General features: G+C 54.5%; 3 protein-coding genes across 3 annotated transcripts; all 3 read right to left on the minus strand.

The window, feature by feature from the left end:
• Positions 1 to 22985: 22985 nt before the first annotated feature.
• On the minus strand, positions 22986 to 25843 carry LOC139275625 (proteoglycan 4-like). Its single transcript, XM_070892797.1, has 3 exons — positions 25724 to 25843; positions 23969 to 24513; positions 22986 to 23706 (listed from the first exon to the last, which is right to left on the minus strand). The coding sequence occupies exons 1-3, from the start codon at positions 25841 to 25843 to the stop codon at positions 22986 to 22988; spliced, it is 1386 nt and encodes a 461-aa protein (XP_070748898.1).
• A 3274-nt stretch (positions 25844 to 29117) lies between these two features.
• LOC139275626 (uncharacterized) lies at positions 29118 to 30081 on the minus strand. Its single transcript, XM_070892798.1, has 2 exons — positions 29950 to 30081; positions 29118 to 29729 (listed from the first exon to the last, which is right to left on the minus strand). Exons 1-2 carry the CDS (start codon positions 30079 to 30081, stop codon positions 29118 to 29120), a joined length of 744 nt encoding a protein of 247 aa, XP_070748899.1.
• Positions 30082 to 34992: 4911 nt separating this feature from the next.
• On the minus strand, positions 34993 to 38776 carry LOC139275627 (proteoglycan 4-like). Its single transcript, XM_070892799.1, has 4 exons — positions 38699 to 38776; positions 37323 to 37619; positions 35936 to 36186; positions 34993 to 35476 (listed from the first exon to the last, which is right to left on the minus strand). Exons 1-4 carry the CDS (start codon positions 38774 to 38776, stop codon positions 34993 to 34995), a joined length of 1110 nt encoding a protein of 369 aa, XP_070748900.1.
• Between the last annotated feature and the right edge of the window lie 27770 nt (positions 38777 to 66546).

Below are 66546 nucleotides of genomic sequence, written 5' to 3' on the forward strand. Positions count from 1 at the left end.
TTCGGTTGGGACCGGGTTCGGTTCGGTTGGGCCTGGTTCGGTTTAGTTCGGAACGGGTTCGATTCGATTTTCTTGGGTTTCGGGTTCGGTTCGGCCCGGTTTTGGCTGTGAGCGGGTTTGGTTCGGTTCGTTTGCAACCTGTTTCAGTGCGGTTCTAACCAGGTTCGGTTAGGTTGTGTCCAATTTCGGTTCGGTTGGGACCGGGTTCGGTTCGTTTGGGGCCGTGTTTGGTTCGGTTGGGGACGGGTTCGGTTCGGTTGGGTCCGGTTTCGGTTGAGATGGGGCTGGATTCTGTTCGGTTGGATCCTGCTCGGATCGGTTGCGGCATGATTCGCTTCGGATGGGGCCGGGTTCGGTACGTTTGTGTCCATGTTCGGTTCAGTTGGTGCCAGTTTCTGTTCGATTTGGGTCGTGTTCTTTACGGTTGGTGCCAGGTTCGGTTTAGTAAGGGACGGGTTTGGTTCGCTAGAGTAGGGGTTCGGTAGGCGCCGGTTTCGTATCGGTTGGGGAGAGGTTCGGTTGCTGCTGTGTTCGGTTGTGTTGGGGCCGGGTTATTTTGGGACTGGGTTCGATTCAGTTGGTTTGGGGCCGGGTTCGTTTCAGCTGTGTCCGGTTCAGTTGGGTCCATGTTCTGGTCACTTGGGGCCGAGTTCGGTTCGGTTGTGGCCGGGTTTCTTTCAGTTGGGGCCATGTTCTGTTCGGTTCGGTTGGAACCGTTTTTTTTCTGTTCTGGCCAGATTCGGTTAGGTTATGGCCAGGTTCCCTTCAGTTGGGACCGGGTTTGGTTCGATTGGTGGCAGGTTCGGTTCGTTTGTGGAGGGGTTCGGTTGTGACCGGGTTTGATTCAGTTGAGGCCGATTTCATTTCGATATGGGCCGTGTTCGGTTCGGTTGGGTCAGGCGTCGGTTCAGTTCGGTTGGTGCAAATTTCGATTGGATCCGGGATCGGCCTGGTTCGATTCGCTTTGGGCCGGGTTCGTTTGGGCCGGATTCGTTTTGATTGGGGCCGAGTTCGGTTCGATTGGAGCAAGGTTCGATTGGGGCCGGTTTAGGTACGGATCGGGTTCGGTTTGGGCTGGGTTCAGTTCGGATGGGGCATGGTTCGGTTCCGTTCGGTACTAGTTCGGTTCGGAACGGTTCGTTCAATTGTGGCCGGTTTCTGTTGGGGTCGGTTTCAGTTTGGTTTGATTCAGTTAGGTCCGACTTCGGTTGGGGCCGTGTTCGGTTCGGTAGGGACCGGGTTTGGTTCGGTTGGTGCCTGGTTGCGGTTCGTTTGGGGCCGGATTCGGTTTAGTTTGGGACGGGTTGGATTCGATCTGATTGGTTACCGGGTTCGGTTAGGGCCAGTTTTGGCTGTGGCCGGGTTTGCTTCGGTTCGGTTGCAAGCTGTTTCAGTTCGGTTCCAACAAGGTTCGGTTTGGTTGTGGCCAAGTTGGTTTCAGTTGGGACTGGGTTCGGTTAGGTTGGTGCCAGGTTTGGTTCAGTTGGGGACGGGTTCGCTTCGGTTGCCGCCGGATTAGGTTCGGTTGGGGCCGGGTTCGGTTTGGTTGGGTCTGAGTTCGGTTTGATTGGTGCCGATTTCTGTTTGGTTGGGGCCGGTCGCAATTTGGTCTGGGCCGGTTTTGGTACGGTTGGGGCCGGGTTCGATTCGGTTGGGGGCGGGTTCATTTGTGTTGGGGTCGGGTTCGGTTCGTTTGTGGTCGGCTTCGGTTCGGTTGGGGACCGATTCGCTTCGGTTGTGGCCGGGTTGGTATGGTTGGGGTGTGGTTCGATTGGTGCCAGCGTCGGTTCGGTTGTGGCCAGGTTTGGTTCTGCAGGTGCCGGCTTCACTTTAGTTGGGCCAGTTTCTGTTCGGTTCATTTGGGGCTTGGTTCGGTTAATTTCTGTTGGGGCCCAGTTCGGTAAATATGGGGCTCGGTTCTGTTCACTTGCTGCCAGTTTCGCTTGACACCGGGTTCGGATCTGGCCAGGTTCGGCTCAGTTGTGACCGGGTTTGAATCGGTTGGGGCAAGTTCGGTTGAGTTCGGGACGGGTTCAATTCGGTTGGTTGGGTTGGGGCTGGGTTCTGTTGGGTAAAGTTTCGCTCCGTTATTGTTGGGGTCGGGTTCGGTATGGGCCGGTTTCGGTTCAGTTGATGATGGTTTCGGTTCGTTTGGGTTGAGGCTGGGTTCGGTTCGATTGTGGCCGGGTTCATTTGAGGCCAAGTTATGTTGGGGCTGAGTTCAGTTGGGGACGTGTTCTTTGCAGACGGGTTTGGTTCGTTTGGGCCCAGGTTCGGTTCGGTTCGGTTGGGGCTGGGTTCGGTTGGGGCCAGGTTTGGTTTGGTTCGATTGGTGGCAGGTTAGGTTCGTTTTGGGAGAGGCCGGCTTCGGTTTGGTCTTGGTTCGGTACTTTTGGTGCCAGTTTCGATTCAGTTTGGAAAGAGTTCATAGAAACATAGAAACATAGAAAATAGGTGCAGGTGCAGGCCATTCAGCCCTTCTCGCCTGCACCGCCATTTAATGAGTTCATGGCTGAACATGAAACTTCAGTACCCCCTTCCTGCTTTACTCGCCATACCCCTTGATCCCCCGCGTAGTAAGGACTTCATTTAACTGCTTTTGGAATATATTTAGTGAATTGGCCCCAACCACTATCTGTGGTTGAGAATTCCACAGGTTCACCACTCTCTGGGTGAAGAAGTCTCTCCTCATCTCTGTCCTAAATGGCTTGCCCCTTATCCTTAGACTGTGACCCCTGGTTCTGGACTTACCCAACATTGGGAACGTTCTTCCTGCATCTAACCTGTCTAAACCCGTCAGGATTTTAAACGTTTCTATGAGGTCCCCCCGCATTCTTCTGAACTCCAGTGAATACAAGCCCATTTGATCCAGTCTTTCTTGATAGGTCAGCCCCACCATCCCGGGAATCAGTCTGGTGAATCTTAGCTGCACTCCCTCAATAGCAAGAATGTCCTTCCTCAAGTTAGGAGACCAAAACTGGACGCAATATTCCAGGTGTGGCTTCACCAAAGCCCTGTACAACTGTAACAACACCTCCCTGCACCTGTTCTCAATTCCCCTCGCAATGAAGGCCAACATGCCTTTTGCTTTCTTAACCGCCTGCTGTACATGCATGCCAGCCTTCAATGACTGATGTACCATGACACCCAGGTCTCGTTGCACCTCCCCTGTTCCTAATCTGTCACCTTTCAAATAATAGTCGGTCTCTCTGTTTTTACCTCCAAAGTGGATTACCTCACATTTATCCACATTGTACTTCATCTGCCATGCATTTGCCCACTCACCTAACCTATCCAAGTCACTCTGCAGCCTCATAGCATCCTCCTCGCAGCTCACACTGCCACCCAACTTAGTGTCATCCGCAAATTTGGAGATACTACATTTAATCCCCTCGTCTAAATCATGAATGTACAATGTAAACAGCTGGGGCCCCAGCACAGAACCTTACGGTACCCCACGAGTCACTTCCTACCATTCTGAAAAGTACCCTTTTACTGCTACTCTTTGCTTCCTGTCGGACAACCAGTTCTCAATCCACGTCAGCACACTACCCCCAATTCCATTTGCTTTAACTTTGCACATTAATCTCTTGTGTCGGACCTTGTCGAAAGCCTTCTGAAAGTCCAAATATATCACATCAACTGGTTCTCACTTGTCCACTTTACTGGAGACATCCTCAAAAAATTCCAGACGGTTATGTCAAGCATGATTTCCCTTTCACAACTCCATGCTGACTTGGACCTATCATGTTCCCATTTTCCAAATGCACTGCTATGGCATCCATAATAATTGATTCCATCATTTTACCCACTACTGAGATCAACTGACCGGTCGATAATTCCCTGTTATCTCACTCCCTCCATTTTTTCAAATTGGGGTTACATTGGCTACCCTCCACTCGAAAGGAACTGATCCAGACTCAATGGAATGTTGGAAAATGACTGTCAATGCATCCGCTATTTCCAAGGCCACCTCCTTAAGTACTCTGTGTTGCAGTCCATCAGGCCCTGGGGATTTATCGGCCTTCAATCCTATCAATTTTCCCAACACAATTTCCCGACTAATAAAGATTTCCTTCAGTTCCGCCTCCTTACTAAACCCTCTGACCCCTTTTATATCCGAAAGGTTGTTGGTGTCCTCTTTAGTGAATACCGAACCAAAGTACTTGTTCAATTGGTCTGCCATTTCTTTGTTCCCTGTTAATACTTCGCCTGATTCTGACTGCACGGGACCTACGTTTGTCTTTACTAGCCTTTTTCTGTTTACATACCTATCGAAACTTTTGCAATCCGCCTTAATGTTCCCTGCAAGCTTCTTCTCGTACTCCATTTTCCCTGCCCTAATCAAACGCTTTGTCCTCCTCTGCTGACGTCGGGGCCGGGTTCGCTTCGGTTGAGGCCGGGTTCGGTTCAGATGGGACTGGGTGCGCTTCAGTTGCGGCCGGGTTCCGTTCGTTTGGAGCCCGGATTCGGTTTGGTTGGGGCCAGTTTCTGTTTGGTTCAGTTGGTGCCGGGTTCGGTATAGTTGGCACTGGTTTCGGTTCGGCTGGGTCCGCGTTCGGTTCATTTTGGACCGGGTTCTGTTCGGTTCGGTTGCGGCTCGGTACAATTTGTGTGGGTCTGTGTTCAGATCGGTTGGGTCCGGGTTCTGTTTGTTTGATCCGGGTTCGGTTCGCGTTGGGCCGGGTTCTGTTCGTTTGGGGACTGGTTCAATTCCGTTGTGGCTGGGTTTGGTTCAGATGAGGCCGGGTTTGTTTGGAGCCGGGTTCGGTTCGTATCGAGCCAGTTTCGATTGTGGCCAGTTTCGGTACAATTCGGGCCGGGTTCGTTTGGGCCAGGTTTGTTTCGATTGGGGCCGACTTCGGTTCGGTTGCAGCCAGGTTCGATTGGGACCAGTTTCGGATCCGGCCCGGTTCGGTTTGGGCCGAGATCGGTTTGGGCCGGGTTCAGTTGGGGACGAGTTTGTTGCGAAAGGGTTCGGTTCGGTTCGCTTGGGGATGCATTCGGTTAATTCGGTTGGGGCCAGGTTCTGTTCGGTTGGGGCTAGATTTGTTTCCGTTGGTGCCGGGTTCGGTTGAGACTTGGTTCGGAACTGTTGGTTCCTGGTTCGGTTCAGTTTGGGACGGGTTAGGTTCGGTTGGGGCCGAGTTCAGTTGGAGAAGGATTTATTGGCGATGTGTTCGGCTCGATTCGGTTGGAGCCGTGTTCGATTCAGTTCGGTTGGCGCTGTGTTCCGTTCATTTTGTTGGGGCAAGTTTCGGGTCGGTTGTGGCTGGAATCGGTTCGGTTGGGGCCGGGTTCGGTTCTGTTGCGACCATGTTCGCTTCAGTTGGGTCCGGGTTCTGTTCGATTGCAGTCGTGTTCGCTATGGTCGGTGCCAGGTTCGGTTTAGTTCGGAATGTGCATGTTTCGGTCGGGGTGGGGATAGTTTTGGACCGGGTTCGCTTCGTTTGGGGCCGGGTTCTGTTCGTTTGGTGCTGGGTTCGATTCGGTTGGGGCCGGGTTCGGCTCGTTTGGGACCGGGTTCGGTTTGGTTGGAGCAGGGTTTTGTCGTTTGTGGGCAGGTTCGGTTCGTTTGGTGAGGGGCTCGGTTGGGGCCAGGTTCGATTCGGTTGGGGAGAGGTTCGGTTGCGGCTGTATTCGGTTCGTTTGTGGTCGGGTTCCGTTGGAAATGCGTTCCTTTAATTTGTGTTAGGGCAGGATTCGGTTCGTCTGGGGCCTGGTTCGGTTGAGGAGGGGCTCAGTTCACGTGGGTTGTGCCGACTTCGATTCATTTGGGGCCCGGATCGGTTCGTTTGTGGACGGGTTCGATCAGGTTGGGGACGGATTCGTTTCGGTTGGGGCCTGGTTCGGTTTGTTTGGGGACGAGTTTGGTTTGTTTTGGGCCGCTTTCAGTTCGGTTGTGGCCGGTTTCGGAACGGTTGTGGCCGGTTTCGGTTCGGTTGTGACCGGGTTCGCTTCGGTTGGCGCCGGTTTCGCTTTGGTTGGGGCCGAGTTCGCTTCGGTTTGGGCCAGTTTCCTTTCGGTTCATTTGGGGCTTGGTTCAGTTCGTTTCGGTTGGCGCCCAGTTCGGTAAATTTGAGGCTCGGTTCGGTTCGGATCGGGCCGAATTCGGTTCGGTTTGGGCCGATTTCTGTTCGGATTGGTAGGGGCTGTGTTCAGTTTGGTTGCGTCCGTGTTCGGTTCGGTTGGGGCCGGATTCTGTCCGTTTGGAGACTAGTTCAGTTCCGTTGTGGCCGGGTTCGGTTCGGTTGAGTCCGGGTCAAGTTGGGTCCCGGTTCGGTACGTTCGGGCCAGGTTCAATTGGGGCCGGTTTCGGTTCAGTTCGGGCTATATTCGTTTGTGCCGTGTTTGTTCCGATTGGGGCCTGTTTCGATTTGGTTGCAGCCAAGTTCGATTGGGGCCAGTTTCGATTCCGACAGGGTTCGGTTTGGGACGAGTTCGGTTTGGGCAGTGTCCAGATGGGGACGGGTTCGTTACAGAAGGGTTCGCTTCGGTTGGGGCTAGTTACAGTTCGGTTCGCTTGTGGATGGGTTTGGTTCATTAGGTTTGGGGCCAGGTTGGGTTTGGTTGTGGCTCGATTTTGTTCGCTTGGGGCCAGGTTCGGTTCGGTTGGGGCCGTGTTTGGTTCGTTTGGGGGCAGGTTCGGTACAGTTGGGGAGTGGTTCGGTTGGGGCCAGGTTCGGTTCGGTTGGGGAGAGATTCGGTTGCGTCTGTTTTCGGTTCGGTTACGGCAGGGTTAGGTTGGAATTGGTTTTCTTTCAGTTGGGTTAGGGCAGGGTTCGGTTCGGTTGGGGCCTGGTTCGGTTGGGACCGGTTTCGCTTCGTTTGGGGCAGAGTTCGGTTCGGTTGCGTCCAGTTTCTGTTCAGTTCGGTTGGGGCCGCGTTCGGTTTGGTCGGCCGGCTTTGCTTCGGTTGGGGCCAGTTTCAGCTCGGCTCCGTTGGGGCTGGGTTCGGTTCGGTTCGGTTGGGGCCGAGTTCGTTAAATTTGTGGCTGATTCGGTTCGGTTGGGGCTGGGTTCGGTAGCGGACGTGTTGTGTTCAGTTGGGTTGGGGCCAGGTTCGGTTTGGTGTGGGCCATGTTCGGTTCTGCTGGTTCTGGGTTCGGTTCGGTTGGGGATGATTTCTGTTTGGTTGGGGCTGTTGCAGTTTGGTAGGGGCCGGTTTCGATTCGGTTGGGGCTTGGTTCGGTTCGATTTGGACTGGGTTCGTTTCGGTTGGGGCCGGGTTCTGTTCGGTTGGGGCCGGGTTCGGTCCGGTTGGGGCCGTGTTCTGTTGGGTTGGGACCAGATTCTGTTCGTTTGGGGCCAGGATCGGTTTGGTTGGAGACGGGTACGGTTTGGTTGTGGCCAGATTCGGTTCGGTTGGTGCCGGATTCCTTTAGTTCGGGACGGTTTCGATTCGATTTGGTTGGTTGCCGGGTTATTTTCGGGACGTTTCGGTTGGGGCAGGGTTTGGGTTGGTTCAGTTGCAGCCTGTTTCAGTTCGGTTCTAACTGGGTTCGGTTCGGTTGAGGCCAGATTCTGTTCGGTTGCGAGCTGGTTTGGTGCGGTTGGGGCCGGGTTTGGTTCGGTTGGTGCCGGCTTCGGTTCAGTTGCGCCTGGTTCGGTTTTAACCGGGTTCGGTTCAGTTGGATCCAGGAGCGGGTCAGTTCGGGCCGAGTTCGGTTCGTTTGGGGCCGGGTTTGTTTTAGTTGAGGCTGTATTCAGTTCCGTTCGGTTGGAGCCGTTTTTACTTCTGTTCTGGCCAGGTACGGTTCGGTTAATTCCGGGATCCCTTCGGTTTGGGCTGGGTTCGGTTTGGTTGGGGCCAATTTCGATTGGGTCCGGGATCGGTTTTGTACAGGCCGCTATTCGATTCGCTTTGGGCTGGGTACGTTTGGGCCGGGTTCGTTTCGATTTGGGCCGGGTTCGGTTCGATTGGAGCAATGTTCGATTAGAGCTGGTTTCGGTATGGGCCAGGTTCAGTTTGGGCTGGATTCAGTTCGGTTGGGGCATGGTTCGATTCAGTTCGGTACAAGTTCGGTTCGGAACGGTTCGTTCGGTTGTGGCCGGCTTCTGTTGGGGTCGGTTTCAGTTTGTTTTGGTTCGATTGGGGCTGGGATCGGTTGGTGCCGGATTCGGTTCAGTTCGCTAGGGTCCGGGTTCGGATCAGAAGGGGCCGGATGCAATTCGGTAGGGGAACTGTTCGATTAGGTAGGGGCCGGGTTTGCTTCGGTTGGGGCTGGGTTCGGTTCGGTTGGGGCCGGGTTCGGTTTCGTTCGGGATGGGTTCGATTCGATTTGATTGGTTTTCGGGTTCGGTTATGGCCGGTTCTGTCTGTGGCCGGGTTTGGTTCGGTTCGGTTGCAAAATGTTTCAGTTCTGTTCTAACCAGTTTCATTTAGGTTGTGTCCAATTTCGGTTCGGTTCGGTTGGGGCCGGGTTCGGTTTAGTTCAGAACTGGTTCGATTCTATTTGATTGGTTTTCGGGTTCGGTTAGGGCCGGTTTTGGCTGTGGCCGGGTTTGATTCGGTGCGTTTGTAACCTGTTTCAGTTCGGTTCTAACCAAGTTCGGTTAGGTTGTGGCCAATTATGATTCGGTTGGGACCTGGTTCGGTTCGTTTGGGGCCGTGTTTGGTTCGGTTGGGTAAGGGTTCGGTTCGTTTGGGGCTGGTTAATTTCGGTTGGGGCCCGGTTCAGTTCGGTTGAGGCCCGGTTATGTTCGGATGGGTCCGGGTCCGGTTTCGTTTGTGGTTGGTGACGTGATCGGTTTGGTTGTGGCCGGATTCGGTTCGATTGGGGATGGGTTTCCTCCATTCGGTTAGTGCCGGGTTCGGTTTGTTTGGGGAAGAGTTTGGTTTGTTTAGGGCCGCTTTCGATTCGGTTGTGGCCGGGTTCGGTTCGGTTGTGGCCAGTTTCTTGTCAGTTTTGTTGGGGCTTGGTTCGGTTCGGTTGGGGCCCAGTTGGGTAAATTTGGGGCTCTGTTCGTTTCGGATGGGACCGTGTTCTGTTCGGATTGGGCCGGGTTCTGTTCGGTTTGGTTTGGGCTTGGTTCAGTTTGGTTGCGTCAGTGTTCGGTTCGGTTGGAGCCGGATTCAGTTCATTTGGGGACTGGTTAAATTCCGTTGTGGCCGGATTCGGTTCGATTGAGTCCGGATTCAGTTGGGGCCCGGTTCGGTACGTATGGGGCCAGGTTCGATTGGGACCAGTTTCGGTTTGGGCCGAGTTCTGTTGGTGCAGGTTTCAGTTGTGGACGGGTTCGGTACGGAAGGGTTCGCTTTGGTTGGGGTTAGGTTCGGTTCGGTTCGCTTGGGGATGGGTTTCCTTCATTCGGTTGTGGCCAGGTATGGTTTGGTTGAAGCTGGATTTGGTTCGCTTGTGGCCGGGTTCGGTTGGGACTTGGTTCAGCACGGTTGGTGCCAGGTTTGTTTCATTTTGGGCCGGGTTCGGTTCGGTTGGGGTCGCGTTTGGTTCGTTTGGTGGCAGGTTCGTTTCGTTTGGGGAGTGGTTCAGTTGGGGCCAGGTTCGGTTCGGTTGCGTCTGTTTTCGGTCCGGTTACGGCCGTGTTTGGTTGGGACTGGTTTTGTTTCAGTTGAGTTACGGCAGGGTTCGGTTCGGTTCGGGCCTGGTTCGGTGGGGACGGGTACGGATCATTTGTGTTGGGGCCGAGTTCGATTCAGTTGGGTCCCTGATCGAATCGGTTGGGGCAGAGATCGATTATGTTGGGGCCGGGTTCGGTTCGGTTGGGGGCGGGTGCGGTTTGTTTCGGGACGAGTTCGGTTTGTTTGGGGCAGCTTTCGGTTCTGTTGTGACCGCCTTAGCTTCGGTTTTGGCGGGGTTCGGTTCGGTTGGGACAGGGTTCGCTTCGGTTGGCGCCGGGATCGCTTCGGTTGGGGCCGAGTTCGGTTCGGTTGCGTCCAGTTTCCGTTCAGTTCGGTTGGGGCTGCGTTCGGTTTAGTCGGGGCCGGCTTCGCTTCAGTTGGGGCCAGTTTCAGATGGACTCATTTGGGGCTGGGTTCGGTTCGGTTCGGGTGGGGCCGAGTTCGTTACATTTGTGGCCGGATTCGGTTCGGTTGGGGCTGGGTTCGGTTGCGGACGTGTACTGTTCAGTTAGGTTGGGGCTGGGTTCGGTTTGGTGTGGGCCATGTTCGGTTCGGCTGGTTCTGGGTTCGGTTCGGTTGGGGATGATTTATTTTTGCTTGGGGCCTGTTGCAGTTTGGTAGTGGCCGGTTTCGATTCGGTTGGATCCTGGTTCGGTTCGATTTGGGCTAGGTTCGTTTCGGTTGGGGCCAGGTTCGTTTCGGTTGGGGCCGTGTTAGGTTGGGGACAGTTTCGGTTCAGTTGGGTTAGGGCCGGGTTCTGTTCGTTGGAGGCCGTGTTCGGTCCGGTTGGGTCTGGGTTCGGTTTGGTTGGGGACGGATGCAGTTTGGCCTGGCCCTGTTTCGGTTCCGTTGGAGCCGTGTTCGATTCGGTTGGGGCCGGGTCCAGTTGGGTTGGGGCCGGGTTCGGTTCGGTTGTGGCCGGCTTCGGTTCGGTTGGGCGCGATTCGCTTTGGTTGGTGCCGGGTTCGTATTGGTTGGGGACTGTTTCGGTTGGGGCAGGCGTCGGTTCGTTTGGGGCCAGGTTTGGTTCGGTTGGGGCCGGCTTTGCTTCGGTTGGGGTCAGTTTCTGATCGGTTCAATTGGGGCTTGGTTTGGCTCGTTTTTTGGGGGCCTGATTCGGTAAATTGGGGGCTTGGTTCGGTTCGCTTGCGGCCAGCTACTGTTGGCACCGGGTTCGGATCTGGCCGGGTTCGGTTCAGTTGCGGCCGGGTTTGAATTGGTTGGGGCTTGTTCGGTTCAGTTCTGGACGTGTTCAATTCGATTGGTTGGGTTGAGGCCGGTTTGCGTTGGGTAAAATTTCGCTCCGGAATTTTTGGGGCCGGGTTCGTTTGGGGCCGGGTTCGATTCAGTTGATGATGGTTTCGTTTCGTTTGGGTTGAGGCCGGGTTCGGTTCGGTTGGTGTCGGGTTCGGTTGGGGCCAAGTTATGTTGAGGCTTGGTTCAGTTGTGGATGCGTTCCTTGCAGACAGGTTTGGTTCGGTTGGGTCCAGGTTGGGTTTGTTTAGGTTGGGACTGGGTTCGGTTGGGGCTAGGTTCGGGTTGGTTGGAGCTGGGTTTGTTTCAGTTGGTGTCGGGTTCGGTTGAGGCTGGGTTCGGCACGGTTGATCCCAGGTTCTGTTCAGTTCCGGACGGGTTCGGTTTCGTTGGGGTCGGGTTCAGTTCGGGACGGATTCGTTGGCGACGGGTTAGATTCGGTTCGGTTGGGGCTGTGTTCGGTTCAGTTCGGTTGCCGCTGGGTTCGGTTCGTTCTGTTGGGGCCAGGTTCGCTTCGGTTCTTGCTGGATTTGGTCCGGTTGTGGCCGGGTTCGCTTAGGTCTTGGTTCGGTATGTTTTCTGCCAGGTTCGATTCAGTTTGGAAAGAGATCGATTCGGTTGGATCCGGCTTCGGTTTGGATGCGGCCGTGTTTGGTTGGGGCCAGGTTCGGTTCAGTTGGGGCCGGGTTCGGTTCAGTTGCGAGCATGCTCGCTTCGATTGAGGTCGGGTCTGGTTTGTTGGGGCCGAGTTCGGTTTGTTTGGGCCGCTTTCGGTTCGGTTGCGGCTGGGTTCGGTTCGGTGCGGTTGGGGCCGGGTTCGTTAGATTTGTGGCCGGATTCGGTTTGGTGTGGGCCATGTTCGATTTGGCTGTTCTGGGTTCGGTTCGTTTGGGGACGATTTCTGTTTGGTTGGGGCCTGTTGCAGTTTGGTTGGGGCGGTTTCGATTCGGTTGGGGCCTGGGCGATTCTGTTTGGGCTGGGTTCGGTTCGGTTGGGGCCAGGTTCTTTTGGGTTGGGACCGGGTTCGGTTGGGGATAAGTTCCTTTCAGTTGGGTTGGAGCCGGGTTCTGTTCGGTGGAGGCCATGTTCGGTTCGGTTGGGCCTGGGTTTGGTTTGGTTGGGGACGATTTCTGTTTAGTTGGGGCCAGTTGCCGTTTGGTCTGGGCCGGGTTCGGTTCGGTTGTGGTCGGCTTCGATTCGGTTGGCGCCCGATTCGCTTCGGTTGGGGCCGGCTTCGTATTGGTTGTGGAATGGTTCGGTTGTGGCCGGCATTGGTTCGGTTGGGGCCAGGTTTGTTTCGTTTGGGGTTGGCTTCGATTCGGTTGGGGCCAGTTTCAGTTCGGTTCAGTTGGGGCTTGGTTCGGTACGGTTCGGTTGGAGCTCGGTTCGATAAATTTGGGGCTGGGTTCGGTTCGCTTACGGTCAGTTTTTGTTGGCACCGGGTTCGGATCTGGCCGGGTTCGGTTCAGTTGCGGCCGGGTTTGAATCGGTTGCAGGCAGTTTGGTTGAGTTCGGGATGGGTTCAATTCGGTTGGTTGGGTTGGGGCCGGTTTCTGTTCGGTTGGGGCCCGCTTCGGTTGGGGCCAAGTTATGTTGGGTTTTGGTTCATTTGGGGACGGATTCATTGCGGACGGGTTTGGATCGGTTGGCCCAGGTTCTGTTCGGTTCGCTTCGGGCTGGGTTAAATTCAGGTGGATGCGGGTTCGGTTGAGGCTGGCTTCGGTACGATTGGTAGAAATGGCGGACCAATTGAACAAGTACTTTGGTTCGGTATTCACTGAGGAGGACACAAACAACCTTCCGGATATAAAAGGGGTCGGAGGGTCGAGTAAGGAGGAGGAACTGAGGGAAATCCTTATTAGTCGGGAAATTGTGTTGGGGAAATTGATGGGATTGAAGACCGATAAATCCCCAGGGTCTGATGGACTGCATCCCCGAGTACTTAAGGAGGTGGCCTTGGAAATAGTGGATGCATTGAAAGTCATTTTCCAACATTCCATTGACTCTGGATCAGTTCCTATGGAGTGGAGGGTAGCCAATGTAACCCCACTTTTTAAAAAAGGAGGGAGAGAGAAAACAGGGAATTACAGACCGGTCAGCCTGACATCGGTAGTGGGTAAAATGATGGAATCAATTATTAAGGATGTCATCGCAGTGCATTTGGAAAGAGGTAATATGATAGGTCCAAGTCAGCATGGATTTGTGAAAGGGAAATCATGCTTGACAAATCTTCTGGAATTTTTTGAGGATGTTTCCAGTAGAGTGGACAAGGGAGAGCCAGTTGATGTGGTATATTTGGACTTTCAGAAGGCTTTCGACAAGGTCCCACACAAGAGATTAATGTGCAAAGTTGAAGCACATGGGATTGGGGGTAGTGTGCTGACATGGATTGAGAACTGGTTGTCAGACAGGAAGCAAAGAGTAGGAGTAAATGGGGACTTTTCAGAATGGCAGGCAGTGACTAGTGGGGTAGCGCAAGGTTCTGTGCTGGGGCCCCAGCTGTTTACACTGTACATTAATTATTTAGACGAGGGGATTAAATGTAGTATCTCCAAATTTGCGGATGACACTAAGTTGGGTGGCAGTGTGAGCTGCAAGGAGGATTCTATGAGGCTGCAGAGCGACTTGGATAGGTTAGGTGAGTGGGCAAATGCATGGCAGATGAAGTATAATGTGGATAAATGTGAGGTTATCCACTTTGGTGGTAAAAACAGAGAGACAGACTATTATCTGAATGGTGACAGATTAGGAAAAGGGCAGGTGCAAAGAGACCTGGGTGTCATGGTACATCAGTCATTGAAGGTTGGCATGCAGGTACAGCAGGCGGTTAAGAAAGCAAATGGCATGTTGGCCTTCATAGCGAGGAGATTTGAGTACAAGGGCAGGGAGGTGTTGCTACAATTGTACAGGGCCTTGGTGAGGCCACACCTGGAGTATTGTGTACAGTTTTGGTCTCCTAACCTGAGGAAGGACATTCTTGCTATTGAGGGAGTGCAGCGAAGGTTCACCAGACTGATTCCCGGGATGGCGGGACTGACCTATCAAGAAAGATTGGATCAACTGGGCTTGTATTCACTGGAGTTCAGAAGAATGAGAGGCGACCTCATAGAAACGTTTAAAATTCTGACGGGGTTAGACAGGTTAGATGCAGGAAGAATGTTCCCAATGTTGGGGAAGTCCAGAACCAGGGGACACAGTCTAAGGATAAGGGGGAAGCCATTTAGGACCGAGATGAGGAGGAATTTCTTCACCCAGAGAGTGGTGAACCTGTGGAATTCTCTACCACAGAAAGTTGTTGAGGCCAATTCACTAAATATATTCAAAAAGGAGTTAGATGAAGTCCTTACTACTAGGGGAATCAAGGGGTATGGTGAGAAAGCAGGAATGGGGTACTGAAGTTGCATGTTCAGCCATGAACTCATTGAATGGCGGTGCGGGCTAGAAGGGCCGAATGGCCTACTCCTGCACCTATTTTCTATGTTTCTATGTTTCCTTGGTCCCAGGTTCGGTTCAGTTCCGGACGGGTTCGGTTTCGTTGGGTCCGGGTTCAGTTGGGGACGGATTCACTTCTGGACGGTTCGATTCGCTTCGGTTCGGGCCGTGTTCGGATCAGTGAGGTTGCCGCTGGGTTCGGTTCGTTATCTTGGGGCCAGGCTCGGTTGAGTTCTTGCTGGATTTGGTTCGGTTGCGGCCGGGTTCGGTTTATTCTTGGTTCGTTACGTTTGTTGCCAGATTCGATTCATTTTGGAAAGGGTTCGATTCGGTAGGATCCGGCTTCGGTTTGGTTTCGGCGGTGTTTGGATGGGGCAGGTTCGGTTCAGTTGGGGCCGTGTTCGGTTCAGTTGCGGCCATGTTCGCTTCGGTTGGGGTCGGGTCCGGTTAGGGTGGGGATGAGTTTGGTTTGGTTGGGGCCGCTTTCGGTTCGGTTGTGGCCGGGTTTGGTTCGGTTGGGGCCGCTTTCGGTACGGTTGTGCCCGGGTTCGGTTTGGTTGGAACCAGGTCCGGTTCAGTTTGGGCCGGGTTCGGTTCAGTTGGGATTGGGTGCGCTTCAGTTGGGGCCGAGATCGGTTCGGTGGGGGAGAGATCGGTTCGGTTGGAGCAGGTTTCAGTTTCGTAGAGGCCGGTTTCGGTTTCGTAGGGGCCCGATTCGCTTCGGTTGGGGCCAGGTTTGGTCCGGTTTGAGCCAGCTTCGCTTCGGTTGGGGCCAGTTTCTGTTCGTTTCAGTTGGGGCTTGGTACGGTTCGGTTCGGTTTGGGCCCAATTCGGAATATTTGGGGCTGGGTTCGGTTCGGATGGGACCGCGTTCGGTTCGGATTGGGCGGGTTGTGTTCGGTTCGGTTGGTGCTGGGTTCAGTTTGGTTGGGTCCGTGTTCGAACCGGTTGGGGCCATGTTATGTTCGGTTGGTTCCGTGTTCGGTTCGGTTGGGGCCGCATTCTGTTCGTTTGGGGACTGGTTCAGTTCAGTTCTGGGCGGGTTCAGTTCTGTTGAGTCCGGGTTTGGTTGGGACCCGGTTCGGTACGTTTGGGGCCAGGTTCGATTGGGGCGGCTTCAGTTCAGTTCGGGCCGGGTTGGTTTGTGCCGTGTTTGTTTCGATTGGGGCCGGGTCGGTTAGCTTGCAGCCTGGTTCGATTGGGGCCAGTTTCTGTTCCAACCGGGTTCGATTTTGGCCGAGTAAGGTTGGGGCCGGGTTCAGTTGGGGTCGGGTTCGTTGCAGAAGGGTTCGGTTCGGTTGGGGCTGGGTTTGTTTCAGTTCGCTTTGGGATGGGTTCAGTTCCTTCGGTTGGGGCCAGGTTCGGTTCGGATGGGGCTGGATTTGGTTCGGTTGGGGCCGGGTTCGGTTGGGACTTGGTTCGCTGTGGTTGGTGCCTTGTTCGGTTCAGTGTGGGACGGGTTCGGATCTTTTGGATCTGGCTTCGGTTTGGTTGCTACCGTGTTTGTTTGGGGCCGGGTTCGGTTCAGTTGCCGTCGGGTTCAGTTCTGTTGTGACGATGTTTGCTTCGGTTGGGGCCGAATTCTGTTCGATTCGGGTCGTGTTCGGTCGGGTTGGTGCCAGGTTCGGTTTCGTTCGGGACGGGTTTGTTTCGGTCGAGGAGTGCATAGTTTGGGGCCGGATTTGCTTCGTTTGAGGCCGGGTTCTGTTCGTTTGGGGCCGGGTTCGGTTCGGTAAGGGCGGGTTCGGTTTGGTTGGGGACGTGTTCATTTCGGTTGGGGCCGGGTTTGATTCGTTTGGCGGCTGTTTCTCTTCGGTTGGGGAGGTGTTTATTTGTGGTCAATTCGGTTGCGTTGGGGAGAAGTTCGGTTGCGCCTGTGTTCCTTTCGGTTGGGGCCGGGTTCGGTTGGGACTGGGTTCGTTTCAGTTGGGTTAGGGCCGGGTTCGGTTCGGTTGGGGCCGGTTTCGGTTCGGCTGGGTCCAGTTTCTGTTGAGGTCGGTTGGAGCCGGGTTTGTATTGGGCCGGGCCGCCTTCGCTTCGGTTGGGGCTAGTTTCAGCTCCGCTCAGTTGGGGCTGGGTGCTGTGTGGTTCAGTTGGTGCCGGGTTCGTTACATTTGGGGCTGGGCTAGGATTGGGTGGTGCAATATTCGGTTGGGGCAGGTTTCGGTTAAGTTGGGGCCGGGTTCGGTTCGGTTGGTGCCGGATTCGGTTGGGGTCGGGTGCTGTTCAGTTGGCTTGGCGCGGGGTTCGGTTCGGTTGGGGGCCGTGTTCAGTTCTGTTGGTTCTGGGTTCTGTTTGGTTGGGGACGATTTATGTTTGTTTGTGGCCGGTTGCAGTTTGTTAGGGTCCGGTTTCGATTTGGTTTGGGCCGGGTTCGCTTCGTTTCAGGCCGTGTCCGATTCAGTTGTGGCCTGGTTCGGTTCAGTATTGGTCGGGTTCGGTTCAGTTGGGGCCCGATTCGCTACGGTTGGGGCCAGGTTCGTATCGGTTGGGGAGGGTTTTGGTTGGGACCGCCGTCGGTTAGGTTGGGGCCTGGTTTGGTTCGGTTGGCTCCAGCTTCGCTTCGGTTGGGGCCAGTTTCTGTTAGCTTCAGTTGGTGCTTGGTTCGGTTCGGTTCAGTTGGGGCCAAATTCGGTTAATTTGGGGCTGGATTCGGTTCGGTTGCGGCCAGTTTAAGTTGGGACAAGGTTCGGATCTGGCCGCTTTCGGTTCGGTTGCGGCTGGGTTCGGTTCGGTGCGGTTGGGACCTGGTTCGTTAGATTTGTGGCCGGATTCGGTTTGGTGTGGGCCATGTTCGATTTGGCTGTTCTGGGTTCGGTTCGTTTGGGGACGATTTCTGTTTGGTTGGGTCCTGTTGCAGTTTGGTTGGGGCGGTTTCGATTCGGTTGGGGCCTGGTCGATTCTGTTTGGGCTGGGTTCGGTTCGGTTGGGGCCAGGTTTTTTTGGGTTGGGACCGGGTTCGGTTGGGGACAAGTTCCTTTCAGTTGGGTTGGAGCCGGGTTCTGTTCGGTGGAGGCCATGTTCGGTTCGGTTGGGCCTGGGTTTGGTTTGGTTGGGGACGATTTCTGTTTAGTTGGGGCCAGTTGCCGTTTGGTCTGGGCCGGGTTCGGTTCGGTTGTGGTCGGCTTCGATTCGGTTGGCGCCCGATTCGCTTCGGTTGGGGCCGGCTTCGTATTGGTTGTGGAATGGTTCGGTTGTGGCCGGCATTGGTTCGGTTGGGGCCAGGTTTGTTTCGGTTGGGGTTGGCTTCGATTCGGTTGGGGCCAGTTTCAGTTCGGTTCAGTTGGGGCTTGGTTCGGTACGGTTCGGTTGGAGCTCGGTTCGATAAATTTGGGGCTGTGTTCGGTTCGCTTACGGTCAGTTTTTGTTGGCACCGGGTTCGGATCTGGCCGGGTTCAGTTCAGTTGCGGCCGGGTTTGAATCGGTTGCAGGCAGTTTGGTTGAGTTCGGGATGGGTTCAATTCGGTTGGTTGGGTTGGGGCCGATTCCTGTTCGGTTGGGGCCGGCTTCGGTTGGGGCCAAGTTATGTTGGGGTTTGGTTCATTTGGGGACGGGTTCATTGCGGACGAGTTTGGATCGGTTGGCCCAGGTTCTGTTCGGTTCGCTTCGGGCTGGGTTAAGTTCAGGTGGATGCGGGTTCGGTTGAGGCTGGCTTCGGTACGATTGGTAGAAATGGCGGACCAATTGAACAAGTACTTTGGTTCGGTATTCACTGAGGAGGACACAAACAACCTTCCGGATATAAAAGGGGTCGGAGGGTCGAGTAAGGAGGAGGAACTGAGGGAAATCCTTATTAGTCGGGAAATTGTGTTGGGGAAATTGATGGGATTGAAGACCGATAAATCCCCAGGGCCTGATGGACTGCATCCCAGAGTACTTAAGGAGGTGGCCTTGGAAATAGTGGATGCATTGATAGTCATTTTCCTACATTCCATTGACTCTGGATCAGTTCCTATGGAGTGGAGGGTAGCCAATGTAACCCCACTTTTTAAAAACGGAGGGAGAGAGAAAACAGGGAATTACAGACCGGTCAGCCTGACATCGGTAGTGGGTAAAATGATGGAATCAATTATTAAGGATGTCATCGCAGCGCATTTGGAAAGAGGTAATATGATAGGTCCAAGTCAGCATGGATTTGTGAAAGGGAAATCACGCTTGACAAATCTTCTGGAATTTTTTGAGGATGTTGCCAGTAGAGTGGACAAGGGAGAACCAGTTGATGTGGTATATTTGGACTTTCAGAAGGCTTTCGACAAGGTCCCACACAAGAGATTAATGTGCAAAGTTGAAGCACATGGGATTGGGGGTAGTGTGCTGACATGGATTGAGAACTGGTTGTCAGACAGGAAGCAAAGAGTAGGAGTAAATGGGGACTTTTCAGAATGGCAGGCAGTGACTAGTGGGGTAGCGCAAGGTTCTGTGCTGGGGCCCCAGCTGTTTACACTGTACATTAATTATTTAGACGAGGGGATTAAATGTAGTAGCTCCAAATTTGCGGATGACACTAAGTTGGGTGGCAGTGTGAGCTGCAAGGAGGATTCTATGAGGCTGCAGAGCGACTTGGATAGGTTAGGTGAGTGGGCAAATGCATGGCAGATGAAGTATAATGTGGATAAATGTGAGGTTATCCACTTTGGTGGTAAAAACAGAGAGACAGACTATTATCTGAATGGTGACAGATTAGGAAAAGGGCAGGTGCAAAGAGATCTGGGTGTCATGGTACATCAGTCATTGAAGGTTGGCATGCAGGTACAGCAGGCGGTTAAGAAAGCAAATGGCATGGTGGCCTTCATAGCGAGGAGATTTGAGTACAAGGGCAGGGAGGTGTTGCTACAATTGTACAGGGCCTTGGTGAGGCCACACCTGGAGTATTGTGTACAGTTTTGGTCTCCTAACCTGAGGAAGGACATTCTTGCTATTGAGGGAGTGCAGCGAAGGTTCACCAGACTGATTCCCGGGATGGCGGGACTGACCTATCAAGAAAGACTGGATCAACTGGGCTTATATTCACTGGAGTTCAGAAGAATGAGAGGCGACCTCATAGAAACGTTTAAAATTCTGACGGGGTTAGACAGGTTAGATGCAGGTAGAATGTTCCCAATGTTGGGGAAGTCCAGAACCAGGGGACACAGTCTAAGGATAAGGGGGAAGCCATTTAGGACCGAGATGAGGAGGAATTTCTTCACCCAGAGAGTGGTGAACCTGTGGAATTCTCTACCACAGAAAGTTGTTGAGGCCAATTCACTAAATATATTCAAAAAGGAGTTAGATGAAGTCCTTACTACTAGGGGAATCAAGGGGTATGGTGAGAAAGCAGGAATGGGGTACTGAAGTTGCATGTTCAGCCATGAACTCATTGAATGGCGGTGCAGGCTAGAAGGGCCGAATGGCCTACTCCTGCACCTATTTTCTATGTTTCTATGTTTCCTTGGTCCCAGGTTCGGTTCAGTTCCGGACGGGTTCGGTTTCGTTGGGTCCGGGTTCAGTTGGGGACGGATTCACTTGTGGACGGTTCGATTCGCTTCGGTTAGGGCCGTGTTCGGATCAGTGAGGTTGCCGCTGGGTTCGGTTCGTTATCTTGGGGCCAGGCTCGGTTGAGTTCTTGCTGGATTTGGTTCGGTTGCGGCCGGGTTCGGTTTATTCTTGGTTCGTTACGTTTGTTGCCAGATTCGATTCAGTTTGGAAAGGGTTCGATTCGGTTGGATCCGGCTTCGGTTTGGTTGCGGCGGTGTTTGGATGGGGCAGGTTCGGTTCAGTTGGGGCCGTGTTCTGTTCAGTTGCGGCCATGTTCGCTTCGGTTGGGGTCGGGTCCGGTTAGAGTGGGGATGAGTTCGGTTTGGTTGGGGCCGCTTTCGGTTCGGTTGTGGCCGGGTTTGGTTCGGTTGGGGCCGCTTTCGGTACGGTTGTGCCCGGGTTCGGTTTGGTTGGGACCAGGTCCGGTTCCGTTTGGGCCGGGTTCGGTTCAGATGGGACTGGGTGCGCTTCAGTTGGGGCCGAGATCGGTTCGGTGGGGGAGAGATCGGTTCGGTTGGAGCAGGTTTCAGTTTCGTAGAGGCCGGTTTCGGTTTCGGAGGGGCCCGAGTCGCTTCGGTTGGGGCCAGGTTTGGTCCGGTTTGGGCCAGCTTCGCTTCGGTTGGGGCCAGTTTCTGTTCGGTTCAGTTGGGGCTTGGTACGGTTTGGTTCGGTTTGGGCCCAATTCGGAATATTTGGGGCTGGGTTCGGTTCGGATGGGACCGCGTTCGGTTCGTATTGGGCTGGTTCTGTTCGGTTCGGTTGGTGCTGGGTTCAGTTTGGTTGGGTCCGTGTTCGAATCGGTTGGGGCCATGTTATGTTCGGTTGGTTCCGTGTTCGGTTCGGTTGGGGCCGCATTCTGATCGTTTGGGGACTGGTTCAGTTCAGTTCTGGGCGGGTTCAGTTCTGTTGAGTCCGGGTTTGGTTGGGACCCGGTTCGGTACGTTTGGGGCCAGGTTCGATTGGGGCGGTTTCGGTTCAGTTCGGGCCTGGTTCGATTGGGGCCAGTTTCTGTTCCAACCGGGTTCGATTTTGGCCGAGTAAGGTTGGGGCCGGGTTCAGTTGGGGTCGGGTTCGTTGCAGAAGGGTTCGGTTCGGTTGCGGCTTGGTTTGTTTCAGTTCGCTTTGGGATGGGTTCAGTTCCTTCGGTTGGGGCCAGGTTCGGTTGGGATGGGGCTGGATTTGGTTCGGTAGGGGCCGGGTTCGGTTGGGACTTGGTTCGCTGTGGTTGGTGCCTTGTTCGGTTCAGTGTGGGACGGGTTCGGATCTTTTGGATCTGGCTTCGGTTTGGTTGCTACCGTGTTTGGTTGGGGCCGGGTTCGGTTCAGTTGCCGTCGGGTTCAGTTCTGTTGTGACGAAGTTTGCTTCGGTTTGGGCCGTATTCTGTTCGATTCGGGTCGTGTTCGGTAGGTTTGGTGCCAGGTTCGGTTTCGTTCGGGACGGGTTTGTTTCGGTCGAGGAGTGCATAGTTTGGGGCCGGATTTGCTTCGTTTGAGGCCGGGTTCTGTTCGTTTGGGGCCGGGTTCGGTTCGGTAAGGGCGGGTTCGGTTTGGTTGGGGACGTGTTCATTTCGGTTGGGGCCGGGTTTGATTCGTTTGGCGGCTGTTTCTCTTCGGTTGGGGAGGTGTTTATTTGTGGCCAATTCGGTTGGGTTGGGGAGAAGTTCGGTTGCGCCTGTGTTCCTTTCGGTTGGGGCCGGGTTCGGTTGGGACTGGGTTCGTTTCAGTTGGGTTAGGGCCGGGTTCGGTTCGGTTGGGGCCGGTTTCGGTTCGGCTGGGTCCAGTTTCTGTTGAGGTCGGTTGTAGCCGGGTTTGTATTGGGCCGGGCCGCCTTCGCTTCGGTTGGGGCTAGTTTCAGCTCCGCTCAGTTGGGGCTGGGTGCTGTGTGGTTCAGTTGGTGCCGGGTTCGTTACATTTGGGGCTGGGCTAGGATTGGGTGGTGCAATATTCGGTTGGGGCAGGTTTCGGTTAAGTTGGGGCCGGGTTCGGTTCGGTTGGTGCCGGATTCGGTTGGGGTCGGGTGCTGTTCAGTTGGCTTGGCGCGGGGTTTGGTTCGGTTGCGGGCCGTGTTCAGTTCTGTTGGTTCTGGGTTCTGTTCGGTTGGGGACGATTTATGTTTGTTTGTGGCCGGTTGCAGTTTGTTAGGGTCCGGTTTCGATTTGGTTTGGGCCGGGTTCGCTTCGTTTCAGGCCGTGTCCGATTCAGTTGTGGCCTGGTTCGGTTCAGTATTGGTCGGGTTCGGTTCAGTTGGGGCCCGATTCGCTACGGTTGGGGCCAGGTTCGTATCGGTTGGGGAGGGTTTTGGTTGGGACCGCCGTCGGTTAGGTTGGGGCCTGGTTTGGTTCGGTTGGCTCCAGCTTCGCTTCGGTTGGGGCCAGTTTCTGTTAGCTTCAGTTGGTGCTTGGTTCGGTTCGGTTCAGTTGGGGCCAAATTCGGTTAATTTGGGGCTGGATTCGGTTCGGTTGCGGCCAGTTTAAGTTGGGACAAGGTTCGGATCTGGCCGGGTTCGGTTTAGTTGCGGCTGGGTTTCAGTTGCTTGGGGCAAGTTCGGTTGACTTCAGGATGGGTTCATTTCGGTTCGTTGGGTTGGGGACGCGTTCTGTTGAGTAAAGTTTCGCTTCGGTATTGTTGGGGCCAGGTTCGGTTGGGGCCGGATTCGGTTGGGGTCGGGTGCTGTTCAGTTGGCTTGGCGCGGGGTTCGGTTCGGTTGCGGGCCGTGTTCAGTTCTGTTGGTTCTGGGTTCTGTTCGGTTGGGGACGATTTATGTTTGTTTGTGGCCGGTTGCAGTTTGTTAGGGTCCGGTTTCGATTTGGTTTGGGCCGGGTTCGCTTCGTTTCAGGCCGTGTCCGATTCAGTTGTGGCCTGGTTCGGTTCAGTATTGGTCGGGTTCGGTTCAGTTGGGGCCCGATTCGCTACGGTTGGGGCCAGGTTCGTATCGGTTGGGGAGGGTTTTGGTTGGGACCGCCGTCGGTTAGGTTGGGGCCTGGTTTGGTTCGGTTGGCTCCAGCTTCGCTTCGGTTGGGGCCAGTTTCTGTTAGCTTCAGTTGGTGCTTGGTTCGGTTCGGTTCAGTTGGGGCCAAATTCGGTTAATTTGGGGCTGGATTCGGTTCGGTTGCGGCCAGTTTAGGTTGGGACAAGGTTCGGATCTGGCCGGGTTCGGTTTAGTTGCGGCTGGGTTTCAGTCGCTTGGGGCAAGTTCGGTTGACTTCAGGATGGGTTCATTTCGGTTCGTTGGGTTGGGGACGCGTTCTGTTGAGTAAAGTTTCGCTTCGGTATTGTTGGGGCCAGGTTCGGTTGGGGCCGGGTCTGATTCAGTTGGGGATGGTTTCGGTTCGTTTGGGTTGATGCCGGATTCGGTTCGGTGGGGGCCGTGTTCGGTTTGGGCCGTGTTATGTTTGGTCCGGGTTCAGTTGCTGATGGTTTCGTTGCGAACGGGTTCGGTTTGGTTGGCCCCAGGTTCGGTTCGGTTCTGTTGGGGCGAGGTTCGGATCGGTTGGGGTCGGTGTCAGTTGGGGACGCGCTCGTTGCGGATGTGTTCGATACTGTTAGGCCCGGGTTCGGTTCGGTTTGGTTGGGGCTGGATTCGGTTGGGGCCAGGTTCGGTTCGGATGGGGTGGGTTTGGTACAGTTGGTGTCGGGTTCGGTTAGTGCTGAGTTCAGTACAGTTGGTTCCAGGTCCAGTTCAGTTCCCGACCGGTTCCCTTCGGTTGGGGCCGGGTTCAGTTGGGGACGGATTCGTTGGGGATAGGTTCGGTTCTGTTCTGTTGCGACCGTGTTCGGTTCAGTTCGGTTGGCGCTGGGTTCGGTTCGTTCAGTTGGGGCCAGATTCGATTCGGCTGTGGTTTGATTTGGTTCGGTTGGGGCCGCGTTCAGTTGGGACTTGGTTTGGTACAGTTGGTGCCAAGTTCGTTTCAGTTTGGAAAGGGTTCTGTTCGGTTGGATCCGGCTTCGCTTTGGTTGAGGCCGTGTTTGGTTGGGTCAGGGTTTGGTTCAGTTAGGGCCGGGCCCGGTTCAATTGCAACAATGTTCATTTCGGTTGGGTCCGAGTTCGGTTTGGCTGGGAACGATTTCGGTTTGATTGGGCCCATTTTCGGTTTAGTTGTGGCCGAGTTTGGTTAGGTTGGGGGGCGTTTGGTTCGGTTGGCGCCGGGTTCGCTTCGGTTGGTGCCGGGTCCGGTTCGGTTGGGTACAGTTTCTTTTCGTTTCGGTTGGTGCCGGGTTTGCTTTGGTCGGGGCCTGCTTCGCTTAACTTGGGGCCAGCTTCAGCACATCTCAGTTGGGGCTGAGTTCGGTTCGGGTCGGTTGGTGGCGGGTTCGTTATATTTGGGGCTGGGTTCGGGTTGCTTGGTGCCATTTTCAGTTGGGGCCTTTTTCGGTTCAGTTGTGGCCGGGATCGGTTGGGGTGTGGTTCGGTTGGGGCCGGGTTCGGTTCGGTGGGGACCGTTTTCGGTTCGGTAGGGTCTGTGTTCGGTTCGGTTGGGGCGATTTCTGTTTGTTTGGGGCTGGTTGCAGTTTGGTAGGGGCCGGTTTCGGTTCGGTTGGGGCCGTGTTGTGATCGGTTCGGGCTTGTTTGTGGTTGGATGTTGTCGGGTTCGGTTCGGTTGAGGCCCGATTCGCTTCGGTTGGGGCCGGGTTCGTATCTGTTGAGGAGGGGTTCGGTTGGGGCCGTCGTCGGTTCGGTTGGGGCCTGGTTTTGTTCGGTTGAGGCCGGCTTCGCTTCAGTTGGGGCCAGTTTCTGTTTGGTTCAGTTGGGGATTGGTTCGGTTCGGTTGGGGTCTAGTTCGGTAAAATTGGGGCTGGGTTCGGATCGGTTGTGGCCAGTTTCGGTTGGTAACGGCTTCGGATCTGGCTGGGTTCGGTACAATTGCGGCCGGATTTGATTCGGTTGGGGCAAGTTCGTTTGAGTTCGGATCGGGTTCACTTCGGTTCGTTGGTTTGGTGCCGGGTTCTGTTGGTTAAAGTTTTGCATCAGTTTTGTTGGGGCCGGGTTCGGTTAGGGCCGGGTTCGGTTCAGTTGGGGATGGCTTCGGTTTGTTTGGGTTAAGGACAGGTTCGGTTCGGTTGGGGCCGGGTTCGTTTGGTGCCGAGTTCTGTTGGGGCCGTGTTTTGTTGGGGACGGGTTCGTTGCGGACGTGTTTGGTTCGGTTGGGCACGGGTACGGTTCGGTTCCGTCGGGGCTGGGTTCGGTTCAGCCAGTTTCGGTTCGGTTGGGGCTGGGTTTAGTTCAGTTGTGTGCGGGTTCGTATTGGGCTGGGTTCGGTACGGTTGGTTCCAGGTTCAGTTCAGTTCCATACGCATTCTGTTCGGTTGGTGCAGGGTTCAGTTGAGGAGGATTCGTTGGGGACGTGTTCAGTTCGGTTGGGATTGGGGTCGTGTTTGAGAAGGTTGTTGCCAGGTTCGGTTTAGTTTGGGACGGGTTTGGTTCGGTCGGGGAGGGTTTCGGTTGGGGACGGATTTGCTTCGTTTGGGACCGGGTTCGCTTTGTTTGGTGCCGGGTTATGATCGTTTGGGACCGGGTTCTCTTCGCTTGGGGCCGGGTTTGGTTCGGTTGTTGGCAGTTACGTTTAGGTTGTGGAGGAGTTCGGTTGGGCCAGTTTCGGTTTGGTTGGGGCTGGGTTTGGTTCAGTTGGGGGCAGGTTCGGGTTGGGCTGGGTTTGGTATGCTTTGTTCCAGGTTCGGTACAGTTCCGGACGGGTTCGGTTCAGTTGGGGCCGTGTTCAGTAGGGGATGGATTCGTTGGGGACGGGTTAGGTTCGGTTCGGTTGAGGCCGTGTTCGGTTCAGTTCGGTTGGCGCTAGGTTCGGTTCGTTCTGTTGGAGCCAATTTCGGTTCGGTTGGGGTTGGATTTGGTTCGGTTTGGGCCGGAATCGGTTGGGACTTGGTTCGGTATGGTTGGTGCCAGGTTCGGTTCAGTTTGGAAAGGGTTCAGTTCGGTTGTGTCCGACTTTGGTTTGGTTGCAGCCGTGTTTGATTGGGTCCCGGTTCGGTTCAGTTGGGGCCGGGTTCGGTTCAGTTGCGACGAAGTACGCTTCGGTTGGGGACGGGTTCTGTTCGATTGGGGTCATGTTCGGTACGGTTGTTGCCAGGTTCAGTTTAATTCGGGACGGGTTTGGATCAGTCGGGGAGGGTTTCGGTTGTGGACGGTTTCGCTTCGTTTAGGGTCGGAATCGCATCGTTTGGGGCGGGGTTCTCTTCGTTTGGGGCCGTTTCTGCTCGTTTCTGGCCGGGTTCGGATCGGTTGGGGCCTGGTTCGTTTCGGTTGGGGCCGGGTTTAGTTCGCTTGGGGCTGGGTTTGGTCCAGTTGGAGTCGGGTTCGGTTGGTGCAGGTTTCGGTATGGTTGTTTCCAGGTTCAGTTCAGTTCCGGACGAGTTCCGTTCGGTGGGGGCCGGGTTCAGTTGGGGACGGATTCGTTGGGGACGGGTTCGGTGCGGTTCAGTTGCGGCCGTGTTCGGTTCAGATCGGTTGGCGCTGGGTTCAGTTCGTTCATTTGGGGCCAGTTTTGGTTCAGTTGGGACTTGGTTCGGTACAGTTGGTGCCAAGTTCGGTTCAGTTTGGAAAGTGTTCAGTTCGGTTGGATCCGGCTTCGCTTTGGTTGCGGCAGTGTTTGGTTGGGCACGGGTTTGATTCAGTAAGGGCCGTGTTCAGTTCAATTGCGACAATGTTCGTTTCGGTTGCGTCCGGGAATGGTTTGGTTGGGAACGAGTTCGATTTTGTTGGGGCCATTTTCTGTTCTCTTGTGGCCGAGTTCGGTTCAGTTGGAGCCGCGTTCGGTTTGGTTGGCGCCGGGTTCGCTTCGGTTGGGGCCGGGTTCGGTTAGTTTGGGTCCAGTTTCTGTTCGTTTCAGTTGGTGCCGTGTTTGCTTTGGTCGGGGCCGGCTTCGCTTATGTTGGGGCCAGCTTCAGCTCCGCTTAGTTGGGGCCCAGTTCGGTTCGGTTCGTTTAATGCCGGGTTCGTTACATTTGGGGCTGGATTCGGGTTGCTGGGTGCCATTTTCGGTTGGGGCCGGTTTCGGTTCAGTTGGGGCCGGGTTCAGTTGGGGCCGTGTTCTGTTGGAGCCGGGTTTGTTTCGGTGGTGGCTGTGTTCGGTTCGGTAGGGTCTGGGTTCGGTTCGGTTGGGGACGATTTCTGTTTGTTTGGGGCTGGTTGCAGTTTGGTAGGGGCCGGTTTCGGTTCCGTTGGGGCCAGGTTGGCTTCGGTTTGGGCTGGGTTGGGGTCGGTTGTTGTCGGGTTATGTTCGGTTGAGGCCCGATCCGCATCGGTTGAGGCCGGGTTCGTATCAGTTGGGGAGGGGTTCGGTTGGGGCCGGCGTTGGTTCGGTTGGGGCCAGGTTTGGTTCGGTTGAGGCCGGCTTCGCTTCGGTTGGGGCCAGTTTCAGTTTGGTTCAGTTGGGGCTTGTTTCGGTTCCGTTCGGTTGGGATCCAGTTCGGTAAATTTGGGGCTGGTTCGTTTCGGTTGCGGCCAGTTTCGGTTGGGAACGGGTTCGCATCTGGCCGGGTACGGTTCAGTTGCGGCCGTGTTTGATTCGGTTGGGGCAAGTTCGGTTGAGTTCGGGACGGGTTCAGTTCGCTTCGTTGGTTTGCTGCCGAATTCTGTTGGTTAAAGTTTCGCTTCAGTATTGTTGGGGCCGGATTCGGTTAGGGCCGGGTTAGGTTCAGTTGGGGATGGTTTCGGTTTGTTTGGGTTGAGGCCGGGTTCGGTTCGGTTGGGGCCGAGTTCGTTTGGGGCCGAGTTCTGTTGGGGCCAGGTTTCGTTGGGGACGTGTTCGTAGCAGACGTGTTTGGTTCGGTTTGGCCCGGGTACGGTTCGGTTCGGTCGGGGCTGGGTTCGGTTAAGCCAGTTTCGGTTCGCTTGGGGCTGTGTATGGTTCAGTTGGGTGCGGGTTTGTATTGGGCTGGTTTCGGTACGGTTGTTTCCAGGTTCGGTTCAGTTCCATATGCGTTCAATTCGGTTGGCGCCGGATTCAGTTGAGGAGGATTCGTTGATGACGGGTTCGGTTCGGCTCGGTTGGTGCCATGTTCGGTTTAGTTCATTTGGTGCTGGTTTCGATTCGTTATGTTGGGACCAGGTTGGGGCTGGATTTGGTTTGGTTGGGACCGGGTTCAGTTGGGACATTGTTCGGTACGGTTGGTGCCAGGTTCGGTTCAGTTTGGAAAGAGTTCAGTTCGGTTGCATCCCGCTTCGGTTTGGTTGCTGCCGTGTTTGGTTGGGGCCGGGTTCGGTTCAGTTGGGTCCGGGTTCGGTTCAGTTGTGACCATCATCGCTTCAGTTGGGGCCGGGTTCTGTTCGATTGAGGTCGTGTTTGATAAGGTTGTTGCCTGGTTCGGTTTAGTTCGGGACGGGTTTCGTTCGGTCTGGGTGGGTTTCTGTTGGGAACGGATTCGCTTCGTTTGGGACCGGGTTTGCTTTGTTTGGGGACGAGTTCTGCTCGTTTGGGGCCGGGTTCCGTTCGGTTCGTGCCGGGTTTGTTTCGGTTGGGGGCAGATTCCGTTCGGTTTTGGAGGAGTTCGGTTGGGGCCAGGTTCGGTTTGGTTGGGGCAGGGTTTGGTTCAGTTGGGGGCAGGTTCAGGTTGGGCTGATTTTCGTACGGTTGGTTCCAGGTTCGGTTCCGTTCCGGACGGTTTCGGTTCGGTTGGGGCCGTGTTCAGATGGGGATGGATTCGTTGGGGACGGGTTCGGTTCGGTTCGGTTAGGGCCGTGTTTGGTTCAGTTCGGTTGGCGCTGCGTTCGGTTCATTCTGTTGGAGCCAGTTTTGGTTCGGTTGGGGCTGGATTTGGTTCGGTTTGGGCCGGATACGGTTGGGACTTGGTTCGGTACGTTTGGTGCCAGGTTGGGTTCAGTTTGGAAAGGGTTCGGTTCGGTTGGTTCCGGCTTTGGTTTGGTTACAACCGTGTTTGGTTGGAGCCCGGTTCGGTGCAGTTGGGGCCGGGTTCGTTTCAGTTACGACGATGTTCACTTCGGCTGTGGACGGGTTCTGTTCGATTGGGTTTGTGTTCGGTACCTTTGTTGCCAGGTTCAGTTTAGTTCGGGACGGGTTTGTTTCGGTCGAGGAGGGTTTCGGTTGGGAACGGATTCTCTTCGTTTGGGGCCGGAATTGCTTCGTTTGGGGCGGGGTTCTCTTCGTTTTGTGCCGCCTTCTGCTCGTTTGTGTCCGGGTTCGGTTCGGTTTGGAGCCGTGTTCGTTTCGTTTGGGCCCGGGTTTGGTTCGGTAGGGGGCAGATTCCATTCGGTTGTGGAGAGATTTGGTTCAGTTGGGGGCGGGTTCTGTTTGGGCTGGGTTCGGTATGGTTGTTTCCAAGTTAGGTTTAGTTCCGAAGCTTTCAGTTCAGTTGTGGCCGTGTTCAGTTGGGGACGGATTCGTTGGGGACCGGTTCGGTTCGGTTCGGTTCGGTTGGGGCTGTGTTCGTTTCAGTTCGGTTTGCGCTGGGTTCAGTTTGTTCTTTTGTGGCCAGGTTCTGTTCGTTTGGGGCTGGATTTCGGTCGGTTAGGGCCGGGTTCGGTTCAGTTTGGAAAAGATTCGTTTCTGTTGGGTCCGGCTTCGGTTTGGTTGCGGCCGTCTTTGGTTGGGGCCCGGTTCGGTACAATAGGGGCCGGGTTCGGTTCACTTGCGACCCTGTTCGCTTCGGTTGGGGACGGGTTCTGTTCGATTGGGCTCGTGTTCGGTAAGGTTGTTGCCAGGTTCGGTTTATTTCGGGACGGGTTTGTTTCGGTCTGGGAGGGGTTCGGTTGGGGACGGAGTCGCTTCGTTTGGGGCGGGGTTCGCTTCGTTTGGGGCCGGGTTCTGCTCGTTTGTGGCCGAATTCGGTTCGGTATGGGCCGGGTTCTTTCGGTTGGGGCCGGATATGGTTCGGTATGGGACTGATTCGGATCGGTTGTGGAGGGGTTCCGTTGGGGCCAGGTAAGATTCGGTTGGGGCTGGGTTTGGTTCCGTTGGCGGATGGATTCGGCTTGGGCTGGGTTCGATACGGTTCTTTCCAGGCTTAGTTAAGTACCAACGTGTTCGGTTCGGTTGTGGCCGTGTTCAGTTGGGGACGGATTCGTTGGGGATCATTTTGTTTCGGTTCGGTTGGGGCCGTGTTCGGTTCAGTTCGGTTGGCGCTGGTTTCGGTTTGTTCTGTTGTGGCCAGGCTCGGTTTGGTTGGGGCCGGGTTCGGTTGGGACTTGTTCCGGTACGGTTGGTGCCAGGTTCGGTTCAGTTTGGAAAGGGTTCGGTTCGGTTGGATCCGGCTTTGGATTGGTTGCGGCCGTGTTTGGTTGTGTCCCGTTTGTTTCAGTTGAGGCCGTGTTCGTTTCAGTTGCGACCATGTTCGCTTCGTTTGGAGCCGAGTTCTGTTAGATTGGGGTCGTGTTTGGTACGGTTGTTGCCATGTTCGTTTTAGATTGGGACGGGTTTGGTTCGGTTAGGGAGCGGTTCTGTTGGGGATGGATTCGCTTCGTTTGGGGTCGGGTTCGCATCGTTTGGGGTCGGGTTCTGCTAGTTAGGGCCGGGTTCTGTTCGGTTGTGGCCAGGTTCGTTTTAGTTGGGGCCGGGTTTAATTCGGTTGTGGGCAGATTCGGTTCGGGTTGGGAAGAATTTCGGTTGGGGCCAGGTTCAGTTCGGTTGGGGTGAGGTTCGGTTGCGGCTGTGTTCGGTTCGGTTGGGGCCTCGTTCGGTTGGGGACGGGTTCGGTTTAGTTGGGTTGGGGCCGTGTTCAGTTCTGTTGTGGACGGTTTCCGTTCAGTTGGGGCAGGGTTCGGTTTGGTTGGGGACGAGTTCTGTTTGGTCGGGGCCGGTTTCGGTTTGGATGGGGCCAGTTTCTGTTTGGTTCAGTTGGGGCCGTGTTCGATTTGGGCCAGTTTCCATTGGGGCCGGGTTCGATTGGGTCCTGGTTTATTTCAGTTCGGTTGGGGCCTGGTTTGGTTCGATTGGGGCTAGATTCATTTCGGTTGGTTCTCGATTTGGTTCGTTTCGGTCCGCATTCCGTTCGTTTGGGGTCAGGTTCGCGTGAGGCCCGGTTCGTTTCCTTTGGGGTCGGGTCGTTTCCTTTCGGGCTAGCTGTGGTTGGGGGCAGATTCGTTTCGTTTGTGGCCAGATTCGATTGGGGCGAGTTTCGATTCAGTTCAGGACGGGTTCGTTTGGTCCGGCTTCGGACCGTTAGGGGCTGGGTTTGGTTCGATTGGGGCCGGGTTCAGTTCGTTTGTGGCCAAAGGCGATTAGGGCCGGTTTAGGTTCGGGCCGGTGCGCTTTAGGCCGGGTTCAGTTCGGTTGGGGCAAGTTCGGTTCAGTTCAGGACAGGTTCGGTTGAGGCCGGGATCGAATGGGGCCGGATGGTGTACTGTTGTTTAGGGGCCGGGTTTGGTTAGTTCTGGGCCGGGTTTGGTTTGGTTGGTGCCAGGTTCGGTATGGTTGGGGCAGGTTTTAGTTCGGTTGGGTGACGGGTTCGGATCAGTTAGATTGGGGCCAGTTTCGATTGGGACCGGGGTCAGTCCGGTTCGGGACGGGTTCGGTTTACTTGGGCCATGGATTAGTTGGGGCCGATTTTGGTTCGGTTGGGGCCGTGTTTGCTTGGGACAAGTTCGTGTCAGTTTGCAAAAAGTTCGTTTCGGAATGGTTCGTCCAGTTGTGGGCGGGTTCTCTTGGGGACGGTTTCATTTTGAACCGGTTCGGTTGTGGCCGGATTCGGTTCAGTTAGGTTGGGGCCGGATTCGGTTCGGTTGGGGCCGGGCTCGGTTCGGTTTGGGCCAGGTTCTGTTCGGTTGTCACTAGGTTCGTTTCGGTAGGGACCGCGTTCGGATCGGTTAGGGCCGGAATGGGTTCAGTTGCGGCCGGGTTCGGTTGGGACTTGGTTCGATATGGTTGGTAACAGGTTCGGTTCAGTTTGGGATGTTTTCGGTTCGGTTGGATCAGGCTTCGGTTTGGTTGCGGCCGTGTTTGATTGGGGACGGGTTCGGTTCAGTTGTGGCCGGGTTCGCTTCTGTTGCGACGATGTTCGCTTCAGTTGGGGACGGGTTCTGTACGATTGGGGTCGTGTTCGGTACGGTTGTTGCCAGGTTTAGTTTAATTCGAGACGGGTTTGTTTCGGTCGGGGAGGATTCGTTTGGGGCCGGGTTCTGCTCGTTTGTGGGCGGGTTCGGTTCGGTTGGGGCCTGGTTCGTTTTGGTTGCGGCCGGGTTTGGTTCGGTAGGGGGCAGATTCAGTTCTGTTGTGGAGGGGTTCGGTTGGGGCAAAGTTCGGTTCCGTTGGGGCTGTGGACGGTTCAGTTGGGGTCGGGTACGGTTGGTGCTGGGTTCGGTATGGTTGTCTCCAGGTTCAGTTCAGTTCCGGACGGATTCCCGTCGGTTGGGGCAGGTTCTGTTGGGGATGGATTCGTTGGGGACGGGTTCGGTTCGTTTCAGTTGCGTCCGTGTTCGGTTCAATTCGGTTGGCGTTGGGTTCAGTTCGTTCTGTTGGGGCCAGTTTCGGTTAAGTTGGGGCTGGATTTGTTTCGGTTGGTGCCGCTTTCAGTTGGAACTTGGTTCAGTACAGTTGGAGCCAAGTTCGGTTCAGTTTGGAAAGGGTTCATTTCGGTTGGATCCGGCTTCGCTTTGGGTGCAGCCGTGTTTGGTTGGGCCCGGGTTTGATTCAGTAAGGGCCAGGTTCGGTTTAATTGCGACAATGTTCGTTTCGGTGGGGTCCGGGATTGGTTTGGTTGGGAACGAGTTAGGTTTGCTTGGGGCCACTTTCAGTTCGGTTGTGGCCGAGTTCGGTTCAGTTGGGGCCGCGTTCGGTTCTGTTGGCGCCGGGTTCGCTTCAGTTGGGGCCGGCTTCGGTTCGGTTGGGTCCAGTTTCTTTTCGTTTCGGTTGGTGCCGGGTTTGCTTTGGTCGAGACCGGCTTCGCTTATGTTGGGGCGAGCTTCAGCTCTGCTCAGTTGGGGCTGAGTTCGGTTCGTTTTGTTTGATGCTGGGTTCGTTACATTTGTGGCTGGGTTCGGGTTGCTTGCTGCCATTTTCGGTTGGGGCCGGTTTCGGTTCAGTTGGGGCCGGGTTCGGTTGTGGCCGTGTTCGGTTGGGGCCGGGTTCGGTTCGGTGAGGGCTGTGTTCGTTTCGGTAGGGTCTGTGTTCGGTTCGGTTGGAGACGATTTCTGTTTGTTTGGGGCTGGTTGCAGTTTGGTAGGGGCCGTTTTCGGTTCGGTTGAGGCCGGGTTGCGTCCGGTTCGGGCTGGGTTGGGGTCGGTTGTTGCCGGGTTCGGTTCGTTTGAGGCCCGATTCGCTTCGGTTGGGACCGGGTACTTATCGGTTGGAGAGGGGTTCGGTTGGGGCTGGCGTCGGTTCGGTTAGGGCCAGGTTTGGTTCGGTTGGGGCCGGCTTCGCTTCGGTTGGGGCCAGTTTCTGTTTGTTTCAGTTGGGGCTTGGTTCGGTTCGGTTCGGTTGGGGTCCAGTTCGGTAAATTTGCGGCTGGGTTCGGTTTTGTTGCGGCCAGTTTCGGTTGGGAACTGGTTCGAATCTGGCCGGATTCAGTTCATTTGCGGCCGTGTTTAATTCGGTTGGGGCCAGGGTCGGTTCAGTTTGGGTCCGGGTTCGGTTCAGTTGTGACCATCATCGCTTCGGTTGGGGCCGGGTTCTGTTCGATTGGGCTCGTGTTTGATAAGGTTGTTGCCAGGTTCGGTTTAGTTCGGGACGGGTTTGGTTCGGTCGGGGAGGGTTTCGGTTGGGGACGGATTCGCTTCGTTTGGGACCGTGTTTGCTTTGTTTGGGGACGGGATCTGCTCGTTTCGGGCCGGGTTCGGTTCGGTTGGGGCCGTGTTTGGTTCGGTTGGTGGCAGTTTTGATTCGGTTGGGGAGGAGTTCGGTTGGGGCCAGGTTCGGTTTTTTTGGGACTGGGTTTGGTTCAGTTGGGGCCCAGGTTCGGGTGGGCTGGTTTCTGTACGGTTGCTTCCAGGTTCGGTACAGTTCCGGACTGGTTCGGTTCGGTTGGGTCCGTGTTCAGTTGGGGATGGATTCGTTGGGAACCGGTTCGGTTCGGTTTGGCCCGGGTACGGTTCGGTTCGATCTGGGCTAGGTTCGATTAAGCCAGTTTCCATTCGGTTGGGGCTGGGTTTGGTTCAGTTGGGGGCAGGTTCTTATTGGGCTGGGTTCGGTACGGTTGTTTCCAGGTTCGGTTCAGTTCCATACGCGTTCGGTTCGGTTGGGGCCGGGTTCAGTTGAGGAGGATTCGTTGGGGACGGGTTCGTTTCGGTTCGGTTGGTGCCGTGATCGGTTCAGTTCGGTTGGTGCTGGTTTCGATTCGTTCTGTTGGGACCAGGTTGGGTTCGTTTGGGCCTGGATTTGGTTCGGTTGGGACCAGGTTCAGTTGGGACTTTGTTCGGTGTGGTTGGTGCCAGGTTAGGTTCAGTTTGGAAAGGCATCGGTTCGGTTGGATCCAGCTTCAGTTTGATTGCTGCCGTGTTTGTTTGAGGCCGTGTTCGGTTCAGTTGGGTCTGGGTTCGATTCAGTTGTGACCATCATCGCTTCGGTTGGGGCCGGGTTCTGTTCGATTGGGATCGTGTTTGATTAGGTTGTACCAGGTTCGGTTTAGTTCGGGACGGGTTTGGTTCGGTCTGGGAGAGTTTCGGTTGGGGACGGATTCGCTTCGTTTGGGACCGTGTTTGCTTTGTTTGGGCACGGGTTCTGCTCGTTTCGGGCCGTGTTTGGTTCGGTTGGGGCCGGGTTTGGTTCGGTTGGGGCAGATTCGGTTCGGTTGGGGAGGAGTTCGGTTGGGTCTATGTTCGGTTTGGTTGGGGCTGGGTTTGGTTCAGTTGGGGGCAGGTTCGGGTTGGGCTGGTTTCGGTACGGTTGCTTCCAGGTTCTGTATAGTTCTGGACGGGTTCGGTTCGGTTGGGGCCGTGTTCAGTTGGGGATGGATTCGTTGGGAACCGGTTCGGTTCGTTTCGGTTGGGGCCGTGTTCAGTTCAGTTCGGTTGGCGCTGCGTTTGGTTCGTTCTGTTGGAACCAGTTTCGGTTCAGTTGGGGCTGGATTTGGTTCGGTTTGGGCCGGATTCGGTTGGGACTTGTTTCACTACGGTTGGTGCCAGGTTCGGTTCAGTTTGGAAAGGGTTCGGTTCGGTTGGGTCCTGCTTCGGTTTGGTTGCAGCCGTGTTTATTTGGGGCCCGGTTCGTTTCAGTCGGGTCCGGGTTCGGTTCAGTTACGACGATATTCGCTTCGGTTGTGGACGGGTTCTGTTCGATTGGGTTAGTGTTCGGTACGGTTGTTGCCAGGTTCAGTTTAGTTCGCGACGGGTTTGTTTCGGTCGAGGAGGGTTTAGGTTGCGGACGGATTCTCTTCGTTTAGGGCCGGAATCGCTTCGTTTGTGGCCGGGTTCTCTTCGTTTGGCGCCAGGTTCCGCTCGTTTGTGGCCGGGTTCGGTTTGGTTGCGGCCGAGTTCGTTTCGGTTGGGGCCGGATTTGGTTCGGTAGTGGGCAGATTCGGTTCGGTTGTGGAGGGATTTGGTTGGGGCCAGGAACGCTTCGGTTGGGGCTGGGTTTAGTTCAGTTGGGGGCGGGTTCGTTTTGGCCTTGGTTCGGAATGGTTGTTTCCAAGTTCGGTTCAGTTCCGACGCTTTCAGTTCGTTTGTGGCCGTGTTCAGTTGGGGACGGATTTGTTGGGGACCGTTTCGCTTCGGTTCGGTTGGGGCCCTGTTCGGTTCAGTTCGGTTGGCGCTCGGTTCGGTTTGTTCTTTATGGCCAGGTTCGGTTCGGTTGGGGCTGGAATTGTTTCGGTTGGGGCCGGGTTCGGTTCAGTTTGGTAAAGTTTCGTTTCTGTTGGGTCCGGCTTCGGTTTGGTTGCGGCCGTGTTTGGTTGGGGCCGGGTTCGGTTCAGTTGGGGCCGGGTTCCGTTCAGTTGCGACCATGTTTGCTTCGGTTGGGGACGGGTTCTGTTCGATTGGGGTCGTGTTCGGTACTGTTGTTGCCAGGTTCGGTTTATTTCTGGACGGGTTTGTTTCGGTCGGGGAGGGGTTCGGTTGGGGACGGAGTCGCTTATTTGGGGCGCGGTTCGCTTCGTTGGGACCGGGTTCTGCTCGTTTGTGCCCGGTTTCGGTACGGTTGGGTCCGGGTTCGTTTCGGTTGGGGCCGGGTTTGGTTCGGTAGGGGGCAGATTCGGTTCGGTTGTGGAGGGGTTCCGTTTGGGCCAGGTTAGATTCGGTTAGAGCTGGGTTTGATTACGTTGGAGGCGGCTTCGTTTTGGGCTGGGTTCGGTACGGTTGTTTGCAGATTCGGTTAAGTACCAACGTGTTCGGTTCGGTTGTGGCTGTGTTCAGTTGGGGACGGATTTGTTGGGGTTCATTTCGTTTCGGTTCGGTTGGGGCCGTGTTCGGTTCAGTTTGGTTGGCGCTGGGTTCGGTTCGTTCGATTGTGGCCAGGTTCGGTTTGGTTAGGGCTTGATTTTGTTCAGTTGGGGCCGGGTTCTTTTGGGACTTGGTTCAGTACGGTTGGTGCCAGATTCGGTTCAGTTTGGAAAGGGTTCGGTTCGAGTGGATCCGGCTTTGGTTTTGTTGCGGCCGTGTTTGGTTGTGGCCCTGTTCGTTTCAGTTGCGGCCGGATTCGGTTCACTTGCGACCATGTTCGATTCGGTTGGAGCCGGGTTCTGTTAGATTGGGGTCGTGTTTGGTACAGTTGTTGAATGTTCGTTTTAGTTCGGGATGGGTGTGGTTCGGTCGTGGAGGGGATCTGTTGGGGACGGATTCGCTTCGTTTGGGGCCCGGGTTCTGCTAGTTGGGGCCGGGTTCGGTTCGGTTGTGGCCGGGTTCGTTTCGGTTGAAGCCGGGTTTAATTCGTTTGGGGGCAGATTCGGTTCGGTTGGGAATCAGTTCGGTTGGGGCCAGGTTCGGTTCGGTTGGGGTGAGGATCGGTAGCGACTGTGTTCGGTTCGGTTGGGGACTCGTTCGGTTGGGGACGGGTTCGGTTCAGTTGGGTTGGAGCTGTGTACAGTTCTGTTGTGGCCGATATCCGTTCACTTGGGGCAGGGTTCGGTTGGGTTGTAGACGCGTTCTGTTTGGTCGGGGCCGGTTTCGGTTTGGTAAGGGCCAGTTTCTGTTTGGTCCAGTTGGGGCCGTGTTCGGTTCGGGCCAGTTTCGATTGGGGCCGGGTTCGATTGGGGCCCGGTTTAGTTCAGTTCGGTTGGGGCCTGGTTTGGTTCGATTGGGGCCAGATTCATTTCGGTTGTTGCTGGATTTGGTTCGGTTGGGTCCGCATTCCGTTCATTTGGGGTCAGGTTCGAGTGGGGCCCGGTTCGTTTCCTATGGTGCCGGGTTCGTTTCGTTTCGGGCTAGCTTTGGTCGGGGGCGTATTCGTTTCGTTTGTGGCCAGATTCGATTTGGGCCTGTTTGGAATCAGATCGGGCCGGGTTCGTTTGGGCCGGGTTCGGACCATTAGGGGCCGGGTTTGGTTCGATTGGGGCCGGGGTAAGTTCGGTTGTGGCCAGGTTCTATTGGGGCCGGTTTTGGTTCGGGCCGGTGCCTTTTCGGCCGGGTTAAGTTCGGTTGAGGCAAGTTCGTTTAAGTTCAGGAGAGGTTCGGCTGAGGCCAGAATCGAATGGGGCCGGATTGTGTACTGTTGTGTTGGGGCCGGGTTCGGTTAGTTTGGGGCCGGGTTTGGTTTGGTTGGAGCCAGGTTCTGTATGGTTGGGGCAGGTTTTAGTTCGGTTGGGTGACGTGTTCGGATCAGTTAGATAGGTGCCAGTTTCGATTGGGACCGGGATCAGTTCGGTTCCGGCGGGGTTTGGTTTAGTTGGGCCACGCTTTAGTTGGGGCCGGTTTTGGTTCGGTTTGGGCCGTGTTTGCTTGGGACAAGTTCGGTTCAGTTTGGAACAAGTTCGTTTCGGAATGATTCGTTCAGTTGTGGCCGGGTTCTGTTGGGGACGGTATCATTTCAATTCGCTTCGGTTCGGTTGTGGCCGGATTCGGTTCAGTTAGGTTGGGGCCGGATTCGGTTCGGTTGGGGCCGGGCCCGGTCCGGTTGGGGCCAGGTTCGTGTCGGTTGGCACTGGTTTCGTTTCGGTAGGCACCGCGTTCGGATTAGTCAGGGCCGGGTTGGGTTCAGTTGGGGACGGGTTCGGTATGGTTGGCACAGGGTTCGGTTCGGTTGGGACCACGTTCGGTTCAGTTTGGGACGGGTTCTGTTGGGTTCGGTTGGGGCTGGTTCATTTTGGTTGGGTCCGTTTTCCGATCGGTTGGAGCCGGGTTCAGTACGGTTGGTTTCGGTTCGGTTGGGGGCGGGTTCTGTTCGTTTGGGGACTGGTTCAGTTCCGTTGAAGCCGGGGTTGGTTCGATTGAGGCCGGGTTTTGTTGGGGACCGGTTGGGATCGTTTTGGGCCAGGTTCGATTGCGGCCGGTTTCTTTTCAGTTCGGGTGAGGCTCATTTTGGCCGGGTTTGTTTAGATTTGGGGCCGGGTTCTGTTCGGTTGCAGCCAGGTTCTTTTGGGGCCAGTTTAGCTCACGGCCGGGTTCGGTTTGGGCCGATTTCGGTTGGGTCCGGTTTCAGTTGAGGACGGTTGCGTTGCGGAATGGTTCGGTTCGGTTGGGGCTGGGTTCGGTTCGGTTAGCTTGGGGATGGTTTCGGTTTATCCGGTTGGGGTCAGGTTCGGTTCAGTTGGGCTGGAGTTGGTTCGTTTCGGGCCGGGTTCGGTTGCGACTTGGTTCGGTAAGGTTGGTGCCAGTTTCGGTTAAGTTTGGGACGGGTTCGGTTCGGTTGTGGCCAGGTTCAGTTGGGGATGGATTCGTTAGGGACGGGTTCGGTTCGGTTCGGTTGGGTCCGTGTTCGGATCAGTTCGGTTGGCCCTGGGTTCAGTTCGTAATGTTTGGGCCACGTTCGGTTCTGTTGGGGCTGGATTTGGGTCGGTTGGGGCCGGGTTCGCTTGGGACTTGGTTCGCTATGGTTGGTGACAGGTTCGGTTCAGTTTGGGACGGGTTCGGTTCGGTTGGATCAGGCTTCGGTTTGGTTGCGGCCTTGTTTGATTGGGGACGGGTTCGCTTCAGTTGGGGCCGGGTTCGGTTCTGTTGCGACCATGTTCGGCTTGGTTGGGACCGGGTTCTGTTCGATTGGGGTCGTGTTCGGTACAGGTGGTGCCAGGTTCGGACTAGTTCGGGAAGGTTTTGTTTCGGTCGGGGAGTGGATCGTACGAGGCCTGGTTCGCTTCATTTGGTGCCGGGTTTGCTTGGTTTGGTGCCGGTTCTGCTAGTTTGGAGCCGGGTTCAGTTCGGTTGTGCCCAGGTTCGATTGTGGCCGATTTAGGTTCGGGCCGGTGCGCTTTAGGCCGCGTTCAGTTCGGTTGGAGCAAGTTCGGTAGAGTTCAGAACAGGTTCGGTTGAGGCCGGGATCGAATGGGGCCGGATTTGGTTTGGTTGGAGCCAGGTTCGGTACGGTTGGGGCTGGTTTAATTCGGTTGGGTGACGGGTTCGGATCAGTTAGATAGGGGCCAGTTTCGATTGGGGCAGGGACCAGTTCGGTTCGGGCCGGGTTCGGTTATTTGGGCCAGGGTTACTTTGTGGCCGGTTTTGGTTCGGTTGGGACCGTATTTGCTTGCGACAAGTTATGTTCAGTTTGGAACAAGTTCGTTTCGGAATGGTTCATTCAGTTGTGGCCGGGTTCTGTTCGGGACGGTTTCATTTTGGTTCGGTCCGGTTGTGGCCGGATTCGGTTCAGTTAGGTTGGGGCCAGGTTCGGTTCGGTTGGGGCCGGGCTCGGTTCGGTTGGGCCCAGGTTCGGTTCGGTTGGCACTGGGTTCGTTTCGGTAGGGACAGCGTTCGGTTTGGTTAGGGCCGGATTGGTTTCAGTTGGAGCCGGGTTTGGTAAGGTTGACTCAGGGTTCGGTTCGGTTGGGACCGCGTTCGGTTCGGTTTGGGACGGATTCTTTTCGTTTCGGTTAGGCTGGTTCAGTTTGGTTGTTCCGTGTTCGGATCGGTTGGGGCCGGGTTCAGTGCGTTTGGTTCCGGGTTTGGTTCGGTTGGCGCCGGGTTCTGTTCGTTTGGGGACTGGTTCAGTTCCGTTGTGGCCGGGGTCGGTTCGATTGAGGCCGGGTTTGTTTGGAGCCCGGTTCGGATCGTTTGGTGCCAGGTTCGATTTGGGCCGGTTAAATTTCAGTTCGGACCAGATTCGTTTGGGCCGGGTTTGTTTCGATTTGGACCGGGTTCCGTTCGGATGCAGCCAGGTTCGTTTGTGGCTAGTTTCTGTCACGGCCGGGTTTGGTTTTGGCCGAGTACGTTTGGGGCCGGTTTCAGTTGGGGACGGTTTTGTTGCGGAATTGTTCAGTTCTGTTAGGGCTGGGTTCGGTTCGGTTTGCTTGGGTATGGTTTCGGTTCATGCAGTTGCGGCCAGGTTCGGTTCAGTTGGGGCTGGAGTTGGTTCTTTTCGGGCCGGGTTCGGTTGGGACTTGGTTCGGTACGTTTGGTGCCAGTTTCGGTTCAGTTTGGTACGGGTTCGGTTCGGTTGGGGCCGGGTTCAGTTGGGGATGGATTCGTTGGGGACAGGTTCGGTTCGGTTCGGTTGTGTCCGTGTTCGTTTCAGTTCGGTTGGTGCTGGGTTCTATTCGTTCTGTTGGGGCCACAATCGGTTCGGTTGTGGCTGGATTTGGTTCGGTTAGGGCCGGTTTCGGTTGGGACTTGGTTTGGTATGGTTGGTGACAGGTTCGGTTCAGTTTGGGATGGGTTCGGTCCGGTTGGATCAGGCTTCGGTTTGGTTGCGGCCGTCTTTGATTGTGGCCGGGTTCTATTCAGTTGGGGCCGGGTTCTGCTCGTTTGTGGCCGGGTTCGGTTCGTTTGGGGCCTGGTTCGTTTCGGTTGGGGCCGGGTTTTCTAACGGTAGGGGGCAGATTCGGTTCGGTTGTGGAGTGGTTCGGTTGGGGCCAGTTTCGGCTCGGTTGGTGCTAGGTATGGTTCAGTTGGGGTCGGGTTCGGTTGGTGCTGGGTTCGGTATGTTTGTTTCCAGGTTCAATTCAGTTCCGTACGGGTTCCCTTCGGTTGGGGCCGGGTTCAGTTGGGGACGGATTCGTTGGGGACTGGATCAGTTCGGTTCAGTTGCGGCCGTGTTCGGTTCAGTTCGGTTGGCGCTGGGTGCCGTTCGTTCAATTGGGGCCAGTTTCGGTTCGGTTGGGGCTGGATTTGGTTCGGTTGGGGCGGCGTTCAGTTGGGACTTGGTTCGGTACAGTTGTTGCCAAGTTCGGTTCAGTTTGGAAAGGGTTCGGTTCGGTTGGATCCGGCTTCGCTTTTGTTGCGGCCGTGTTAGGTTGGGCCCGGGTTTGATTCAGTAAGGGCCGGGTTCGGTTTAATTGCGACAAAGTTCGTTTCGGTTGGGTCCGGGATTGGTTTGGTTGGGAACGAGTTCGGTTTGGTTGGGGCCACTTTCGGTTCGGTTGTGGCCGAGTTCGGTTTAGTTGGGGCCGCGTTCGGTTCGATTGGCGCCGGGTTCGTTCGGTTGTGGCCGGGTTCTGATCGGTTGGGTCCAGTTTCTGTTCGTTTCGGTTGGTGCCGGGTTTGCTTTGGTCGGGGCCGGCTTCGCTTATGTTGGGGCCAGCTTCAGCTCCGCTCAGTTGGGGCTGAGATCGGTCCGGTTCGTTTGATGCCTGGTTCGTTACATTTGGGGCTGGGTTCGGGTTGATTGTTGCCATTTTCGGTTGTGGCCGATTTTGGTTCAGTTGGGCCCGGGTTAGGTTGGGGCCGGTTTCGGTTGGGGCCGTGTTCGGTTCGGTAGGGGCTGAGTTCGGTTCGGTAGGGTCTGTGTTCGGTTCGGTTGGGGACGATTTCTGTTTGTTTGGGGCTGGTTGCAGTTTGGTAGGGGCCGGTTTCGGTTCGGTTGGGGCCGGTTGGGTAAGGTTCGTGTAGGTTGGGGTCAGTTGTTGTCGGGTTCGGTTCGGTTGATGCCCGATTCGCTTCGGTTGGGGTCGGGTACGTATCGGTTGGTGAGGGATTCGGTTGTGGCCGGCTTCGCTTCGGTTGGGTCCAGTTTCTGTTTGGTTCTTTTGGGGCTTGGTTCGGTTCGATTCGGTTGGGGTCCAGTTCGGTAAATTTGGGGATGGGTTCGGTTCGGTTGCGGCCACTTTAGTTTGGGAACGGGTTCAGATCTGGCCGGGTTCAGGTCAGTTGCGGCCGGGTTTGATTCGGTTGGGGCAAGTCCGGTTGAGTTCGGGCGGGTTCAGTTACGTTCGTTGGTTCGGTGCCGGGTTCTGTTGGTTAAAGTTTCTCTTCAGTATTGTTGGGGCCGGGTTCGGTTAGGGCCGGGTTAGGTTCAGTTGGGGATTGTTTCGTTTTGTTTGGGTTGAGGCCGGGTTCGGTTCGGTTGGGGCCGAGTTATTTTGGGGCCGAGTTCTGTTGGGGCCGGGTATCGTTGGGGACGGATTTGTTGCGGACGTGTTTGGTTCATTTGGGCCCGGGTACGGTTCTGTTCGGTCGGGGCTGTGTTCGGTTCAGTTCCATTAGTGCTGGTTTCGATTCGTTCTGTTGGGACCAGATTCGGTTCGGTTGGGGCTGGATTTGGTTCGGTTGGGACCATGTTCAGTTGGGACTTGGTTCGGTACGGTTGGTGCTTGGTTCTGTTCAGTTTGGAAAGCTTTCTGTTCGGTTGTATCCGGCTTCCCTTTGGTTGCTACCGTGTTTGGTTGGGTCCGGGTTCGGTTCAGTTGGGTCCGGGTTCGGTTCAGTTGTGACCATGATCGCTTCGGTTGGGGCCGGGTTCTGTTCGATTGGGGTCTTGTTTGATAAGGTTGTTGCCAGGTTCGGTTTAGGTCGTGACGGGTTTGGTTCGGTCGGGGAGGGTTTCGGTTGGGGACTGATTCGCTTCGTTTGGACCGTGTTCACTATGTTTGATGACGGGTTCTTCTCGTTTGGGGCCGAGTTCGGGTCGGTTGGTGCCTGGTTTGGTTCGGTTGGGGCAGATTGGGTTCGGTTGGGGAGGAATTCGGTTGGGGCCAGATTCGGTTTGGTTGGGGCTGGGTTTGGTTCAGTTGGGGGCAGGTTCGGGTTCGGCTGGGTACGGTATGGTTGGTTCCAGGTTCGTTACAGTTCCGGACGGGTTCGGTTCGGTTGGGGCCGTGTTCAGTTGGGGATGGATTCTTTGGGGACGGGTTCGGTTCGGTTCGGTTGGGGACGTGTTCGGTTCAGTTCGGTTGTAGCTGCATCCAGTTCGTTCTGTTGGAGCCAGTTTCGGTTCGGTTGGGCCTGGATTTGGTTCGGGTTGGGCCGGATTTGGATGGGACTTGGTCCAGTATGGTTGCTGCCAGGTTCGGTTCAGTTTGGAAAGGGTTCGGTCCGGTTGGGTCCGGCTTCGGTTTGGTTGCAGCCGTGTTTGGTTGGGGCCTGGTTCGGTTCAGTTGGGGCCGGGTTCGGTTCAGTTACGACGATGTTCGCTTCGGTTGTGGATGGGTTCTGTTCGATTGGGTTCGTGTTTGGTACGTTAGTTGCCAGGTTCAGTTTAGTTCGGGACGGGTTTGGTTCGGTCTAGGAGGGCTTCGGTTGCGGACGGATTCTCTTTGTTTGGGGCCGGAATCGCTTCGTTTGGGGCGTGGTTCCCTTGGTTTGGGGCCGGGTTCTGCTCGTTTGTGGCCTGGTTCGGTTCGGTTGGGGCAGGGTTCGTTTCGTTTGGGGCCGAGTTTGATTCGGTAGGGGGCAGATTCGGTTCGGTTGGGGCTGGGTTAGGGATGGTTGTTTCCAAGTTCGGTTCAGTTCCGACGCTTTCAGTTCGGGATTGCTACCAGTGCCACGTGATAGTCAGAGTAGGAATCGCAGGATAGCGCAGATGAATACGTGGCTTGAGCAGTGGTGCAACAGGGAGGGATTCAAATTCCTGAGGCATTGGAACCGGTTCTGGGGGAGGTGGGACCAGTACAAACCGAACGGTCTGCACCTGGGCAGGACCGGAACCAATGTCCAAGGGGGAGTGTTTGCTAGTGCTGTTGGGGAGGATTTAAACTGATATGGCAGGGGGATGGGAACCAATGCAGGGAGACAGAGGGAAACAAAAAGGAGGCAAAAGCAAAAGACAGAAAGAAGATGAGGAAAAGTGGAGGGCAGAGAAACCCAAGGCAAAGAACAAAAAGGGCCACTGTACATCAAAATTCTAAAAGGACAAAGGGTGTTAAAAGAACAAGCCTGAAGGCTTTGTGTCTTAATGCAAGGAGTATCCGCAATAAAGTGGATGAATTAACAGTGCAAATAAATGTTAACAAATATGATGTGATTGGGATTACGGAGACGTGGCTCCAGGATGATCAGGGCTGGGAACTCATCATCCAGGGGTATTCAACATTCCGGAAAGATAGAATAAAAGGAAAAGGAGGTGGGGTAGCATTGCTGGTTAAGGAGCAAATTAAGGCAATAGTTCGGAAGGACATTAGCTTGGATGTTGAGGAATCTATATGGGTAGAGCTGCAGAATACCAAAGGACAAAAAACGTTAGTGGGAAATTAGGGGTGCGTGCAATAAAGGTGCAGCAGTTATAATGGGTGACTTTAATATGCGCATAGATTGGGTTAACCAAACTGGAAGCAATACGGTAGAGGAGGATTTCCTGGAGTGCATAAGGGATAGTTTTTTAGACCAATATGTCGAGGAACCAACTAGGGGGGAGGCCATCTTAGACTGTGTTGTGTAATAAGAGAGGATTAATTAGCAATCTCGTTGTGCGAGGCCCCTTGGGGAAGAGTGACCATAATATGGTGAAATTCTGCATTAGGATGGAGAATGAAACAGTTAATTCAGAGACCATGGTCCAGAACTTAAAGAAGGGTAACTTTGAAGGTATGAGGCGTCAATTGGCTAGGATAGATTGGCGAATGATACTGAAATGGTTGACTGTGGATGGGCAATGGCAGACATTTAGAGACCGCATGGATGAACTACAACAATTGTACATTCCTGTCTGTCGTAAAAATAAAAAAGGGAAGGTGGCTCAACCGTGGCTATCAAGGGAAATCAGGGATAGCATTAAAGCCAAGGAAGTGGCATACAAATTGGCCAGAAATAGCAGAGAACCCGGGGACTGGGAGAAATTTAGAACTCAGCAGAGGAGGACAAAGGGTTTGATTAGGGCAGGGAAAATGGAGTACGAGAAGAAGCTTGCAGGGAACATTAAGACGGATTGCAAAAGTTTCTATAGATATGTAAAGAGAAAAAGGTTAGTAAAGACAAACGTAGGTCCCCTGCAGTCAGAATCAGGGGAAGTCATAACGGGGAACAAAGAAATGGCGGACCAATTGAAGAAGTACTTTGGTTCGGTATTCACTGAGGAGGACACAAACAACCTTCCGGATATAAAAGGGGTCGCAGGGTCTAGTAAAGAGGAGGAACTGAGGGAAATCCTTATTAGTCGGGAAATTGTGTTGGGGAAATTGATGGGATTGAAGACCGATAAATCCCCAGGGCCTGATGGACTGCATCCCAGAGTACTTAAGGAGGTGGCCTTGGAAATAGTGGATGCATTGACAGTCATTCTCCAACATTGCATTGACTCTGGATCAGTTCCTATGGAGTGGAGGGTAGCCAATGTAACCCCACTTTTTAAAAAAGGAGGGAGAGAGAAAACAGGGAATTACAGACCGGTGGGTAAAATGATGGAATCAATTATTAAGGATGTCATCGCAGTGCATTTGGAAAGAGGTAATATGATAGGTCCAAGTCAGCATGGATTTGTGAAAGGGAAATCATGCTTGACAAATCTTCTGGAATTTTTTGAGGATGTTTCCAGTAGAGTGGACAAGGGACAACCAGTTGATGTGGTATATTTGGACTTTCAGAAGACTTTCGACAAGGTCCCACACAAGAGATTAATGTGCAAAGTTAAAGCACATGGGATTGGGAGTAGTGTGCTGACATGGATAGAGAACTGGTTGTCAGACAGGAAGCAAAGAGTAGGAGGAAATGGGGACTTTTCAGAATGGCAGGCAGTGACTAGTGGGGTAGCGCAAGGTTCTGTGCTGGGGCCCCAGCTGTTTACACTGTACATTAATGATTTAGACGAGGGGATTAAATGTATTATCTCCAAATTTGCGGATGACACTAAGTTGGGTGGCAGTGTGAGCTGCAAGGAGGATTCTATGAGGCTGCAGAGCGACTTGGATAGGTTAGGTGAGTGGGAAAATGCATGGCAGATAAAGTATAATGTGGATAAATGTGAGGTTATCCACTTTGGTGGTAAAAACAGAGAGACAGACTATTATCTGAATGGTGACAGATTAGGAAAAGGGCAGGTGCAAAGAGACCTGGGTGTCATGGTACATCAGTCATTGAAGGTTGGCATGCAGGTACAGCAGGCGGTTAAGAAAGCAAATGGCATGTTGGCCTTCATAGCGAGGGGATTTGAGTACAAGGGCAGGGAGGTGTTGCTACAATTGTACAGGGCCTTGGTGAGGCCACACTTGGAGTATAGTGTACAGTTTTGGTCTCCTAACCTGAGGAAGGACATTCTTGCTATTGAGGGAGTGCAGCGAAGGTTCACCAGACTGATTCCCGGGATGGCGGGACTGACCTATCAAGAAAGACTGGATCAACTGGGCTTGTATTCACTGGAGTTAAGAAGAATGAGAGGCGACCTCATAAAAACGTTTAAAATTCTGACGGGGTTAGACAGGTTAGATGCAGGAAGAATGTTCCCAATGTTGGGGAAGTCCAGAACCAGGGGACACAGTCTAAGGATAAGGGGGAAGCCATTTAGGACCGAGATGAGGAGGAATTTCTTCACCCAGAGAGTGGTGAACCTGTGGAATTCTCTACCACAGAAAGTTGTTGAGGCCAATTCACTAAATATATTAAAAAAGGAGTTAGATGAAATCCTTACTACTAGGGGAATCAAGGGGTATGGTGAGAAAGCAGGAATGGGGTACTGAAGTTGCATGTTCAGCCATGAACTCATTGAATGGCGGTGCAGGCTAGAAGGGCCGAATGGCCTACTCCTGCACCTATTTTCTATGTTTCTATGTTTCTATGTTGTGGCCGTGTTCAGTTGTGGACGGATTCGTTGGAGACTGGTTCGGTTCGGTTCGGTTGGGGCCGTGTTCGGTTCAGTTCGGTTGGCGCTGCGTTCGGTTTGTGCTTTTGTGGCCAGTTTCGGTTCGGTTGGCGCTGGATTTGGTTCGGTTAGGGCCGTGTTCGGTTCAGTTTGGAAAAGCTTCGTTTCTGTTGGGTCCGGCTTCGGTTTGGCTGCGGCCGTGTTTGGTTGGGGCCAGGTTCGGTTCAGTTGGGGCCGGGTTCGGTTCAGTTGCGACCATGTTCGCTTCGCTGGGGACAGGTAGTATTCGATTGGGGTCATGTTCGGGACGGTTGTTGCCAGGTTCGGTTTAGTTCGGGACGGGTATGTTTCAGTCGGGGAGGGGTTCTATTGGGGACGGAGTCGCTTCGTTTGTGGCGGGGTTCCCTTCGTTTCGGACCGGGTTCTGTACGTTTGTGGCCTAATTCGGTTCGGTTGAGGCCGAGTTCGTTTTGGTTGGGGCCGGGTTTGGTTCGGTAGGGGGCAGATTCGGTTCGGTTGTGGAGGGGTTTCGTTGGGGCCAGGTTAGATTCGGTTGGGTCTGGGATTGGTTCCGTTCGCGGCGTCTTCGGTTTGGGCTGGGTTCGCTACCGTTTCCAGGTTTGGTTAAGTACCAACGTGTTCGGTTCGATTGTAGCCGTGTTCAGTTAGGGTCAGATTCATTGAGGATCATTTCGTTTAGGTTCGGTTGTGGCCGTGCTCGGTTCAGTTCGGTTGGCGCTTCGTTCGGTTCGTTCTGTTGTGGCCAGGTTCGGTTTGGTTGGGGCTTGATTTGGTTCGGTTGGGGCCGGGTTCGGTTGGGACTTGGTTCAGTACGGTTAGTGCCAGGTTCGGTTCAGTTTGGAAAGGGTTCGGTTCGTTTGGATCCAGCTTTGGTTTGGTTGCGGCCATGTTTGGTTGTGGTCCAGTTCGTTTCAGTTGGGGCCTGTTTCGGTTCAGTTGCGACCATGTTCGCTTCAGTTGGAACCGGGTTCTGTTAGATTGGGGTCGTGTTTGGTACGGTTGTTGCCATGTTCGTTTTAGTTAGGGACGGGTTTGGTTCGGTCGGGGAGGGGGTCTGTTGGGGACGGATTCGCTTCGTTTGGGGCCGGGTTCTGCTAGTTGGGGCCGGGTTCGGTTCGGTTGTGGCCGGGTTCGTTTCCTTTGGCGCCGGGTTTAATTCGGTTGGGGGCAGATTCGGTTTGGTTGGGAAGAATTTCGGTTGCAGCCAGGTTCGGTTCGGTTGGGGCCGCGTTCGGTTGGGGACGGGTTCATTTCAGTTGGGTTGGGGCCGTGTTCCGTTCTGTTGTGGCCGGTTTCCGTTCAGTTGTGACTGGTTTCTGTTTGGTTGGGGACGAGTTCGGCTTTTCGGGGCCGGTTTCCGTTCGGTAGGGGCCAGTTTCTGTTTGGTTCAGTTGGGGCCGTGTTCGGTTGGGGCCAGTTTCGATTGGGGCCGGGTTCGGTTGGGGCCCGGTTTAGTTCAGTTCGGTTGGGGCCTTGTTTGGTGCGATTCGGGCCAGATTCATTTCGGTTGGTGCTGATTTGGTACGTTTGGGTCCGCATTCCGTTCGTTTTTGATCAGGTTCGAGTGGCGCCCGGTTCGTTTCCTTTGGGGCCGGTTTCGTTGCGTTTCGGGCTAGCTTTGGTTGGGGCGGGTTCGTTTCGTTTGAGGCCAGGTTCGATTGGGGCCAGTTTAGATTCAGTTCGGGCCGTGTTCGTTTGGGCTGGGTTCGGATCTTTTGGGGCCGGGTTTGGAACGATTGGGGCCGGGTTTAGTTCGGTTGTTGCAAGGTTCGATTGGGGCCGGTTTAGGTTCGGGCCGGTGCGCTTTAGGCCGGGTGCAGTTCGGTTGGGACAAGTTCGGTTCAGTTCAGGACAGGTTCGGTTGAGGCCGGGATCGAATGGGGCCGGATTATGTACTGTTGTGTTGGGGCCGGGTTCGGTTAGTTTGGGGCCGGGTTTGTTTTGGTTGGAGCCAGGTTCGTTATGGTTGGGGCAGGTTTTAGTTCGGTTGGTGACGGGTTCGGATCAGTTAGATTGGGGCCAGTTTCTATTATGGAGCTGGGATCAGTTCGATTCGGGCCGGGTTCGGTTTAGTTGGGCCAGGGTTTAGTTGGGGTCGGTTGTGGTTCGGTTGGGGCCGTGTTTGCTTGGACAAGTTCGGTTCAGTTTGGAACAAGTTCGTTTCGGAATGGTTCGGTCAGTTGTGGCCGGGTTCTGTTGGGGACGGTTTCATTTCGGTTCGGTTCTGTTGTGGCAGGATTCGGTTCAGTTAGGTTGGGGCCGAATTCGGATCGGTTGGGGCCAGTATCGGTTCAGTTGTAACTGGGTTCGTTTCGGTAGCGACCGCGTTCAGATTGGTTAGGGCCGGGTTGGGTTCAGTTGTGGCCGGGTTCGGTACGGTTGACACAGAGTTCGGTTCAGTTGGGACCGCGTTCGGTTCAGTTTGGGACGGGTTCTGTTCGGTTTGGTTGGGGCTGGTTCAGTTTGCTTGGGTCCGTGTTCTGATCGGTTGGGGCCGAACTCAGTACGGTTGGTTCCGGGTTCGGTTCGGTTGGGTCCGGGTTCTGTTAGTTTGGGGACTGGTTCGATTTCGTTGTGGCCGGGGTCGGTTCGATTGCGGCCGGGTTTGGTTGGGTCCCGGTTCGGACCGTTTGCGGCCAGGTTCGATTGGGGCCGGTTTAATTTCATTTCGGACCAGGTTCATTTGGGCCGGGTTTGTTTAGATTTGGGCCGGGTTCGGTTCGGTTGCAGCCAGGTTCGTTTGGGGCCAGTTTCGGTCATGGATGGGTTCGGTTTGGGCCGAGTTTGGTTGCGGCCGGTTTCAGTTGGGGAAGATTTCGTTGCGGAATGGATCGGTTCGGTTGTGGCTGGGTTCGTGTCGATTAGCTTGGTGATGGTTTCGGTTCATTCAGTTTATGCCAGGTTCGGTTCAGTTGGGGCTGGATTTGGTTCGTTTCGGGCCTGGTCCGGTTGCGACTTGCTTCGGTACGGTTGGTGCCTGGTTCGGTTCAGTTTTGGACGGGTTCGGTTCGGTTGTGTCCGTGTTCGGTTCAGTTCGCTTGGCGCTGGGTGCAGTTCGTACTGTTGGTGCCACGTTCGTTTCGGTTTGGGCTGGATTTGGGTCGGTTGGGGCCTGGTTCGGTTGTGACTTGGTTAGGTATTATTGGTGACAGGTTCGGTTCAGTTAGGGACGGGTTCTGTTCGGTTGGATCAGACTTCGGTTTGGTTGCGGCCGTGTTTGATTGTGGCCGGGTTCGGTTCAGTTGGAGCCGGGTTCGGTTCTGTTGCGACAATGTTCGATTTGGTTGGGGCCGGGTCCTGTTCGCTTGGGGTCGTGTTCGGTACGCATGGTGCCAGGTTCGGTTTAGTTCGGGACGAATTTGTTTCGGTCGGGGAGTGGATCGTTCGGGGCCGGTTTCGCTTCGTTTGGGGCCGGGTTCGCTTGGATTGCTGCCGGGTTCTGCTCGTTTGGGGCCGGGTCCAGTTCGGTTGTGCACAGGTTCGATTGGGGCCGGTTTAGGTTCGGGCAGGTACGCTTCAGGCCGGGTTCAGTTCGGTTGGGGCAAGTTCGGTTCAGATCAGAACAGGTTCGGTTGAGGCCGGGATCGCATGGGTCCGGATTGTGTACTGTTGTATTGGGGCCCTGTTCGGTTAGTTTGGGGTCGCGTTTGGTTTGGTTGGAACCAGGTTCGGTATGGTTGGGGCAGGTTTTAGTTCGGTTGGGTGACGGGTGCGGATCAGTTAGATTCGGGCCGGATTCGGTTCGGTTCGGGCCGGGCTCGGTTCGGTTGGGGCCAGGTTCGGTGCGGTTGGCACTGGGTTCGTTTCGGTAGGGCAGCGTACGGATTGGTTCGGCCCGGGTTGGTTTCAGTTGGGGAAGGGTTTGCTACGGTTGGCAGAGGATTCGGTTCGGTCGGGACCGCATTCGGTTCGGTTTGGGATGGGTTCTGTTCGGTTCGGTTGGGGCTGGTTCAGTTTGGTTGGGTCCGTGTGCGGATCGTTGGGGCCGGGTTCAGTACGGTTGGTTCCAGGTTCGGTTCGGTTGGGGCCGGGCTCTGTTAGTTTGGGGACTGGTTCAGTTCCGTTGTGGCCGAAGTTGGTTCGATTGAGGACGGATTTGTTTGGGGCCCGGTTAAGATCGTTTGGGGCCAGGTTCGATTGGGGCCGGTTTCATTTCAGTTCGAGCCAGGTTCGTTTGGGCCGGGTTTGTTTCGATTTGGGCCGTGTTTTTTTCGGTTGCAGCCAGGTTCGTTTGGGGCCAGTTTCGCTCACGGCCGGGTACGGTTTGGACCGAGTTCGGTTGGGGCCGGTTTCAGTTGGGGACGGTTTCGTTGCAGAATGGTTCAGTTCGGTTGTGGCTGGGTTCGGTTCGGTTAGCTTGGGGATGGTTTTGTTTCATTCGGTTGGGGCAAGGTACGGTTCAGTTGGGGCTGGAGTTGTTCGTTTCGGGCCGGTTTCGGTTGGGACTTGGTTCGCTACGGTTGGTGCCAGTTTTGGTTCAGTTTGGAACGGGTTCGTTTCGGTTGGGGCCTTGTTCATTTGGGGATGGATTCGTTGGGGACGGGTTCAGTTCGGTTCGGTTGGTACGTGTTCGTTTCAGGTCGGTTGGCGCTGGGTTCAGTTCGTACTGTTGGGGCCACGATCGTTTCGTTTGGGGCTGGATTTGGTTCGGTTGGGGCCGGGTTCGGTTGGGACTTGGTTCGGTATGGTTGGTGACAGGTTCGGTTCAGTTCGGGATGTGTTCGGTTCGGTTGGAGCAGTTTTCGGTTTGGTTGGGGCCGGGTTCGGTTCAGTTGGTGCCGGGTTTGTTTCGGTCGGGGAGGGTTTCGGTTGGGGACGGATTCGCTTCGTTTGGGGCTGGAATCGCTTCGTTTGGGGCGGGGTTCTCTTCATTTGGGTCCTGGTTCTGCTCGTTTGTGGTCGGGTTCGGTTTGGTTGGGGCCTGGTTCGTTTCGGTTGGGGCCGGGTTTGATTCAGTATGGGGCAGATTCGGTTCTTTTGTGGAGGGGTTTGTTTGGGGCCAGGTTCAGTTCGGTTGGGGTTGGGTATGGTTCAGTTGGGGTCGGTTCGGTTGGTGCTAGGTTATGTATGGTTGTTTCCAGGTTCAGTTCAGTTCTGGACGGGTTCCCTTCGGTTGGGGCAGGTTCAGTTGAGGACGGATTAGTTGGGGACAGGTTCGGTTCGGTTGAGTTGCGGCCGTGTTCGTTTCCATTCGGTTGGCGCTGGGTTCAGTTCGTTAAGTTGGGGCCAGTTTCAGTTCTGTTTGGGCTGGATTTGGTTCGGTTTGGGCCGCGTTCAGTTGGGACTTGTTTCGGTACAGTTGGTGCCAATTTCGGTTCAGTTTGGAAAGGGTTCGGTTCGGTTGGATCCAGCTTCGCTTTGGTTGTGGCCGTGTTTGGTTGGGCACGGGTTTGATTCAGTCAGTGCCGGGTTCGGTTGAATTGCGACAATGTTCATTTCAGTTGAGTCCGGGATTGGTTTGGTTGGGAACGAGTTCGGTTTGATTGGGCCAAGTTTCGGTTCGGCTGTGGCCGAGTTCGGTTCAGTTGGGGCCGCGTTCGGTTCGGTTGGCGACGGGTTCGCTTCGGTTCGGGCCGGGTTCTGTTCGGTTGGGTCCAGTTTCTGTTCGTTTCGGTTGGTGCCGGGTTTGCTTTTGTCGTGCCCGGCTTCGCTTATGTTGGGGCCATTTTCAGCTCCGCTCAGTTGGGGTTGAGTTCGGTTCGGTTCGTTTGATGCCGTGTTCGTTAGATTTGGGGCTGGGTTCGGGTTGCTTGGTGCCATTTTCGGTTGGGGCCGGTTTCGGTTCGGTTGGGGCCGGGGCCGGTTGGGGTCGGGTTCGGTTGGGGCCGGTTTCGGTTCGGTGGGTCTGTGTTCGGTTCGGTTGGGGCCGGTTTCGGTTCGGTTGGGGCCAGGTTTATTTCGGTTGGGGCCGGCTTCGCTTCGGTTGGGGACAGTCTCTCTTTGCTTCAGTTGGGGCTTGGTTCGGTTCGGTTCGGTTGGGGTCCAGTTCCGTAAATTTGGGGCTGCGTTCGGGTCAGTTGGGGCCGTGTTCGGTTGAGGCCAGTTTCGATTGGGGCCGAGTTCGGTTCGGGCCCGGCTTCGTTCAGTTCGGTTGGGGCCTGGTTTGGTTCGATTGGGGCCAGATTCATTTCGGTTGGTGCTGGATTTGGTTCGTTTCATTCCGCATTCCGTTCGTTTGGGGTCAAGTTCGAGTGGGGCCCCGTTCGTTTGCTTTGGGGCCGGGTTCGTTTCGTTTCGGGCTAGCTTTGGTTGGGGGCGGGTTCGTTTCGTTTGTGGCCAGGTTTGATTGGGGCCAGTTTCGATTCAGTTCTGGCCGAGTCCGTTTAGGCCGGGTTCCGACCGTTAGGGGCAGGCGTCGCCTTTGTTTTGAAGCAAGGTTTGGTTTGGTTGGAGCCGGCGTCGCTTCGGTTGGGGCCAGTTTCTGTTCGGTTCAGTTGGGACTTGGTTCGGCTCGGTTCGGTTGCGGCCAGTTTCGGTTGGGATCGGGTTCGGGTCTGGCCGGCATAGGTTCAGCTACGGCCGCGTTTGATTCGGTCGGGGCAAGTTTGGTTGATTTCGGGACGGCTTCAGTTCGGATCGTTGGGTTGGGGCCTGGTGCTGTTGGGTAAAGTTTGCTTCGGTGTTGTTGGGGCCGGGTTCGGTTGGGGCCAGGTTCGGTTCAGTTGGGGCCATGTTCGGTTGGCCCATGTTCTGTTGGGTCCATGTTCAATTGGGGATGGATTCACGGCGGATGATTTCGGTTCGGTTCGGCCCAGGTTCGAGTTGTTCGATTGGGGCTGTGTTCATTTGGGGCCAGATACGGTTCGCTTGGGGCTGGTTTCGTTGGAGACGTGTTCGGTTCATGTGGGTTGGTGCCAAGTTCGGTACGGTGGGGGCCGTGTTCGGTTCGGTTGGGTCTGGGTACGCTTCGGGTGGGGACGATTTCTGTTTGGTTGGGGCCGGTTGCAGTTTGGGAGGGGCCGGTTTCTGTTCGGTTGGGGAAGGGTTCGGTTCGATTGGTGCCTGGTTCGGTTCGGTTGCGGTCGGGTTCGGTTCTGTTAGGGCCGTGTTCGTCTTGGTTGGGGAGTGGGACTGTTGGGGCCAGCTTCGCTTCGGTTGGGGCAAGGTTTGGTTAGGTTGGGGCCGGCTTCGCTTCGGTTGGGGCCAGTTACTGTTCGGTTCAGTTGGGGCTTTGGTTCGGTTCGGTTGGGGCCCTGTTCGGACAATTTGGGGCTGGGCTCGGTTGGCTTTGAGTTCGGTCCGGTTGGGGCCTGGTTTGGTTCGGTTGGGGCCGGTTTCGGTTCGCTTGGGGCTGGCTTCGGTTCGGTTCAGTTCGCTTGGGGGCAGGTATGGTTTGGTCGGGGCCTGCTTCGCTTCGGTTGGGGACGGGTTACGAGTTCGGCCTGGTTGTGGCCGTTTTCGGTTTGGTAGGGGCCAGTTTCTGTTTTGTTCATTTGTGGTTGTGTTCGATTATGGCCAGTTTCGATTGGGGCCGGGTTCGGTTGGGGCGCGGTTCAGTTCAGTTCGGTTGGGGACAGTTTCGATTGGGGCCGAGTTCGGATCAGTTCATGGCGGGTTCAGTTCGGATCGTTCAATTGGGGCCGGGTTATGTTGCGGAATATTTAGTTTGGGTTTTGTTGGGGCCGGATTCGTTTGGGGCCAGGTTCGATTCATTTCGGGATTTTTTCGGTTCGGTTGGGTTAAGACCAGGTTCGGTTCAGTTCGGGACTGGTTCGATTAGATAAGAGCCGGTTTCGCTTAGTGACGATTTCGTTTCAGTTGGATTAAGGACGGGTCCGGTTCAGTTTGGGGTGGGTTCGGTTCGGTTGCTTCAGGTTGCGGTTCGGTTGTGTAGGATTTGCTTGGAGTCGTTTTCGGTTCGGTTGCGGTCTTGTTCGGTTTTGTACTAGTTCGGTTCAGTTGGGGCCGGATTCGGTTTATTTGGGGCCGTGTATGGTTCAGTTGGGGCCCGGTTCTGTTCGTTTGGGGAGAGATTCGCTATGGGCTGGGTATGGTTCGGTTCGGTTGGAGCTGTTTTTAGTTGGGTTCTGGCCAGCTTCGTTTCGTTTGGTCCGGGAACCCTTCGGTTGCGGCCGGGTTTGGTTCGGTTGGGTCTGGGTTCGGTTCGGTTGGGGCCAGGTTATGTTCGGTTCTCAACGGGTTCTGTTCGATTGGCGCCGGTTCGTTTGGGGAGGTTCGGTTTGGTTGGGCTGGGTTCGGAATGGCTGGAGCCGGGTTCGGTTCGGTTAAGGCCGGTTTCGGTTTGGTTGGAGCCGGTTCGGATGGGAATGGTTCGGTTCGGTTGGGGCTGGGTTCGGTTCGGCTGGAGCCGAGTTTGGTCCGGTTGAAGCCGGTTTCGGTTCGGTTGGGTCCAGGTTCAGTTCGGTGGGGACGATTTTGGTTCCGTTGGGGCCTGTTTCAGTACGTTTGGGGCGGGTTTCAGTTGGGGCTGGGTTCGGTTCGGTTAGAGCCTAGTTCTGTTCGGTTGGGGCAAGGTTCGGTTCGGTTGCGACCAGCTTTCATTCAGTTAGGTCCGATTTCCGTGCGGTTGAAGACGGATTCGATTCCTTTTGGATGGAGATGGGATTCGTTCGGTTGGGGCCAGATGTTGTTCGGTTCGGTTGGAGCCGTTTTCCGTTCGTTTGGGGTCAGTTTCTCTTTGGGACGTGATCGGTTCATTGGGTTCAGGCCGGGTTCGATTCAGTTGGTGGCTGGTTCATTTCAGTTGGGGACGGGTTCAGTTCGTTTTGTGCTCGGTTCGCTTCGCTTGGTGCCGGTTTCGGTTCGATTGTTGCTGGGTTCGTTTTGGTTGGGGCCGGGTTCGGTTCGGTTGTGGACGAGTTTGATTTGGTTGCGTTCGGTTCGTTTGGGGCCTGGTTCGGTACGGTTGGGGCCAGGTTCCGTTCGGTTGGAGCTGTCTTCAGTTCGGTTCAGTCGGGGACGGGATCGGTTCAGTTCGCTAGGGCGCGAGTATGGTTTGGTCGGGTCCGGCTTCGCTTCGGTTGTGGCCAGTTTCTTTTCGGTTCAGTTGGTGCTGGATTCGGTTCGGTTCGGTTGGGGCCGTGATGGGTTCTGACCGGGTTCGGTTCAGTTGGGGCCGGGTTTGTTTCGGTTGGTGCAATTATGGTTCATTTCGGGACGGGTTCAGTTCGGTTCGTTGGGTTGGGGCAGGGTTCTGTTGGGGAAAGTTTTGTTTCCGTATTATTGGGGCCGGGTTCTGTTGGGGCCTGGTTCGGTTCAGTTCTGGATGCGTTCGGATCGGTTGGGTTGTGGCCGGGTTCAGTTCGGTTGAGGCCGGGTTCTGTTAGGGACGAGTTCGTTTGGGACCGGGTTCAGTTGAGGACGGGTTCGCCGCGGACAGTTTCGGTTCGGTTAGGGCCGTGTTTGGTTTGGTTCGGTTGGTGCTGGGTTGGGTTTGTTCGGCTGGGGTCAGGTTCGGTTCGGTTGGGGCTGGCTTTCGTTCAGTTGTGGCCGGGTTCGTTTGGGACTGCGTTTGGTATGGTTGGTGGCAAGTTCGGTTCATTTCGGGACATCTTCGGTTCAGTTGGGGCTGGGTTCTGTTAGCTGCGGGTTCGGTTCATTTGGGTTGGGGCCGGCTCCGGATCAGTTCGGGGTGGATTCGGTTCGGTTGGCGCCGTGTTCAATTGAGGACGGATTCGTTGGGAACGGGTTTGGTTCAATTCGGTTGTGTCCGGGTACGCTTCGGATGGCGTTCGGTTCGGATCGATTCGGTTGTGGCCGCGTTCGGTTCGGTTGGGCCTGGGTTTGGTTCGGTTGGGACTGGGTTCGATTGGGACTTGATCGGTATGGTTGGTGCCAGGTTCGGATCAGCTTGGGACGGGTTTGGTTCCGTTGGAGAAGGCATCAGTTTGGTTGCGAACGTGTTTGTTTGGGGCCGGGTTCGGTTCAGTTGACACCGTGTTCGGTTCAGTTGCGACCATGTTCGCTTCGGTTGGGGCCGGGTTCTTTTAGATTGGGGTCATGTTCGGTAAGTTTGGTACATGGTTCGGTAATGTTCGGGACAGGTTTGGTGCGGTAGGGGAGTGGTTCAGTTGGGAACGGATTCGGTTCGGTTGGGGCCAGGTTCGCTTCGGTTAGGGCCGGCTTCGATTCGGTTGAGGCCGTGTTCGTTTCGGTTGGGGCCATGTTTGGTTCGGTTGGGGCCGGCTTTGTTTCTGTTGGGGCCGGATTCGGTTCGGTTGGGGACGAATTCGTTTTGGTTGTGTCCAGCTTCGGTATGGTTAGTGTCTGCTTCGGTTCGGTTGGGGCCGGGTTCGTTTTGGTTGGGGCTGGGTTCCTTTCGGTTCGAGCCGGGTTCGGTTCGGTTGGGACCGGTTTCGGTTCAGTTCGGTAAGTTCTGGATTCAGTTTGGATGGGGCCGCCTTTGATTCGGGTCCAGTTTCTATTCGGTTCAGTTGGGGCCGGTTTCGGTTTAGATCAGTTGAGTCCGTGTTCTGTCCGGTTTATGCTGGGTTCAGATCAGTTCAATAAGGGCTGAGTTCAGTTCGGTTGGGTCCGGTTTCGGTTCGGTTGGGGGCGGGTACTATTCGGTTGGGGCCCGGTTCTTTTCGGTTGGGGCCGGTCTCGGTTCGGTTAGCGCATGGCTCGTTTCGGTTGGGTGGGGTTCGGTTCGGTTAGGGCAGGGTTCGGTTCGGTAATGGCGGTTCGGTTCAATTGAGGCCGGATTTGGGTTCGGTTGCGGCCGGGTTCGGTTCGGTTGGTGCCGGGTTCGGTCCTTTTGAGGCCGGGTTCGGATCGGTTGGTGCCAGTTTGGGTTCAGTGAGGAAGTTTGGTTCGGTTGGGCTTGGTTCCGTTCGTTTGGGGAGGGTTTCGGTTGGAGCTCGGTTTGGTTCGCTTGGGGCCGGTTCGGTTCGGTTGGGGCCGTGTTCGGTTCAGTTGGGACCAGGTTCGGTTGAGGACGGGTTCGGTTCAGTTGGATTCAGGCCGCGTCCCCGTCTGTTGCGGCACAGTTCAGTTCGGTACGGTTGGGTCCTGGTTCGGTTCGGTTGTTGCTGGGTTCTTTTCGGTTGGGGCAGGGTTCGGTTCATTTGGGGATGAGTTCGCTTGGGGCCGGGTTCGGTTCGCTTGGGGCAGGTTTCGTTTCGGTTCTGTTGTGGCCGGGTACGTTTCGGTTGCGGCCGCGTGCTGTTCGGGTGGGGACAATTTCAGTTCGGTTCAGTTGGAGATGTGTTTGGTTCAGTTAGTTTGGGGCCGGGTTCGGATAGGTCGGGGCCGACTTCGCTTCGGTTGGGTCCAGTTTCTGTTCGGCGCACTTGAGGCTGGGTTCAGTACGGTTCGGTTGGGGCAGGTTTTGGTAGTGGGCTGGGTTCGGTTCGGGCCGGGTTTGGTTCTGTTCGGGGCAATTTCAGTTTGATTCTTTGTGTTGGGGTCGGTTTCTGTTGGGGAAAGGTTCTATTCGGTATTGTTGGGGCCGGGTTCGTTTGGAGCCTAGTTCGGTTCGGTTGGCGCTGAATTCGGTTCGTTCAGTTGAGGTCAGTTTCGGTTTGGTGGGGCTGGGTTTGGTTCGCTTAGGGCCTGGTACGGGTGGAACTTGATCGGTACGGTTGGTGCCAGGTTCAGTTTCCTTTCGGACGGGTTTGGTTCAGTTGGAGCCGGCTTTGGTTTGGTTGCAGCTGTGTTTGTTTGGGCCCCGGTTCGGAACAGTTGAGGCCGGGTTTGGTTCAGTTGCGACCATGTTCGCGTCGGTTAGGGCCAGGTTCTTTTCATAGAACATAAGAACATAAAAATTAGGATATGGAGTAGGCCTCTATCCCATCGAGCGAGCTCCGCCATTCAACAAGTTCATGGCTGATCTGGCCGTGGACTCAGCTCCACTTACCCACCCGCTCATCAAACCCTTAATTCCCTCATTGTTTAAAAATCTATCTATCTGTGACTTGAATACATTCAATGAGCTAGCTTCAGCTGCTTCCTTGGGCAGAGAATTCCACAGATTCACAACACTCTGGGAGAAGAAATTCCTTCTCAATTCGGGTTTAAATTGGCTCCCCCGTATTTTGAGGCTGTGCCCCCTAGTTCTAGTATCCCCGACCAGTGGAAACAACCTCTCTGCATCTATCTTGTCTATCCCTTTCATTATTTTAAATGTTTCTGTAAGATCATCCCACATCCTTCTGAACTCCAACGAGTAAAGTCCCAGTCTACTCAATCTTTCACCATAAGGTAACCCCCTCATCTCTGGAATCAGCCGAGTGAATCGCTCTGTACCCCCTCCTTGCCAGTATATCCTTCCTTAAGTAAGGTGACCAAAACTGCACGCAGTACTCCAGGTACGGCCTCACCAATACCCTGTACAGTGGCAGAAGGACATCCCTGTTTTTGTACTCCATCCCTCTCGCAATAAAGGGCAACATTCCATTCGCAATCCTGATTACCTGTTGCACCTGGAAACTAAATTTTTGTGATTCACGCACAAGGACCCACAGGTCCCTCTGGACCACAGCATGTTGTAATTTCTCCCCATTCAAATAATATTCCATTTTCCTGTTTTTTTTCCCAAGTTGGATGAACTCACACTTTGCGACATTGTAATCCATCTGCCAAACCTTAGCCCATTTGCTTATCCTATCTAAATATCTTTGCAGCCTCTCTGTGTCCTCTACACACCCCGATTTACCACTAATCTTTGTATTATCTGCAAATGTTGTTACACTACACTCTGTCCACTCTTCCAGGTCATCTATGTATATTGTAAATAGTTGTAGTCCCAGCACCGATCCCTGTGGCACGCCACTCACAACCGATTTCCAACCCGAAAAGGACCCATTTTACTAACTCTCTGCTTTCTGTCAGCCAAACAATTCTCTATCCATGCGAATACATTTCCACGGACTCCGCGTACCTTTATCTTCTGCAGTAACCTTTTGTGTGCACCTTATCGAATGCCTTTTGAAAATCTAAATGCACCACATCCATCGGTACACCTCGATCCACCATGCTCGTTATATCCTCAAATAATTCCAGTCAATTAGTTAAACATGATTTCCACTTCATGAATCCATGCTGCGTCTGCTTGATTGCAATATTCCGATCTATATCGCCTGCTATTTCTTCCTTGATGATAATTTCAAGCATTTACCCCACTCCAGATGTTAAACTAACCGGCCTATAGTTACCTGAGTTTTGTCTGCGCCATTTTTTAAACAGAGGCGTTACATTAGCTGCTTTCCAATCCGCTGGTATCTCCCCAGAGACCAGAGAATTTTGGTAGATTGTAAGTAAAGCATCTGCTCTAACTTCTACCATGTCTTTTAATACCCTGGGATGCATTTCATCAGGACCAGGGGAATTGTCTACCTTGAGCCCCATTCGCCTGTCCAGAACTACCCCCCTAGTAATAGTGAATGTCTCAAGGTTCTCCCTTCCCACATTCCTGTGACCAGCAATTTCTGGCATGGTTTCTCTGTCTTCCACTGTGAAGACCGAAGCAAAATAATTGTTTAATGTCTCAGCCATTTCCACATTTCCCATGATGAAATTCCCCTTCTTATCTTCTAAGGGACCAACATTTACTTTATCACTCTTTTCCGTTTTATATATCTGTAAAAGCTTTTACTATCCGTTGTTATGTTTTGTGCAAGTTTACCTTTGTCATCTATCTTTTCTTTCTTTATTGTTTTCTTAATCATTCTTTGGTGTCGTTTAAAATTTTCACAATCTTCTATTTTCCCACAAACCTTGGCCAACTTATGCGCATTGTTTTTTAATTTGATACTCTCCTTTATTTCCTTATTTATCCACGGCTGTTCGATTGGGGTCATGTTCAGTTCGCTAACTGCGAGGTTCGGTTTCGTTCGGGAGAGGATTGGTTTGGGTGGGTAGGGTTCCGTTGGGGACGGATTCGGTGCGGTTGGGGCCGAGTTCACTTAGGTTGACGCCGGTTTGGTTCGTTTGGGGCCGGGTTCTGTTCGGTTGAGGCAGTGTTCGGTTGGGGCCGGGTTTGTTTCGGTTGGGGCCGGGTTTGGTTCGGTTGGGGCCTGGTTTGTTTCGATTGGGGCAGGATTCGGTTCGGTTGTGGCCGGGTTCTGATCGGTTTGTGCCTGGTTCTGTTCGGTTCGGGCCGTGTTCTGTTCGGTTATCGCCGGGTTCTGTTGGGGAGGAGTTCTGTAGAGTCCGATTCGGTTGGGGCGAGGTTCGGTTGCGACTGGGTTCGGTTCGTTTGCTGCTGGGTTCAGTGTGTGCAGGGTTCTGTTCAGCTGGGTTTGGGCCGGGTCCTGTTCAGTTAGGGCCGGGTTCGATTCAGTTTGGGACGAATTCGTTTTGCTTGGCTCCAGCTTCGGCTCGGTTGGGGCCGGGTTCGCTTCGTCTGGAGCCGGTTAGGTCCGGTTGAAGCCAATTTCCGTTTGGCTGGGTCCAGGTTCAGTTCGGTGGGGAAGATTGTGGTTCGTTTGGGGCCTGTTTCGCTTCGTTTGGGGCGGGTTTCGTTTGGGGCTGGGTTCGGTTCGGTTCGGACCGGGTTCGGTTCGGTTGGGGCAGGGTTCGGTTCCGTTGCGACCAGGTCCGATTCAGTTGGGTCCGTTTTCGGTTCGGTTGAGGACGGGTTCGATTCCGTTTGGTTGGAGGTGGGATTCGTTCGTTTGGGGCCAGATGTTTTTCGGTTCGGTTGAGGGCTGTTTCTGCTCGTTTGGGGCCGGGTTAATTTTGCGACGGGATCGGTTCATTGTGTTCAGGTCGGGTTCGATTCATTTGGTGGCGGTTCATTTCGGTTGGGGACCGGTTCGGTTCGGTTTGTGCTGGGTTCGCTTCGCTTGGTGCCGGGTTCGGTTCTGTTGTTGCTGGGTTCGTTTCGGTTGGGGCCGGGTTCGGTTCGGTTGCGGCCGAGTTTGATTTGATTGGGTTCGGTTCGTTTGGGGCTTGGTTCGGTTCGGTTGGGGCCGCGTTCTGTTCGGTTGGAGCTGGCTTCGGTTCGGTTCAGTCGTGGACGTTTTTGATTCTGTTCGCTTGGGGGCGGGTACGGTTTGGTCGGGGACGGCTTCGCATCGGTTGTGAACAGTTTCTGTTCGGTTCAGTTGGTTCTGGAATTGGTTCGGTTCGGTTGGGGCCGAGTTCGGTTCATTTGGAGCTGGGTTCGGTTCGGTTGTGGCCAGTTTCAGTTGGGACCGGGATGGGTTCGGTCCGGGTTCGGTTCAGTTGGGGCCGGGTTTGTTTCGGTTGGTGCAATTACGGTTCATTTCGGAACGGGTTCAGTTCGGTTCGTTGGATTGGGGCAGGAATCTGTTGGGGAAAGTTTTGGTTCGGTATTATTGGTGCCGGGTTCGGTTGGGGCCTGGTTCGGTTCAGTTCTGGATGGGTTCGGATCGGTTGGGTTGTGACCGGGTTCAGTTCGGTTGAGGCCGGGTTCTGTTAGGGAAGAGTTCGGTTGGGACTGGGTTCAGTTGGGGACGGGTTCGTTGCAGACGGTTTCGGTTCGGTTGGGGCCGGGTTCGGTTCTATTCGGTTGGGGCTGGTTTGGGTTCGTTCGGTTGGGGCCAGGTTCGGTTCGGTTGGGGCTGGGTTTGGTTCAGTTGTGGCCGGTTCGTTTGGGACTGGGTTTGGTACGGTTGGTGGCAAGTTCGGTTCATTTCCAGACATCTTCGGTTCGATTGGGGCTGGATTCTGTTAGGTGCGGGTTCGGTTCATTTGGGTTGGGGCCGAGTTCGGATCAGTTCGGGGTGCGTTCGATTCGGTTGGTGCCGTGTTCAATTGGGGACAGATTCGTTGGGAATGGTTTCGGTTCTATTCGGTTGTGTCCGGGTTAGATTCGGTTCGGATGGCGTTCGGTTCGGTTCGATTCGGCTGTGGCCGGGTTCGGTTCGGTTGGAGCCAGTTTCGGTTCGGTTGGGGCCAGGTTCGCATAGGTTGTGGCCGTGTTCGATTCGGTTGGGGCCGGGTTCGATTCGGTTGCGGCCGTGTTCGGTTCGGTTGGGGCCAGGTTTGGTTCGGTTGGGGCCTGGTTTGTTTTGGTTGGGTCCGGCTTCGGTAAGGTTGGGGCCCTGCACCTGTTCGGTTGGGGCCGGGTTCGTTTCGGTTGGGGCCGGGTTCGTTTCGATTGGATCCGGGTTCGGTTCGGTTGGGGCCCGATTCGCATCGGTTGGGGCCGAGGTTGGTCCGGTTGGTGCCCGGTTCTGTTCGGTTGGGACAGGGTTCGGTTCAGGTCGCTTAGTTCTGGATTCAGTTTGGATGGGGCCGCCTTTGATTCGGGGCCAGTTTCGATTCGGTTCAGTTGGGGCCCGTTTCGGTTTAGATCAGTTGAGTCCGGCTTCTGTACGGATTATCCTGGGTTCTGATCGGTTCAGTTAGAGCTGGGTTCAGTTCGGTTGGGTCCGGGTTCGTTTCGGTTGGGGCCTAATACTCTTCGGTTGGGGCCGGGTTCTGTTCGGTTGTGGCCGTTCTCGGTTCGGTTGGGACATGGCTCGTTTCGGTTGGGCGGGTTTCGCTTCGGTTGAGGCCGGGTTCGTTCCGGTTGTGGCCGGGATCTGATCGGTTGGGAGCAGGTTGTGTTCAGTGGGAACAAGTTTGTTTCGGTTGGGCTTGGATCCATTCGTTTGGGGAGGGGTCCGGTTGGGGCTGGGTTTGTTTCACTTGGGGACGGTTCGGTTCGGTCGTGGCCGGTTTCGGTTCATTTGGGACCAGGTTCAGTTGGTGGACGGGTTCGGATCAGTTGGGTTCAGGCCGGGTCAGGTTCTGTTGCGGCACGGTTCAGTTCGGTTCGGTTGGGCCCTGGTTCGGTTCGGTTGTTGCTGGGTTCTTTTCGGTTGGGGCCGGGCCCGGTACATTTGGAGACGAGTTCGGTTGGAGCCAGGTTCGGTTCTGTTGGGGCAGGGTTCGTTTCGGTTCAGTTGGGGCCGGGTACGGTTCGGTTGGGGCCGGCTGCTTTTCGGTTGGTGACAGTTTCTTTTCGGTTCAGTTGGAGATGTGTTCAGTTCAGTTCGTTTGGGGCTGTGTTCGGTTTGGTCATGGCCGACATCGCTTCGGTTGTGTCCAGATTATTTTCGGCTGAGTTGAGGCTGGGTTCAGTTCGGTTCGGTTGGAGCTGGATTATGTAGGGGGCCGGGTTCGCTTCGGGCCGGGTTTGGTTCTGTTCGGGTCAAGTTCACTTTGGTTCTTTGTGTTGGGGCCGGGTTCTGTTGAGGAAAGTTACTATTCGTTATTGTTGGGGCCGGGTTCGTTTGGATCCAGGTTCGGTTTGGTTGGCGCTAAGTTCGCTTCGTTCGGTTCAGGTCAGTTCCAGTTTGGTTGGGGCTGGGTTTGGTTCGCTTGGGCCCTGGTTCGTGTAGGACTGAATCAGTACGGTTGGTGCCAGGTTCAGTTCGAGCCGGCTTTTGGTTTGGTTGCAGCCGTGTTTGTTTGGGCCCCGGTTCGGTTCAGTTGAGGCCGTGTTTCGTTCAGTTGCGACCATGTTCGCTTCGGTTGGAGCCAGGTTCTGTTCATAGAACATAAGAACTTAAGTATTAGGAACAGGAGTAGGCCTCTACCCTCTCGAGCTTGCTCCGCCATTCAACAAGATCATGGCTGATCTGGCCGTGGACTCAGCTCCACTTACCCACCCGCTAATCAAATTCTTAATTCCCTAATTGGTTAAAAATCTATCTATCTCTGACTTGAATACATTCAATGAGCTAGCCTCAACTGCTTCCTTGGGTAGAGAATTCAACAGATTCACAACCCTCTGGGAGAAGAAATTCCTTCTCAACTCGGGTTTAAATTGGCTCCCCCGTATTTTGAGGCTGTGCCCCCTAGTTCTAGTGTCCCTGACCAGTGGAAACAACCTCTTTGCATCTATCTTGTCTATCCCTTTCATTATTTTAAATGTTTCTGTACGATCACCCCACATCCTTCTTAACTCCAACTAGTAAAGACCCAGTCAACTCAATCTATCTTCATAAGGTAACCCCCTCATCTCAGGATTCTGCCTAGTGAATCATCTCTGTACCCCCTCCAAAGCCAATATATCCTTCTTTAAGTAAGGTCACCAAAACTGCACGCAGTACTCTAGGTGCGGCCTCAGCAATACCCTGTACAGTTGCAGAAGGGCATCCCTGCTTTTGTACTCCATCCCTCTCGCAATGAAGGCCAACATTCCATTCGCCTTACTGATTACCTGTTGCACCTGCAAACTAACTTTTTGGGATTCATGCACAAGGACCCACAGGTCCCCCTGCACTGTTGCATGTTGTAATTTCTCCCCATTCAAATAATATTCTCTTTTACTGTTTATTTTTCCCAAGGTGGATGACCTCACACTTTCCGACATTGTATTCCATCTGCCAAACCTTAGCCATTCGCTTAACCTATCTAAATCTCTTAGCAGACTATCTGTGTCCTCTTCACAACCTGGATTTCCCAGTAATCTTTGTATCATCTGCAAATTTTGTTACACTACACTCTGTCCACTCTTCCAGGTCATCTATGTATATTGTAAATAGTTGTGGTCCCAGCACCGATCCGTGTGGCACACCACTCACCACCGATTTCCAACCCGAAAAGGACCCATTTACCCTGATACTCTGCTTTCTGTTAGCCAGCCAATTCTCTATCCCTGCTAATACATTTCCACTTACTCTGCATACCTTTATCTTCTGCAGTAATCTTTTGTGTGGCACCTTATCGAATGCCTTTTGAAAATCTAAATACACCACATCTATCGGTCCACCTCTATCCACCATGCTCGTTATATCCTCAAATAATTACAGTAAATTAGTTAAACATGATTTCCACATCATGAATCCATGCTGCGTCTGCTTGATTGCAATATTCCGATCTATATGTCCCGCTATTTCTTCCTTGATGATAGTTTCACGCATTTACCCCACTCCAGATGTTAAAATGACCGGCCTATAGTTACCTGACTTTTATGCGCCCTTTTTTAAACAGAGGCGTTACATTAGCTGCTTTCCAATCCGCTGGTACCTCCCCAGAGTCCAGAGAATTTTAATAGATTGTAACTAATGCATCTGCTCTAACTTGAGCCATCTCTTTTAATACGCTGGGATGCATTTCATCAGGACCAGGGGACTTGTCTACCTTGAGTCCCATTCGCCTGACCAGCACTACCCCCACTAGTGATAGTGAATGTCTCAAGGTCCTCCCTTCCCACATTCCTGTGACCAGAAATTTCTGGCATGGTTTCTCTGTCTTCCACTGTGAAGACCGAAGTAAAATAATTTTTTCATGTCTCAGCCATTTCCACATTTCCCATTATTAAATTCCCCTTCTTATCTTCTAAGGGACCAACATTTACTTTACTCACTCTTTTCCCTGCAGTCAGAATCAGGGGAATTCATAACGGGGAAGAAAGAAATGGCGCACAAATTGAACAAGTGCTTTGTTTCGGTATTCACTGAGGAGGAGACAAACAATCTTCCGGATATAAAAGGGGTCGGAGGGTCTAGTAAGGAGGAGGAACTGAAGGAAATTGTGTTGGGGAAACTGATGGGATTGAAGGCCGATAAATCCCCAGGGCCTGATGGACTGCGTCCCAGAGTACTTAAGGAACTGGGCTTGGAAATAGTGGATGCAGTAACAGTCATTTTCCAACATTCCATTGACTCTGGATCAGTTCCTATGGAGTGGAGGTTAGCCAATGTAACCTCACTTTTTAAAAAAGGAGGGAGAGAGAAAACAGAGAATTGTAGAACGGTCAGCCTGACATCGGTTGTGGGCAAAATGATGGAATCAATTATTAAGGATGTCATAGCAGTGCATTTGGAAAGAGGTGATATGATAGGTCCAAGTCAGCATGGATTTGTGAAAGGGAAATCATGCTTGACAAATCTTCTGGAATTTTTTGAGGATGTTTCCAGTAGAGTGGACAAGGGAGAACAAGTTGATATGGTATATTTGGA

The sequence above is a fragment of the Pristiophorus japonicus genome, chromosome 11 (assembly GCF_044704955.1).
Source record: "Pristiophorus japonicus isolate sPriJap1 chromosome 11, sPriJap1.hap1, whole genome shotgun sequence".
NCBI lineage: Eukaryota > Metazoa > Chordata > Chondrichthyes > Pristiophoridae > Pristiophorus > Pristiophorus japonicus.

Coding starts and splice junctions, on each gene's coding strand:
- LOC139275625 (XM_070892797.1), bottom strand. CDS start 25,843: ATGACCCCAATCGAACAGAACCCGTCCCCAACCGAAGCGTACTTCGTC. Junction 24,514..25,723: donor ACGGCTGCAACCAAACCAAA/GTCGGACACAAC, acceptor TGAACCAAACAG/AAACTGGCCCCAACTGAAGC. Junction 23,707..23,968: donor AACCGAAACGAAAAGAAACT/GTACCCAACCGA, acceptor CCAACCGAACAG/AACCCTTTCCAAACTGAAAC.
- LOC139275626 (XM_070892798.1), bottom strand. CDS start 30,081: ATGGTCGCAACTGAAACGAACACGGCCTCAACTGAAACAAACGGGACA. Junction 29,730..29,949: donor AACCGAACCTGGCACCAACC/GTACCGGAACAA, acceptor TATCGAACCCAG/CCCAAGCCGAATCCATCCGC.
- LOC139275627 (XM_070892799.1), bottom strand. CDS start 38,776: ATGGTCGCAACAGAACCGAACCCGGCCCCAACTGAAGCGAACCCGTCC. Junction 36,187..37,322: donor AACCCGGCCCCAACACAACA/GTACACAATCCG, acceptor TACTGAACCAAG/TCCCAAAAGAACCCGGCCCC. Junction 35,477..35,935: donor AAAACGAAGCCGCCTCCAAC/GTAATCAAACCC, acceptor AAACAATTCCAG/CCCCAACCGAACCGAACCTG.